The following is a 72,089-nucleotide window of genomic DNA, read 5'->3' on the forward strand; positions in this document are numbered from 1 at the left end:
AAAGATAATCCGCTATTTGGTGTAATACAGTAAATGGTCATTACTGCTGTGCAGATTCATTCATCAGTATTTATTCTGTTCCAGTATATTTTCAGATACGGATATGATAAAGGGAAAACATGATAAGAATTTTCTTATGTGGGTGTTAGAGTTATGTGCAAGGTTTCAGTAATACACAGTCTTTTAGTAATATAGACTTCAAAATCTGCAGTAGAGAGTAGAAATTCCTATTCCAGGTTTCTCTTTAAGAAAAAAAGTTTTATGTGTCTTGTCTCAGAGGCACAGTGCTCTGCCAAATTATAACATCCATCAGAAAACTAATTGTCATTAGAGCAAACCTACTGTTGTTCCCCTTTTAAGTATGAACAGTGTATGTGAACAGAATGCACAGTTGCACTGAACTGTATTACACTGTTATATGTACTTGTAAAATAATATTCTCCAAAGAGAATTTCATTTATTCACTTCAGTCTAGATTTTAATTATATTCTGATATATCAGAAAACACTATATGTTTTTGAAGCCCATTAGTGATCTTACTTACCCAGATTTTGGAAATGGAGTGCCTTGTCTTCATGCATTCGCCTTGCATTTGATCAGGGACTGGGTCCCACCGGCTCAGATTAATGACCTGCCTTTCCTTGTTAGATATGCTGTGGCTCCTTACAGACAGAAAATGACCAGCACTCCCTTCTGCCATATGAACATAAAATCATATATATTTTTGTCTATTTTTAGTGTGTTTTGTTTCTTTGTTTGTTTGGGTTAAAAGTTCTTCACTCAATTCTTGACAAAGGTTCACTTCATAAGTGTAGAGCTTCTAATTAGTTTAAACTAATAATTTTGTGAGGTCTAATATTGACGTTTCTGCTAAGGCAAGCAGACAGCATCCTTTCTCCTAAATGTGATTTATCTGAGAAGAAAGAACAGTTAAAATGTTTTGTTGTTGTTGTTTGTTTGTTTGTTTTTGGTTTTGTTTGGGGGGGACAGGGACAATAACTGTAATTATTAAATAGAAGGACTACAGATGTCTTGTGGGATCTACTGAAGGTCATTTCTGTCAAGACCAAATTATTTGACTGTCTTTCATTTTCAGACTCTAAGACTGCCTATTTTGAACAGAAGTGAGCTGAGTTACAAGTGTCTTATGATCACAACTATTCTTTATGCCTTTTCTTTTTCATAAGCATTTCAGTTTCAGAGACAATTCTCTAAAATTTCCTGAAAGTGATGAGATTACACCATGTTCCTTATCTGTAATGAAATGGTCACACCTGGGGAAATTTTCCCATGCCATTTCAATAAGCTTATTATCTAAGAATAACCACTGCTTAGTTTTCACCTGATGTGTTCAAAGGTCCCAGTGAAGGAAGGCTGGAGTTTTTGGAACATCAGAGGCATCTGGATTTGCTTTGCAGATAACCTTGGATGTGAGTATCTTTTACGCTGTATGTTAGCTTTGAGCCCAATCCATATTTGTTTCAAAAGTCATCTTCTATTCATAATACATGGATCAGTAGAAACATTCAAGCATAAACTTTAACGACCTTTAGGTTACACATAGGAAGAAAATTTGGGACCTTTCTCTCCTGTAACATGTGAACCAACTCTACCATGTGTTGTGGTAGATGGACAGATGGACAGAAAACTGGGCTGGGTTATGCCTCTTATACAGACACCAGCATTGCCTTTTAGAAAGGCATATGAGGTCAGCAGTTCACATTGAGCCAAGCCAGCACTCGAGTATGTAAGGAAACTTGCCACTGACCTTTGGGTCCCTGAGATCCTGATTACATGAATGCATGGAGCAAGGTTGGGAAAAGCATGAAGCCATGTTCTCATCTTGGTTCTTCTAAAGGGTTGTATGTACGTAGAAAAGGTGTTAAAGATCAGGAAGCCAGACCTCTAGAAAAGTCCGATCAGAAAAATGAGCTGCTAGTCTAGCTTTGAGAGAGAATATGTCTCTTGTAGTACATCTGGGGTTTATGTGACAATTTTAAGTACCGTGGGACTTTGCTCCAGAGTGCTTAGTAATTTTACTATTACTTTTGTACTATAGTTTAGCAAGTTATTAAAAATCTTAGGACTTGACTTCTATGTATAGAGAACAGACTAGTGTATGCTTTTACTTTCCACACACAGATTTCATCAAACTAGTTAATATTTTGAATTTCTGCAAAGTAAAAATGTTGGCAGTCAAATTCAGAGGTGAAAAAATAAATATCTGTATACATCACTTCTGGGATAATATATCTTGACCAGTACTTCCCGTTCTTATGCAAAACCTTTACAAAGTAATTTTGCATACTGTGAGTTGGGATGTAGACATGTTATTTTGCTAATATAAACCAGAGTTTAAATTTATAAGTGTAAGAAACCACCTATTTTGCCTAGATGTTTCAGGTAGAGTTTATACACTTTTCACATAACTGAGAATGATATCAAATATGGATCAAACTGCAATAATTGCAAGAAAATTAAATACTAACTGAAGATGTGCTATGGACAGAAAAGAATAAAAAAAGACAAAAAAAAATCAAAGTATTTATGACCCACACTGAGGGCTTGGTATAAAGTGTTTTAAGGTTTTGCTGTTTTTTAGCTTTATCATCTAGTCTTGTAAGAATAGTGGTTTACTGAACTGTGTTACACCTTGGCTCAGTTTCTATCTTTTTCTCATTCTGCTTCCTGCTGCTTTCTAGAGGCAAACAAGCTGGATGCTTGCCTTAGGCCAAAAGGATGTATAGATGGTAATGGGACTCTACAGAAGGAAAATGACTACTGGGGAAAGACAATTGCATTAGCTTTAGCTGTAAGGTATGCGCTGCTGAAAGTTTCTCTAAAGTTTAATTTTCACTTTCCTCTGTTATAATGCCAACTGAAACTACTTGCAGTGAGGAATTAAGAAAGGAAAGTCTTTTTGTAACTTTCTGTGGTGTAGTGCAGTTGGGAAAATGAATCTATTGGAGAAAGGCTGTGAAGTTTTGCCATAATCATGAATTAATAAATGGAAAACAAACTGAGCTTGAATTTATTCTTCCTATCCCTTGTACAGTGAGTATAATATTCCCATTTTGATGCTGCTGCATGTACCTTTGATAGTTCTTCTGTCAAATGAGAGGTAAAAGATTTTATTTCATCCTCTATCTCTGAGAACTAAATTAACTGTATAATGACAACAGGTTTTTTGGTTGTTAATGTAAATGTTAGCTTATTCCAGTGTCACTAGATTTCTAATTTTTTTTTTTTTTTGGGGGGGAGGGGGGATTAAAATCTCAAAAAATAAGTGTTATTTATTTATTTATTATTATTTTAAATTTATTTATTTATATATTTTTGGTCCAGCAGGTGCTCACCTTTTCTACCATACTACCACACATATGTAGTTGAACATCTTGAAGACCTAGTTTAGAAGACTGCTTATTTGAATTCAAATCCTACTGATCCTACTGCATCAGTTGCTCTAACAGGAGATATGCTTCCATTATTACTGTATGTTCATTACAACCTTATGGAAAGATAGCTACAGTGTCACTGTTGCGTATATGTAGTTAATTTAAAATGAGCTTTATCGTGCAAGCAAGAGTATGCAAACAGAATTTAAACTTGAATGCCTACATTCCCTAGTACATTTTCCACTGAACTTCCCTGACACCACATCTCTTAAATATAATATAAATATAAATATAAATAAATATTTATTTATATAAATATAAAAAACCTCTGTGCTACATTTGCTGCACCTAAATTGATAAAAACCTGTCCTTCTTTCCTCCTTTGTTTAATTTCTTACCTTTTGTCACCAGTTGATTACTTCACTGGTCTACTTCATAATGTTATGAATGCAGGTTTTTATCACCTAATTAACAAAGCTATTGATGAACAAGCACAAATACCCGATCATTAATTTGTATTCACAAAATATTGCCAAAAAATATTACCAAATTACATATTACTCATAAAATAATACATTGTTATTCTGGACCAAAGTATGTGTTTGTGAATGGTTATGGAAAATCAGAGGTGTAATTTTCTCTTTTGACTTTTTTTGTCTCAAGAAAATCAATGATAGTGGTGAACAAGATGAAAATTCAGTATTCTGTGTGTAAGTATATACTTTTGCATCTTAAAATACATTGCTGTTAGATGAAGTAAATCTAGCAAGATATATCAACACTTCACTGTACCTCCTTGGATTTAAACAAATTCACCAGTTTAAGCATGCAAAGTACTTTACTAGATACAGTTGATCTCTGGAACTGGGGATTTTGTCAGAATTATATTGAAATGAAAGATCATAGAGGTAAGGCAAGAAAACCTTGGTTCTGTCTTTTTCTTAAAACAAAACAAAACAAAAACAATGACAAAAAATAAAATCAAACAACAACAAAACTTTTAAAAAGTATATCAGATTTATTCACATTGAAGTACAGGATTAAAGGCCCAGCTCACATATGTTTTCCTTACTGGCAACACATATTAAGAACAGATTAATTCAGGCATAACACCTGAATTTTATTTCTTGTTATATTTATAATATGCTTATATCTGTTCTTCCTTCTGTATCAGCATGTCCTTCCCTGTTGGTTCAGAAGCCTGAGAATTTTCTTAGCAATAGAATAAGTCCCCAAAGGGTTGTAATTATTAATCCAGAGAAGAATAAGAAAAGATTTTAGAGACATTACTGTGCAAGATAAGAAGGAGGTTTCTTCTATAACATTCTGCTTGGAGCAGAATGCTATAGAAGCATATAGAAGCTTGGAGCTTCCATTTCTTTTTGCCTTTTCCAGTGCAAAGCGGGTTGACTGAAGTGAAGAAATCACTTTGACATGAAGGTTCAAAAGCTGGAAAATAATATTTTTTTTTTTTTTTTTTTTACTCCAGAACACAATTTTAAGTTGAAAAAATCAAAACTTCTTCAAAATTGAGGTTAACTGTCAGCCACTCAGGATACAAGACATAAAAAATGGCATAAAATATTAGGAGCTTTCTTATTCCTAATAAAAAGGACCTTTTAACAGACCAGCTAATTCAGTAATAGGAAAGTAAATTTTTCTAATATCTATGTAATATCTGTTCCAAAGAGAAAGAAAAATTCAATCCCAAGTGCCAAAACATATATTTCTTAATTACTATTCTTAGAGACAACAATAATTCCCAATGAATTTACCCTTTACCCAGTTTACTTTTTTGTTCCCTATATATAATCTAAGGTATAATTTCCTGAAAATTATCTATATTACTGAAAATTATCTTCCACTGTGTTACTTAATTTATCATGAAATCAATAAACATGAGTTTCTGTCTCAGGATATGTATCTCCTATTCTGAAGATATCTTACATGGTTGGATACTTATGGGATATTTCCCATAAGTGCTTTTATTAATATTACCGAATCATTTATTCTAGGAAATAAATTAGCAATAATTTTTACATATAGGAAAGTTAGGATCTTCATAATGTGAGATATTTTAAGCTGTATGTGTATGGAATAGAATAAAATGGTCCAAAGGAACTTCTGAGAATGCAAACGTACTGTAAGAAAGCCAAATCAGATTTGCTACAATTAGAGAGCCCTCAGCCAGGGCCAGGATAACATTATCAATGTTGCTGAAAAATCCATTCATCCTTCTCAGACATTCGTAGCAGAGTTCATTGGAGCTCTTTAGATATATTTATGAGACTATAAGCAGTTTCAAGTTTCTTGAGCTAACATTACTATCCATTAGGTAGTTTCCCATCACTGATCTCTTGAATCATGGACAGTGAAATTTAAGTGCACTGAAAACTGCCCCTTAAAAGCTTTATGTGAACTATTACACAAGTAATAATAGGAGTTATTTATTTGGCAATTGCTAAGACTTCTTTGAAGTGAATTGTCTTCTGAAACCTGCCCTCTATCCCGCAGTGGAAATTTGTGATCTCACATGTGAGAGAAATGTGGGTATTGTATTCTTTTCTCATGCAATTTATGAGGAATTTCAGGAAAAATATATGTTCAATGGGTACTGCTAGCCAAAAAGGTTTTAACTGTGATCATTCAATGGCGGAAGGTTTATGCTGATAATATATTGCAAAAAATACTAAAAGGGTTAGACATCTAAGATTTTGACATCTTCAAATGAAAGAAGTGAAATATGCCAAAAGAATTCAAAGTCCTCACACTGCTCAAGTGGCTTTGATGGGTTATTGGAAATCTTTCTCTTGTACCAGAGAGAAGCTATTACAATTCTGTTTAACTTTCTTTTCTTTTTTCTCCCTCTACCCCCCCCCCTTTTTTTTTTTTTCCTTTCTTTTATTTTTTCCTCAGCTCATAAGATGCAGAGATTTGAGTTAAATCCAGTAATTCACTAAATGACCTTGTATTAGCCTGTCTAAACTGATCATAATGTTCAACTGATTATTCAATAGGTAGATTGGTTACGATCACCTTGTTCCATCTATGAAAGGTTTAATTTAGGACACAAGATCAGAAAAGAAATGAGAGTTCCATTAAGTAGCCATGTGTCATAGTTTTGGCTGGGGCTGGGGCAGTGTTAATTTTCTTCACTGAGGGTAAAACAATACTGTGTTTTGGATTTTTGGTGATAACACACCTATGTGTTAGTTGTTGCAGAGCAGTGCTTACACAGAGCCAAGGACTTTTCAGCTTCTTGTGCTGTCCTGCCAGTGCACAGGCTGGGGGTACACAAGGAGCTGGGAGGAAAAACAGCCAGGACAGCTGACACAAGCCCAGAAACTAGCAGTCTGTATTGTTAAAACCAGAGAACAGAGAAGTGGAATGGTTTTTCAGTGGTAGCATAGCATAAAAGAAGCAAAATAAGGTGGAAAATGCATTTCCTCTTTATTTTAGTGAATTTTAGTTGTCTATTATAGCCACTAGATCACTATAAATCATTGTAGCTAATAAGAGATTCAAGGAATAATACTGGTTTCTCAGTAAACTCAGAGTTCACTGCAGCTGCACAACAAACCAATCAAAGTAAACATAATAATATATTGTTTTGAAAGCATATAACCAGATAGCATTTGATTCAGGAAAGTCACTAATCGATTATTTTTATGAGTAAGCATTTTAGTACTATTCTCTCTTTGAATGGCAACATCAAATTATTTGTACTGTTAAGAAGATTCCATGCTCAAGAGAAATGTACTATGAAACATGCCTTTAGTTTAATACAGAAGATCAGGTACATATCATAAAACAAGCTTCTTAATCAGTATGGAAGACTAGAATGTATGCCAAGAAATATTCATTGACAATTTTATTAAAATGGACTACTGCAAATCAGCTATTTTTTATATATATTATTTATAGTGGAAGATGTTTATGTTCCCTCATTGTGAAATAGTGGCTTGGTGAGATCTGTTGAAAATAACTACCAAACACACATTATTGGAAACTATGTTGACAATTTAGCAAAGCAAAAGCTTAATTTACAAAAGAGATTTGATATATTCTTTCTCAAAGTTTAGCATACACTGGAAGAATTCAACGCCAACTTTATACATGGATTCTATATTGTGTTGTTTTCTTTTCTTAGCTTAGCATGCTTATGTCAATAGTTTCTAGCCTAACTGACTGGTCTTCAAGCCTCATTAGAACAGTTGAGAAACTTTTGAAATGTTATTTAAGATAAACTTCTTATCCATGAAGAAAATACAGAAGAGGGTATTATTAGAATATTAAATACTTAATAAGAATATCCCAAACCAGTAATCTGGTAGCTATTCAGGTGTGGTGGTTTTACTGTGCTGGGCAGCTAAATACCACAGTCGCTCTGCACTCCCCCTCCTTAGATGAGGAGGGGAAGAAGTAAAGCAAAGAACAACTCACGGGTTGAGATAAGGATAATTTAATTAAAGGGAAATAATAATAATAATAATAATTAAAGAAAGATTATTATGAACTAAACAATTTAACTAAAGGAAAAGAAAAAAAAAAAAAGGAAAGGGGAAAAAGGAGGGGGAAAGGAAAAAAAGGGAGGAAAACAAACAAATCAAACAAATGAAGGCTATGTGGAAGTGCAGAGGAAATAAATTACTCTCTGCTTCCCACAAATGAGCAATGCTTGACCATGTCCTTGAAGCAGGGCGTCAACGCACGTAGCCGGTGTTTGGGAGGAGGACCGACGTTTTCACAACGAGAGCCCACCCCTCCCCTCTTCTTCCTGTTTCCACCTTTTATTGCTGAGTGTGACATCTTATGGTAAGGAATATCCCTTTGGTTGGTTTAGGTCAGCTGCCCTGGTGATGTTTCTCTCCTCACTTTTTGCCCACCCCCTAGGAGGGTTAGAGAAAGGCCCAATGCTGTGCCACTGCTGCTCAGCAGTAGACACAACACTGGTGTGATAACACTGCTGTTCCAGCTACAAGTACAGAGTACGGCACTGAATGGGCTGCTGCCGGGAAAGTTAACATTCCAGCCAGACCCAGTACAGCAGGTCAAACTGAAACACAGACTTATGACAGATTCTGAGTCTTGAGACCATCATTGAGAAATGCCACTCTGAGTGTCTCTGTACATAACTGATGAAGAGTTTTCTCGAGTAAATTAGTTCCAATGTCACAGAGGTGGTGCAATTAGATAAATGTATATGTAAATAGTCTGTTAGTGCACCTGGAATACATATAAAATGTTTAAAATAAGCATCAATATGCTTGTGTATTCTCATTTACAATAACATCTAAAAATTATTATGGAAATTTCTGCTAAATTCTTAAAATCAGATGTTTCTAAGAGCAGTAGCAACTAATAAAAAATAAATAAAACAAAAGAAATAAAAACCCTCCAGTTATCAAATTATAATGTTAGCTTTCTTGATAAATCAATGTAGGTAAAAACAATTTTCAGCTTCTTGGTCCTTTATTTTCTTAATAAATAAATAATTAAATTTCAATAATCCTTAATAATCAAATTTTAAGAATAATAATGCTGATTTCATTTTAGACCAGAAGTTGAAAAAAAGTAGACATTTTTAAGACATACATAAAAACATAGACAACTTTGATATTTAAGTAAGACACAATAGTGTAACAAATAGCTTTTTATAGTTTTTATTGTAGTTGTTTGTTTCTATGGTTTTAGATTTTTCATATGAAACAGTCTCAATATGGAGATTTAGTAGCTCCATTGACTTCAGCTAAACTGATGCTTCAGTCTTTTCTGCAAAGTGGAGCACCTGTAAACTGAGGATTTAGAGACCATCACTGTTTGTTTATTGTCAATCTGTAATTAGTAAAGATGGATTGCAAATTGGCTTTAAATCTCTGCTGACTCTCAGCCCTTTGGAATCCAATCCTTTGGACACTATTCTTGTGCTAGAAATAGGAAACAAATACACTGTGATATGTATTTCATCAGCCACCCCATTTAACATTGCTGACTATGAAAACTGTGATGTATCTTTTTTCTTTTTTTTTTTTTCCCCACCTGGATTGATTACTAGACCATCTTGGTGTTCATATATACGTCGGCTTCACAGTAATGTAGCTTAATAGAATGTATCTCATTTGAAATCTGATAAGTACTATTATTAAATATACTGTCAATCAGATTTCATATTAAGTATATTATTTAATACTATTTATCTTGAAATTAACCCAGTGCTGACCTTGTGAAAATCAGTCAAGAGAGTGAACCCTACAGATTTATTGTATTTATTTCTCAGTAGGCTGCATTTCTCCAAGGCTAAAGATTATTCTTTTTCTTTACTTTCTTCCCATCTGATTTCTCACTATGTTGAGGATCATTTTTCTACTTCAGCAGGAGTACTACTACACACATTATTTCGTGCAACCTCAAGATATTTTGGAGAAAATGGCTAGCTCAAGTGTTAAACCAGACAATCTCAAGTCTTTCACTTACTTTGCAGCTAAATAATTATTTGTCTGTTTGTTTCAGATGGTATTGTGTTGGGATAATTACTAGAGCAATGCAGTGCAATGTTTCTCTAAGTAACTTGCAGTCAAAAAAGCAATCCACAATAAAATTTTATTTTTTTTTCTATCAAGTCAAATTATATTTTTTTTTGGACTGCAGACTGAAAAGAAACCAGGGTGGAGATTGTCTGGCTTATTTCGTAGCTATGATTGCAATAAATGTCTGTTTTTCATGGAAGGCTGTCTGGCTATAAATTCTGTAGGTTTACTATATGAAATCAAAAGATGATTTTGTTCTCTTAAGTAGTATGGACAGTTTTATATGTTTATGACTTTTTTTTCAGTGACAAAATAAGGATATTTTAGCAGCAGAATTATAATGTCAAGTATTTTGAAGCCCTTTAATTTCACCAAGTCACTACAGGCTCAGAGATTTTCATCAAAGAAGTAATCAGAGGAGCTCTTTGATGATGAGCAAGTAAACATCCTAATTTATTGTATGGGTGATGAGGCATATGACATTCTGAGAAGTTTGCTTGAGAGATGAACTATGCTACTCTAAAGAAGAAGTTTAATAAATGCTCAATAGGAAATGAAACTCAGTGGAATAGGAAGATTTTACCAGGCAAAGCATATCAGGCCTGCTTTTATCACAGCATTGTATGCTTTGAAAAGCAGAAAAAATGTATATTTTCCTCTTAGACTGGGTTATATCAGAATGGTCAGAGAAAACAGGTTTATTTGGGTTAGATGAGTCAAGAGGTGACTGAAACATTCACTATGTTATATTCTCCTAATTATTGTCTGAAATTATTCACTATGTTATGTTCTCCTAATTATTGCCTGAAATTATATCTTTTATGGAGTTATATCAGTTTCAACAAAATCTGTCTGAGGAAAAAGAAAAAGAAAAAAAAAACACATTTTAAAATGAAAAAAATGATTTTAAAATTATTTTGAAGTTTAATGATACACTACACTTGTATCTTAAAAAAAAAAAAAAAAAGGGGGGGGGGGGAAATGTCAATTTAAATAAAAGTGAAACGTGGTCCTTTGTAGAAATAAGTTGCTTCTACTGAGAGTCATATTCTCTGCTGATTTTTTTTTTCTATTTTTTTTTTTTAATTCAATTTTTCTACTTGTTTCATTAAAAAGATAGGCAAAATCAGAGAAAAGAATGAAAATGGTAAAGTACATTTCAAGTCACCTGTGGAAAGCAGTGATCAAATGAGAAATTTATCTATAAGAGATGAGACCAGTTGTGGTGGTTTTACCGTGCTGGGCAGCTAAACCCCACAACTGCTCTCTCACTCCCCCTCCTTTAGATGAGGAGGGGGAGAAGTAAAGCAAAGAACAACTCACGGGTTGAGATAAGGATAATTTAATTAAAGGGAAATAATTATAATAATTAAATAAAGACTACCATGAACTAAACAATTTAACTAAGGGGAAGTAAAAGGGAAAAGGGGAAAAAGGGAGGAAAACAAACAAACAAAATAAATGAAAGCTATATGGAAGCTTGGAGGAAAGAAATTACTCTCTACTTCCCACAAATGAGCGATGATTGACCACGTCCTTGAAGCAAGGCCTCAACGCACGCAGCCGGTGTTCGAGAGGAGGACCGACGCCTTCTCAACGAGAGCCCACCCCTCCCCTCTGCTTCCTGTTTCCACCTTTTATTGCTGAGTGTGACACCACATGGTATGGAATATCCCTTTGGTTGGTTTAGGTCAGCTGCCCTGGTGATGTTTCTCTCCTCACTTTTTGCCCACCCCCTAGGAGGGTTAGAGAAAGGCCCAATGCTGTGCCACTGCTGCTCAGCAGTAGACACAACACTGGTGTGATAACACTGCTGTTCCAGCTACAAGTACAGAGTACGGCACTGAATGGGCTGCTGCCGGGAAAGTTAACATTCCAGCCAGACCCAGTACACCAGTAAATGTACTGCTGAAGGACTGTGCTTGAATTACTGATAATATCCCTAATCCATAACTTAAATGGTAGCTTTTCACTAAAGCTTTGCATAGAGGCATTGTGTTAACTCCTAGAAGGTTTGATTTGAAACAAATTGTTCTTTGAATACAAATACTGACTAATTCTAGGAGACCTGTGTTAGCTTCTGACTAATGTTTACATACATCACAGTTCAATGATGAATTGGTAGGAACCCATGTGCTTTTGACACTGACTTAGTGCCATTGAAGAAGTGAAGCAGATCCATGCTGTGTATCACAGCTTTGCTCCTCAGTGCTGTTGTCTCACACCAAGCTTTATCTAAGCTCAGTCAAGGGGCTTTCAGTTTAAATGCAATATATATTTCTATGCAATAAACCCCGCAGTTTTCTGGTCAGGCAGTACAAGGACCTGGAATAACACACCATAGCTCCTTTCTCATCCTGTGAAGTTGATGGAAAAATTATTCAAATCAGTATGTAAGAGTTTCAGGGACGAGAGGGAGTTGTATGCACCGAGAGCTCCTCCTGAAATCAAAGTGGGTCTAGAGAGTTCTCCTCTATCACAAGATCAAGTAGGGTCTGAACATCCTCCATCAAGGTAACAGTCACAATAAGATCTGAGGTTGTGTCTGTACTGCAACCACAATTGAGACGTATCATTTTCAAGAAACGTATATCATAGCTGCTATCAAGCAACTGTGAAGTTGCAGTACCTAAGGTTGCTGTTGCTACCTGTTGCTAGCTATCTTTGCCCTTGACTAAGCCAAGATGAAACTAATAGTATTTTATTTTCATAGCTACCGTTACCCAAGATAACTAGGGTTATCTAGCTAGTCTTTGTTTGATTAGATGTGGTGCAATCACATTTATAGTTTCCAGCATAGTTTCCATGTATATGTTCTCAATATACATTAAGAACACATTTCTCCTTTGTGTTCACATTTAATACAACATCTATACAGATTTTCCAATTAAAGATAAATAAATAAATAAATAATGAAGGGAATGGATATTTTTCACAGATTTCAAAGACCAAGAAAGTTCTGAAATATACTTCACGTTGGTTTTGATAATCCAATATTAACTCAATTGAGATATTTTTCTTTAAAATAATAAGCTGATTTAATATACAATCACAGGTTGCTTTTAATATCATTCAGGTTGCTTTTAATATCATTCAAGTTGCTTTTAATATCATTGTAAATGTAGGTTAGATTTATTTACTAAAGTCAGGCTAGAATTCAAATCATGTTCCTCTGTGCTCTTGGAATGATTAATTTTATAGTTAAACTTAAAATAAGCCATACTTTGCTCGAAGCCAAACTGAAGTGATCCTAAAGGTATGTTTCTCAGATCACCTCCTTGTCATTTTTGCATAGGACTAACAATTATAGTATGATACTTTAACCTGCAAGAAGACTATTTATTTATTTCTAGTAATCCAGTAAAATTATAGATGGAACTCAGATAGTTGTGTATACTTTGTAGCATTGTTATTTTATTTTATTTTATTTTATTTTATTTTATTTTATTTTATTTTATTTTATTTTATTATTTATTTATTGTCTCTGGGCATGCAATATTAATACAGCAGAAACTGTGATCAGTTCGATTTACTGTAGTAATATTCCTGGCTTTGGTCAGTTTAGAATTATTCATTCTGATAATAATTTGTGTAGTTTTAGCTAAATCTGTTATAAATCTGTATTTTTCTGTAGGTACGATAGATAGGTGATACTTGGGTGATGATCAAGTATTACTTTTTTTTTTTTTTTTTTTAAATGTAGAAATGGATCATCTACTTTCAGGTTGCAACTTTGGCAACCTGAAGAGCAGAGGTACTTTTACACATTGTGCCCCAGCAAAAGTAACTCATCTTTTACTAATGGTTTATGTTGTAGTCTTCATGAATGAATATACTTAATGCTCTTGAAGATGGAAATGCTTTTCTGTTTTTACTGTTTTGTTAGGCCTGGACATCCTTATGCATGAGAAAAGCATGGTAAACAGCATGAAGATTTACAGGATTTCAGAACAGCAATAATTTTTGCTTAATACCAGCTATTGAGCACGTTTCTCTTTTATTATTGTTGTAAAGGATAACTATTACAAATTTTAATGAGTTATGGCTCAACCTGTTTAGCGATAATAACTGTGCATGTTGGGTTGTGATTCTCTCATTGCTTCATCAACTTTCTTTTCTTAATGGTGTTTTACAGGGGGTATTGCTCTGAATTTTTAAGTTAGTTTAGGTACTAAACCAATTTTTTTTTTTTTTTTCTGTTCTCTCTTCATTGTCTCATGCTTTATTTGATAATGTCAGCAGGCATTTTCCAAAGATTAGTCCAATAGGGACTAAGAAACTGATGATAAGAATAGTAAGCTATATCATATCCTTATACAGATAAGGAATCTGATGAAGATTCAGAAATGCTTAAAAGATAAAGGAACTTAAAAAAGATGTAAATTAAATCTTTTGCACTAAGGAGGATTATTTGTTTTTCATTCTTCCAGTAATCTGACATTCTTTTGACTTCTTCAGGCAAAAGAATGACTTGCTAAATAGCCTATGAGAAAATAAAGATCATTGTCACCTATTGAAGGCTGAATAGTTTATACATTTTAACTTTTTTTTTTTTTTTTTTTTTTTTTTTTTTTTACTTCTGATTCCTTTGGTCTCTTTACACTCACTTATTTAATATTGCACAGGATATACATATTATTTTCACTTGCATCTTCTACAATTGATTTAAATAAAAATAAATATCTTGTTCTTGCCAGTGAAAAAAGATATTTTCCAAGCTTTTTATTACAGATTTCTATTTTAGGCACAGCATGGTTTATTTTTTTTTTCAGTTCTCTTTTCCTTATATTATTTTTTTTTTCTTTTTAAATTGTATGCTATTCGTTTCTCTTAAGAAAATAAATGTGATAATGTGCAGTCAGAGTAAAGAAATAAAAAGGAGAGGATGTTATCTGGAAAGAGCCTTTATCTGTAACCATTAGGAAGAAGAAATTTCCCATTGCAATCTGTATTTCCAGATGATTTCCTTTGCGTTGTAAAAGCTAGGGATGGAAAAAGAGCTTTTAAAGTCAGCTAGTCCTCCCTGTCATTGCAATTATTCCCTGTTGTAAAATTGGACTGGCTTATCTAATGTTAGTTGGTCAGAGTAATGGAAATCTCATTACTTCTCATTGAAAGACAATTCCCAAAGTTTAATAGACCTCGCTGTTGGAAAGTACAGACTTGGTTCTGAATTTTCAGTTTCATAATTTTATCCAATTTACTCCCTGATGACTTACTGACTTACAGAAACTTTGATTTTCTTCTCCCTTGATGTGTGCATTTTCAGATTGCTCTGATAAACTCCTGTAGTACTTGCCTGAAACACACACATTTCGTTACTTTAGCATTGCTCATAATCAGTCCTCATAATCTCTTAATTCAACACCTTTCTTAGGTATATCAATATAAGCTTGAGAAGTTAGTAATATTTAATTGTGACTTCATCTGTAATAAGACATAAATACAGATTTTGTGCTCTATGACGCTAGATAAAATAGTCAAAAACAACAGTGATGAATGGTCAAATATGGATGGATGTTTCTGTGATTCCAGCAGCAAAATAAAATTAACTGTTTTTACTATTGTATGCCAGTGCCTAAAACTCCTGTCTTTAGTGCTTTTCAGCATCTTCTGATGCAATTTTCTTTGAGAGAGTTGGAGGGAATATTAAATTTGCAATTGTTTTAGTCTGCAAATTTCTGAACATATTTTAGTTTCTGTTTCTTATCCCTATTTCACTTTGTGCTATTTTGCTGTGTTGCAGCATTTCCCAATTTAACTGTCAGTTTCATTAATGTATTTTCTATTCCCCCCTCCACCTTGAGAGGGTGGTTGCACACTACAACAGGATCACCAGGGACGTATTCACTGCACCAAGCCTGTCTGAATTTAAAAAGCAATTGTACTGTGCACTTAGGCACATGGTCTAAACTTTTGGGCAGACCTGTGCGGTGCCAGGAGTTGGACTTGATGATCCTTATGGATCCCTTCCAAGTCGTGATATTCTATGATTCTTTAGAATGTGTAGATATCAAAAGTAAATTAAATATGAATATTTGAAATATACCCCATTTCAATTTTTCACAAATAATTTTTATCATTTATCAGTATCATCTATCATTTATCACTAGCCCTTGCCAAGAGACTTTCAAGTCACTTCTCAGTAGAGTTGCTCAGTTGTTCAAGTTACACTAAGTTACACTTAGTTACACTAAGCGAAGGACTCTTTGGCTCTTCACACTGTGAAGAGCTCCTGACAGTGAGCAGGCGAGGGGTGCAGGAGAATCTGGGAGGGGACTGAACCAGGGCAGCTGACCCAAAGGGATACTCCGTACTATATGACATCATGCTGAACAATTTTGGGGTGGCTGGCCAGGGTGGGGACAGCACTGCTCGGGGATAGTCTGGTTATAGGTCAGTGTCTGGTGAGCAATAGTATTATGCATCACAGTATTTTACTGTGTAATAGTATGCATAATAGTATTATGCATCTATTATGCATCACGGTAAAATTATATATTTTTTTACTGTAATATACATCACAGTATTATGCATAATATGCATATTATTCATAGTATTGTTATCATTTTCCTTTCTTTTCTGTCCTAATAAACTGTCTTTTTTTCAACACACAACCTTTTTTTTTTTTTTTTTTTCAAATCTCTCCCCCAATCTCACTAAGAGGGGAGGAGAGGGAGAGGGAGCAAATGGCTGTGTGGTGCTTAGCTGCCAGCTGGGTTAAACCACAACACAACCAATTATTAATAAAAGCAAACCTATTTAATGTATTTACTGTGTAGGTCACCTACTACTAAGGGAGTTTAGGACAGTGAAGATGGCCCTGATGTTTTCCTCTCAGACCATATTTTTGTATGGTCTTTCATTGCAGGTTTGAAATTTGTTATAGACTGTTGAAAATGTTTGGTAGTTTGTGGCAAATAGAAGTTTATGAAGTAGATGTACTGAGCACCCTCTCAAACTGTCTGTTGCATAGTTGTATGTGACATCAGGGAAAAAGAAAATCATCAATTTAGGTATCACTCCATATTCCTTTGGTTTAGCTAAATTAATTTATTCACATTCATTGACATGTTTCTATGTTAATATTGTCAGTGAATATTTGGAAATTATGTAATTACATGTGGAAATAAGTCATGTAAGGTAAGCAGGCAAAGATGTTGCTCAAGGCAAGAGAAGTAAATAAGATGTTTATCTTGACTCTACAGGTTTTTTTCTTGTAACAAGAATCATTCAGACAACTTTCTGGAAGTTTAAGTGAATGTGCTGATTCTGATTCTTCATAATTCTAATAGCCTGAAGATTTTCATACCAAGAGCATTACTTTTCATAGACAAAGATTTAGCTGGATATTCTTCTGTACTCATGGCTTATATATAGCTTTATAACAATAAAATCAATTGTAATGGATTTTTAAAATGAAATCAATGGCCCAGAGGCAATTATATCAATACAAGTGGTATAAAATCCACATATTTCATATATGCAATCTGTTTCTAAACAGATCCCGACTCGTACAATGTAGTGTGCATTACTCAGCGCTCCTGAGCTGAATCATCAAGTAAAATGAAAAGGACTTGAAGAGTTTTTTTTCTGAAAAAAATATTCTTCCCAAGAAAAGCAAATTTAGAGTTTAACTGAGAATATGTGCATGTTCTTCTGCTTCCATAAAGGGTTTTCTGACTTGTAATGATAAGTGTCTATGAGGCACCATCGCTGGAAAAAGCTAATGTCAATGGAAACAAGAGTGGGCTGCTTCATAACAGAAGGAATACCAGAAGCTGGGAGTGATGGTGAGGCAGGCAGAGGAAGTGTCCTTTTAGGGCAGGAGGATAGTCCCACAATATTTGAACAAGAAGTGTGTAGCACAGATATAACTGGATCCTGTTCCAGGATCGTTCCTGGATCGTTCTCACATGACCATCACCTGGTCTTGGGTTTTACCACTTTGGAGCTAGCCTCCTGCCCAGGCAGCCTGTCCCCGGGGGGAACAAGGGTTGCAGATCCTGTTCATGCCCTCAGGGAAATTGCATGTTTTTGTTTTAAACAGGAACTACTGGTCTTTGTGTATATTTTTTATGTTATTCTATCCATATCAGATGCATCTTATAACTAAAAGTAAGTCTTATCTATGGGACCACATAGATACACAACTGATTGCAACACTCATCTTCTCTATAACATATAATTTTAGTGAAAAGCAAGTTTGTAAATGGCGCCTGAATGACAGCCCAGAAAACTTCAAGTCCTCCATGTATCCAGTGAAAAAGAACAATATGACAGAACTTGTATGGGTGTAAAAGACCAATGCATCATCCCCAATCTTAATGGACTGTCTTTTGGGCTTGGATTAATCCACACATTGTGCCAATATGATGCATCATAGAATCATAGAATCATTCAGGTTGAAAAAGACCTCTAAGATCATCTAGTCCAACATTTAACCTAGAACTAAAGTTCAGAACAAAACAATTCTACTAAGTTCTAAATCTACACGTTTCTTTAAGACCTCCAGAGATAGTGACTCAATTACCTCCTTGGTCAGCCTATTCCAATGCCACACAACCCTTGCAGTAACAGGTTTCATCATTTCTGTAGAGGCTCAGGACTGCAGACAGAAGGATTTTTTCTGTAGTATTTGGGGAATTTTTGAATATCTTGCCAAAAGGTACTTACAAGTTAGCAGTTTTCAGCAGTTGTTAATTCTAAACCTAAGTATTAACTTTAAAATCATCTCATAACAGTTATGAGAAAACAGCTTTCATTCTGGAAACTCTTTTTGATGCTTATCAAACTATTCCCTTAGAACTATGCCACAATACTTTTTTTTTATTTTTTCTGAGGAAGTATTGCACTCTCATTAAAAACAAAAGGTCCATGTATATGCTACAGTGAACAGATGAAATTATATACATGTACTTCACTGGAATATTTATTGATACAATGTAGTGATCTAAAAAAGTTTAAACATAAACTAGGACCGAAACATTTAGGTCCTATTTTTAGGTCCTAGTAAGGACCTAAAAATATTTGAGACAGCAAAGTACACTTGGTTATTTATTGCATAAAGGGCAGGGTAAGTCAGATGCATCAGTAAGATCCTCCCGATCTTACAACAAAAAAATTCTACACCGTTCTGTGATAGTGTGCAGAGCTTTTAAAACCCAAACAGAAGTACTCAAATCTGTAGAAAGAAAAACTAGAAAGTTCAGATCTACTTTTTCTTTAAATATAGATTGTATGAGTTCCTTTTCCAGAGTCTGAGGACATCATGAAAAAGCAGGAATAAAGTTTTAAGTGTATTAGTTAATCCTTGTTATATTCAGCTGCGGGGATATACTGTGCTTTGTGAACCAAGGAAATTCTTTACCAGGTGTACTTGAAAAAAAATAAAATATATATATATATACATATATATCTTTATTTTTGTTCACTGACCTAGAAAGAGTGGAAACCAGGGAGTCTTAAAGTGTAGATAGCTTTAAAATACAACCAGTATAGACAGTAGGGTGGACATAACAATGAAAAATCTATCAGTGAAATGTTTAAAGAGCAAAAAACATAGTGGAGCAAAAGAGTGAAGATTAGGAAAAACACAGAAACAATCACAAGGCTGCAGTACCTATAACAGAAACATAGTCTTATCTCATTGTATACTTGCTATTTTTGATCTTGTAGACTGTTGAATGTACACTTCTATTTGAGAGGCAAATTTCTTGTCTGATTTTTATTCTGTGCCTCTTGCTCAGGTGGTAGAAGCATGGAAATAAAAGTATTTGAAAGCTAACGTTTTTCCATTTCGTTCTATGAGGACTTGAAGTGCAGGAGATTGTGCTTTTTCTTTTTTTCCCCCACCTGCAAGACAGGGATTGATTAAAAATTAGATGAGCTAACCCACTGCTATCCTTCCTTCTATCTGAGTCTTTTAATGTCACACTTATTTACTTACTGATATTCTATCCTTATTGCTGAAATTATATGTACTCATATACCATCCTAAATAGGATCATAGGATAATTCAGATTGGAAGAGACCTCACATGAATATTCTTATTACTGTTGCAAATAATTTCTTGGTATTATGGATACAAGCAGAATTAAGAACTGGAGATAGACTGTTTATTTTGTGTAGTATTGATATATAATGCTTAAAGTGGTTAGTTTACCTTTCCCTTCTGTGTCACTCATTGTCTGTTACACTCATTGCAAACAGTAGAAGTCTCAGTTTTATTCAGATTAGCTAGACAAAGATTCATTCTAAATTATTGTACTCATTATTTTAATCTTTAATTGCATATCCATTAATTAGGAAGTTTCAGGCATTTGTAATGAAGGCTTAAAACATGGACCATTAACAAATGTAACAGCGCATTAAATTTTGCTTATTATGCAAATTATTCTTGAGGTCAGACATGGTTATTTATTTCATAAATTACATAGGAAACATGCTGTTCAACTGTGCACATAATTGAAAGGTTGGGTAACAGTTCTGATTCTTTGTTTTTAATAATTCTGTCTTGTCCAGAGAAATAGTAAGCAAAGAATAACTAATTTAGTATTTGCTAAGATGGCGACAACTCAAAAGATGGCTAACTTAAAATTTGTAATAATGATCAGTCTTAACTGATAATAATGGCGCCTTTTTGCACTGTTTGTCTGTCTACTGTTTATCTATGGGAATAGTGCTTCTGACTGGGACTTTCTCTCCTTCTTATTTAAAGGTAACATTACAAATTATATTTCCCTATTACATGTCTTCTCATGTAATTGTCCAACTATTCAGTGAAAGTAGTGACCTTATTTTAGATGTAGAGCTTAGAGATATGGTTTAGTGGAGGACTTGTTAGTGTTAGGTCAGAGATTGGACTCGATGATCTAGAGGTCTCTTCCAGCCTAGAAGATCTGTCATTCTGTGATTCTGTGAAATCATCTTCTCAAGAGCAACAAGAAAGATATATCATGCACTTTTTAAAATAAAAGGGATACTTTTCACTTGCATAGTTAATTGCATCAAAAACATTTTAAAGGTCTGTTTTAAAAAGTTTTTTTTTTTTAAAAAAAAGTTTTTAAAAAGACCATTTTTAAAGGTCTGCTTATAGCACTATCTGCTATAAAATATATTAGATATTAAAAAATAAAAATAAATGCAGGATATGTATCTTTTTTTCTAAGCAGATCTATCTGTCATTTTTCTGGGGAAACACTTTATTCCCGCAGAACAATGAATGCTAGTGTTCTCTAACAAGTGTGATTTACCTCTCATCTCCATGCCATTCTGTTCACATTTTGCTTCACGTGAAACAGATGTTAGCTTTACATGCTTGTGTTTTAGGAGGAACGACATATTCTGTGTCACTATCTATTATAATTCAGGAAAAATCTGTCCTTCAGAGGTAGTAAACACTCACATTAGAATATTAAATATTTGTATATAATCAGATACTGATATAGGAGCAGACAACAACGTATTCAATGAGTTCCCCTGCTTCCCTGGGTGCCCTACTTAAGGGATCCTTCTCTCTTTATACTCTTGGTAGTTCTGTGTCTGAAGACAGTAGGAGTTCTATAAAACTAACTCACTCATTTTTTATTCATTTTACTCACTTATGTTGATGCATATCATAAAGTTGGCATGTACTTACTTGGGAAGCACTGTCTATCTCATATTTACACATTTATAGTTCAACATCTTATAAACATATAATCAATCAGATTTATGTAATCATCAGAATCACATAGTGTCTTATTCAGAAATTCTGAATTAATGTGTCTGCAATCTTTTGATTGCATGGTAGATATAATGATCTGTTGTAGACAAAGTAGAGGACAAACAAAATATTTGAAAACAAACAAACAAACAACAACAACAAACATAATGGATGGAAACCTAAACATCAATGTTATTCTGCTGTATGATGGACATTAAAACTAGAAAATAAGTAAATAAAAATCCTCCATTCATTTTAATATAGTGTTTGTATCTCATGCTCCAACTTATAGCACATTACTTAAGTGATCTGGACTTACTAGTTTTCTCTATTACTTTTCCATTCTTTGCTGAATTTTCAATCTTTAACTGAATTTTTAATCTTTAACTTCATTTGTTCTTCTCATTACCCCTTCAGTAATTTTTCAGTGAAGACACTAAATCTATGGATAACACCGGGATTTGCTATATGTAGCATATCTATGTTTTCATAGTGCATAGTGTTTGAACAACCTGCTCACTGCAGTACTGTTACTAAGGTGTTCAGTTACCTCCTTCCTTTGCTCTCTGCAGGGAGCACATGACATGGTCTATTCAACCTGGTGTATTGCATTATCTGTTGCAGATACACCCTCCATTAGCATGTAATGACATCCACAGGTACTCAGTTATAATTCTCTGCTGTTCATGGAATTATTTCACAAAACTGTGTTTCCGTGCAGTATGCTTTTTAACATTTGAATATTGTGATGTATCATCACATCAGGTGGCTGTCTCACATATGGTAACTGCAGTCAGCTCTGCATGTAATGTTCTCGTTTCCAGGGAGCTAATAAAGTTAATTATTCAAAATCACCAAGCATACCATCAGCATTGAAATGTCTGCCTGATTTCAGTCACTTATTTCACTTAACATCCCACATATGGCCTTTTTAGGACTTCTGCTTCTCAGTGTCATACATCTGCTCCTTAGTTTCTTCTAAAGAAAACATTTATATAAACACTACATGCTAAAACATTATTTGAATGATTAAAATATACATTTCATAGGATAAAAATACTTTTTATTGTAAAACAGGACAATAATAATTTAGGTTGGATATTAGGAAAAACTTTAGTTTTCCTTCAAAGGGTTGTTAGGCGTTGGAATGGGCTGCCCAATGAAGTGGTTGATTCACCATCCCTGGAGGTCTTTAAAAGACATTTAGATGTAGAGCTTAGTGATATGGTTTAGTGGAAGACTTGTTAGTGTTAGGTCAGAGGTTGGACTAGGTGATCTTGGAGGTCTTTTCCAACCTAGAGGAGTCTGTGTTTCTGTGATTCTGTAATCACTTTCAAACTGTCCACACATACTTTTTTTTATGCAGTTTACACTCTCTATTGATGTTATGGGGTGTTTTTTGTTTGTTTGTTTGTTTCTTAAAATAACCTGTTGTTTTGCCTTTAAAATAAAGGTTGTATATGATATTTAAATTATATAGGGATGCTCAAATCTTGGGAATGAAAAAAGTATTGGGAATGCTTATAAGTTAGTACATGGTTGGTAATTACACTAAAATTCCTAGAAAAAAAAAGTAGATAAATTTAGAATATTATTTTTTTTGTGGCATGCAGCATCTACTTTGTTGTGTTTCTGCACACCTGACTCTGCTCCATCATGAGGATATATTGATGATAAAATAGTGTAAATAAAAGAATATCTGGCAGTTCATCATAGATTATTATTTATTAATTCTTTGTAGTTGAGCCATGAGATAATACCTTTGTATGATTTCATGTCAGGCTAAATGGATCAATAAGGTCTTGGACTGGCAGAGTTGTTTTTTTTTTGTTTTTTTTTTTTTTTACTAATAACTGTGTTATATAACTCTATAATATAATAACTCTAATAACTCTGGGTATTTATCTATTTATTTATTTGTGTTGCTTAGGAGTAAAAGAAATTGCCCACTTGAAAAAAAGTATTGACTCATAACTCTGTTGGTGAAACATTTTTGGAAAGATAGAAGATAAGTGTCTAGAAATTCTGAAATAGATTTTCTGCTCTACTTAATCATACATCTGTAGTAAACTATACATTTTGAACTTTTTTTTTTTTTTTTTCAATGCCTTTGGGCTTTTAAACTTTACATTAAAATTATTGGAAAAAAAAATGCCATAGAAACCATTTGTACAGAAACATGCCAGTATTGAGGGAAAAAAAAACACTAAGTTAGAGCAGAGCAGATAGGACTCAGCATATTTGGATTCAGGATATCACAAATGGGAGACACAGGAACAAAACAACATGATTTGTTCCAATAAAACCCACCATGTGCTGAGCTTTCTGCCCTCAAAATCCAAATGTTAAAAGAGTTGACAACCCAAGGATCAAATCACTTTGCCATATCATGATTTTTTGTGGGTCCTATAGCTCAAGGAGACTTCCTGTATGTGCTGTTTAGAGTGTTTGTGTTTCTAAAATGTAAGGGGTTCTTGAGATGTCTTCTAACCATGCTAGAGCATAGGGAGGAATCTGAAAAGTGAACATTTTTTTCTTACTGTAGCTTTTGCCTGTCCTAAGCATTTGAATCTGATCCGCTTTTGAACCTACTTTGGCAACAAAAAAGCTGTTCTAAGTTGTCTTAAGGATAAGCTTTGTCTTTTCAATTCCTTCATCAAGTAAAAATAATAGTGAGCACACTTTCTCAAAGGAATCATTTCACTATAGCATCCTACAGTGTGAAGAAACACAAAAAAGTAGATGTTGCATGCCACAAAAAAAAAAATAATCTAAATTTATTTACTTTTTCTATGAATTATATATATATAAATATACATACAATTTATATATATTTGTATATTTTATAGCTATCCTTGAAGCTGTCTTGCAGCTCTCTTCTGTCTCCATGCTTGATACATACAGTACATTGTCATGAATATTCACACTATATAATTCACAGGGAGAATTCTCAACTATTTGCTTAAATTAGTTTTGTGTTTCTTATTCAAGAGTTGGACATTCCACCAGTGGAACTTAAGAAATTATAAGCTTGAATTTTGTTGTTTTCTGGTCTCCAAGCAAAGCCATAAAGTGTCAGGAAGTTTTGTCTGGTGAGAGCTTTTGTTTGGCTTTTCTGTTTTTCCATTTTTTTAAAGCAAGGGGAAAACACTTAGAAAGGAGCTTTTATCTGCTAGATGTCTCCCATAAATTCATTGAAATTCAGTTAATCACACTGCAGCAGGTGAATGTTCTGCGTATATTTGTAAGACAATATATAATTTGTTACTATAGAGCTGTCTGTATTAATCCACTGCATTTAGTGCAATAAACAGGCATAAATGCAGCGACCTGCAGGTTAGGAAACTTGTAATGATGAATTTTTTATGTCTTGGCTATGAAAGCTTCTGCAAAAGAATTTTACTGACATCCCTTGTAACAGAAACACATATGTTCTTCTGTATGTTCTTCTTCTCCTAATTAAAGCCATGAGAAAAAATCTGTAGGTACGCAGATTTTAGTTACTCTCCATTCTCACTCTTGTATTTTTATGAGACAAGTGTAATAACGCTGCAGCAAACTATCACAATTACCAGGAAGAACTGTACTTAGTATTGGTGATCTGAAGAAAAAAAGAAAAAAATACCAGGATAATGTGGTAGAAAATATTTTATGCTTGCAGTCTCATTCAAACATACTTATCAAGTATCTCTCAGGTTTTATTTGCAAATTTCCATGAAAAGGTAGTTTTGAAAATTCTACCCAACAACCTTAGCAGCTGCAGAAGTAAATATGGACTATACAAAAGTGAGAGAAAAATCAGCTTAAGTCAGAAGTCGGATGGGATAGTTCAGGGAATTTCATATTCCTTGTGGTTTGAGTAGTTCACATTATAGCTTGAGGAAATAGTTTAATAAACAAAGCTGTTCAGGCTTTTCATATGATGGATTTCTCACCCTGCAAATATTAGGGAAAATTATGAAAAGTTTGAGATGGGTTAAATTTATGGAATATGTATTTGAATTGTCAGCCCAAACCTGAAAATCTAGAAATATAAGGTCTTAGATTCTTGACCTTGATTTTGCTTTGTTTTCATTTAAAAGCTATATGCAGTTTAATATCATTTTTTGGGTCAAAGCATGACATATATTAGGCTTTTGGACTGCACTTGAATTTGATACCAACTGCATTTATTTAGCGTGACTTATTTTCCTTTGCTTTTTGAATATTTTGTGGCGCACTTGAGTGCATTCACTATTCTTATAAATAAAACATGCAAACTCTTGATTATTTTGTGACATTTTGTGACACTTGGGAACAGGAATTGCTTTGTCATTGGTCCTCCTTTAGTGTTTCTTTTGTTTTTGAATTTAAGCTTTATTTTTTAAGAAGAACTGCTAGCCATTTTTGGTGACTTGAGTCAATGTCAGCTTTGTGGTCTGGTATTTATCCTCTTGTCTACTTGTAGGAGTAAACCCAGTTCCCAGTCTTAGTGACTCTCTTTCTCTGTTTACACATTCTCCTCAGGGCACAACTAGGCAGTCAAATAGCTCTAGGAAAGCTTTCTACCTCTGCCACATCGTTCAGCACTGTGCACTTGCAGCTCAGAAAGTCGTCTGTGTCCTGGGCTGCATCAACAGAGGAATGGCCAGCAGGGTGAGGGAAGTGATTATGCACCTCCACTTTGCCTTCACCACTTGGAGTGCTGCATCCAGGTCTGGGGCCCCCAGCACAAGGATGTTAATCCTTTTGTTGATGTATAAATCTCTCTAAGAGAATGAAAATATCATCCATTCCATAACCTGTTTTTTTTTTTTTTTTTTTTTTTTTTTTTTTTTTTCCCCCACAATTAAGACAGGGAACAACCAGAAAAAGATCACAAGAACTCAAACAGAGTGCACCGTTCTTGCTTGGGTCATGCATGGAATGCACAAGTTTTCAGGCTAATGCCTCTCTGCACGTTACACAAAGCACGAAATACGAACTGTGTGCTTCTGTTCTGAGCTACTTGTTACCCTGAATGTACCTGCCATTACTGTGTTTCAGACAAAAGTGATCAGTGATTTTTCTGTAATTTCTTTAATACCCTTGGTAGTGTTCTGTGTATTTCAGCTATGAAATATAAAACATCTTCCAAGAACTAGAAGTGAAGTCAAGCTACTAAAAATTGGAGGAAATATTTCAATCCAGGGGGTGGTGAAGTCATTAGGACTAACTGGAATACAGGTGATAAAAAGGTGATATCAAATTTTGACATAGAATAACAACTACGGAATTGCTTTTGACTTTTTTATATTTATTTTTATATGATTTGTGCCAACCATTAAAACATATGCATCACTTACGTCACCATTTACCTGTTTTCAGGATAAATTAAAACAAACAAACAAAAACCAACCAAACAACAACAACAACAAACAAAAACAAACAAACAAAACAAACAAACAAACAAAAACAAACCAAAAAACAAGTGGCTCAAATACATTATAAGGTGAAAGAATCTACAAACCCCATCATCAAGGGTTATTTTTTTTTTAAGTAAGTGAAGGATTATCCATTTCAGAATTATTGCTGATGTTTCACATAACAAAAAATATCAACAAATGTGATACTATGCAATAATCTTTTTTCTCTTACATGGTTATAAGATTGAATGAAAGACTTTGAGCACATTTTCAGCCAGGCAGAACATCGTAACAGGTTAAGAAATGATAAAATGATGACGGAAAAAATGTAATTCTATTTTTATATTAGCTAAAACTTGCCCTGATGACTATAGTGTTGATGCCAAAATTCCTATTAATTTTTAAGGTTTATGACTAGATTTGGAAGTCATATAATTAGCAATAGAGTATATCTTGATCCAGGCTAGAGTTAAAAAAAAAAAGGACCATGATTTTTACTAAACCGTAAACATATTTTGGTCCCAAATCCAGAACTATTCAACTTGAGTTTCTTAACATAAAAGTAATTGTTTTGTTATAATCTCTCCACAAAGTAAATATTTATGTGACAATCCTTATCTCACTATTCTTGATATCAAACAGATTAAAAGAGCACGCATATTTCAGATGAAAGGCATATCAATTTTTATATTAAAGCCCACCAAATTAGAACTTTCTTGAAAGTTTCAACAAGGGCTTGACATTTTTATGATCAATGGAAGATTTTATATATCTCTTTGAGTAATGACAATACAATTTATATCTTTGTTTCAAAGTCAGAGAAGGTTATAAAGTGACTGCAATCCTTGTTAAAATTTGACTTTTGTTTAAATTTAAAATTAAATGAAAATAAGGAAATACCAATAATTGGCATCTCCCTTGGGAATCCTAAGTCAATGATGGTGATTGTTCACAGTCCTTGTTCACAGTATTTGTCAGTAGTTCTGCCTCTAACTGGCTTAAGAACAAAGGCTTGTCCAATACAATTTTACTACAAGATTTAGGGTTGCACATTTATTTGTGAATGTCTCCATAAAATTAATTAGCCTCAATAAATGTGTTTTGGTGTTTTGCTTTGTTTTTGTTTTTGTTTTTGTTTTACTTTGGAAATAGAATCACTTGAAAAGGATTTAGCAAAACTTAGTTTCAAGGGTATAAAATTGGGTCAACGCTTTATACTATAAAGCTTCCATCTGTAATTACAAATATTTCACATACTTCCAGTGAGTATACTTATGTGTGAATGGAAGAGGCCAAATGCAAGCCCAAAACTTTTACATGCATATAATCATACTGTCAGTTTTATTCAATACCTGTAAACAACAATGAAAATATGATCTGAAAGTGCTCTTATATAACTGATCGGCCAATGTGTTGCATGCCCAGTTCAGGGATTATATAACTGCTAGAGATCTCAGTGGGGGAGTTCTTTAATTAAAACTTTTCTTAGTTCTGTATTTAAAACTTCTAAAAATTTATGCTTTTAGCTTTGCAGGAACCCGCTGGCGAATGGTTATTGTCACAGAGACAAATTAATTCTCCGTTACTCTAAGTTTCATGTGTAAAGAATAGCCCAAAATGACAATGTCCTGATAGCATAGTCTGCTTCATTGTAATCCTGAAAAGGTCGATCTAAATATTAATACTTCATGTACAAATAAAGAAGGCCTGTATAAGTAAATAAAGTAAAAGGGCAGAAATACCTGTTAGTTCTGCTTATGTTTTTGTTAGTAACACTTTTATAAATCTGTATTATTGCTAAATACCAGCAATAGACATTTCAGGAGTAGTTGTTATACACTAAATTTGATAAAGACAAATGGGATAGAGTCTACTTAAAAGGACCTATAAGCATATTGAATGAGACATTAAGTAATCGTCATACTTACTAATACTTATTAGTGTAAAAAGAAATACTGAGAAACAAGAAGAGATGTAAATACTATGAAGATGATGTCTAGGAGTAGGAGCTAGGATCAGAAAGGAAGGGGAAGGGGAAGGGGAAGGGGAAGGGGAAGGGGAAGGGGAAGGGGAAGGGGAAGGGGAAGGGGAAGGGGAAGGGGAAGGGGAAGGGGAAGGGGAAGGGGAAGGGGAAGGGAAAAACTGGTCCAGAGGAGGGCCACAAGGGTGATCAAGGGGCTGGAGCACCTCTCCTATAAAGAAAGGCTGAGATCTGGGGCTGTGCAGCCTGAAGAAGAGAAAGCTCCAAGGTGACTTAATTGCAGCTTTTCAATGCTTAAAGGGGACTTATAAAAGAGATGGAAAGTGACTCTTTGCTCAATCAGGTTGTGGATGTCCCATCCCTGGAGGTGTTCGAGACCAGTTTGGATGGGGCCCTGTGCAACCTGATCTAGTGAGTGATGTGGGATCTAGTTGCTTGGAATTAATTGACCTTTAATGTCTCTTCCGACTTGAGCCATTCTATGATTCTATGATCACAGAATCACAGAATTATAGGGGTTGGAAGGGACCTCAAGAGATCGTTGGGTCCGACCCTCCTGCCAAAGCAGGTTCCCTAGAGCAGGTTGCCCAAGTAGGTGTCCAGACAGGCCTTGAATATCTCCAGAGAAGGAGACTCCACAACCTCCCTGGGCAGCCTGTTCCAGTGCTCTGTCACCCTCACTGTGAAGAAGTTCTTTTGCATATTGGTGCAGAACTTACTGTGATCCATTTTGTGGCTATTGCCCCTTGTATAATCCTCACAAACTGAAAAGAGGTTGGCCAAATCTTTCTGTCTCTCACACTTAAGGTATTTATAAACATTAATCAGATATATGGCTTTGTGTTCTGAAAGAATTTTGCAAATGTTAACTAATCTTTAGGCTACCTTTGTGAAATGAGTATCTAATTATTACCTTAATTTTATAAAATGGGAAACAGAAAACAGTAAATTAAAGGTATTATCAGGACTGCACGGCAACTGAATAACAGAGCCACTACTAGATCTGAGTGGAACCCCAGTCTCAGTTTCCTATTTGGACAATATATGTTACATTGGATTCAAGCAAAGATCAGTTCAGGGATGAAGGCCCGGGAAAGGAGCAGGATGTAGGAGTAATGTAGTAGCTACCCAAAGCTCAACAACACAGTAGTCACTCATTAGGATTCTCTTCAAGGCAGAGGCTATAGTTTTATGTGCCTACTTATGTGCCTTTTGAATAAAGCTTCTTGACACAAGGATTAATTGAAATGTAATCAATCGTGTAGTATAAGTGAAGCCACAGTCTGATACTTTTCAGTGGCTATACATAAAAAGAGATTGAATTGATTTGTGTTTATTAATGCAAATGCACAATTTTCTGGCTTTTCAGGGAAGTCTGTTTTCCTTAAGTAATGAAAAAGGTGTTATAAGACTGCCAAGAAATATCTTTTTACTATTATTTTAGGAAAAAAAAAATCTAGCATTATCTGCAGTAGTTGTATGAGTAATAGACCTTGAAGTAGGCATGCCTCAGTGTTCTCTTTTAATGACAATTTCTTAGATTCTAAATGTAGATAATCCCACTTTGTAAAGCAACTATTTTAATAAACTAGATCCTATACCTGGTTCTTGAAACTGCTGTTTCGAATTCTGTTATTATTAGAACTGCTGTGTTTTTAACTAAGACTTTGACACTAGATTTTATTGTGAAACTTTTTTGTTTTGTTTTGTTTGTTTTTACAAATTAACAAATAATTAATTTTAAAGTATTTTTACATTTATCTTCCTTGAAAAGCAGAAAGTTACAGAGAGAGAGAACCTGAATACAGGGAAATTCCTGCATTAGTCCTGCAGCTTACTTTTACTTCAGTCATGACAATAATTTTTTATCTTAAGCACTATTTATCCCTTACGCATTATCTATCATTAAAAGTTTTATCAGTTTTTATATGGCGCCTTAGCTGGACAATTGAATTTAATTCAGTTAGTGTAAACAGATTTGTTAGAATCTCCTTTTATTAAAGGAGAAATAAGTAATTTAAGTGCTCTATGATATACAAAACTTTTGTCAAAGTGAACACTGGTAATAGATTATTTGAATAAAATTGGTCCCTCAAAACTCTGGGATGTATTTGATTCAGGAATGGGGTCATAAATTTAGGGTAGGAGATCTCAACCTTCTTTTAAATATGAAATTTGAAAAGTTGGACATCATTTCTATGTTTTCTGCTAAATGTTTCACTGTAAAGGTTTCTCATTATGAGTTAAAACCATACTGTCCTCATTCCCCTGGTTAATGAATCATGATTACATTCTTGTAACTCCTGATTACATTCACATTACTCTCACATTCCAGTAACCACTTATGAGAAATGTAAAGAGGGAACTATAATATCTGGTGAATGTTAGTAGCTCATCTTTATTTTCCCATCAGGTTCAGAAAAATCTATAAAGAATGCTGACAAGAATCCATGGAGTCAAAGTTTTATTGAATAGTCTCATAGTCAAACAACAGCTCCAGAAGCAGTCCTTTTGGGGATTAAAATAAATAAATAAATAAATAGATAAATAAAAACCATACTGATGTAGAGCACCACAAATATTTTGCTTGCAGCTTTGAAATATATGGGAAAGGGATTGCAGTCTTTTCAGTCCACGCCTTGGTCTATGAGATAGAGATATTTTCTCATATTCTTTAACAAGCAATATCTTAAATCAAAAGTTTCTTGTTATTACCAAAAAAACATAAAACTGATGTTATTGAAAGAGCCATGACAGCCTAATGATGTGAGGATGTGTTTGTTGGCTGAGGGTACTGAATAATGTGAAAATATTGTGATGTTAGCTATATCACAGGAAAAAAATTCTCTAAAATCTTTCAGAGAATTCAGATTTTTCACTCCTGGCATTTCCTGACTGAAATTAATTTAAGGTAAATTTATACCATTTATTGTGTTACTGTAAAAGTAAGACTATTTTTTTTCTCTTTTTTAATAAATAGTATTTATCTATTTAGGGATGAGACCTCATGTATGTTCTGTGTGAGATACCCTGACTTATCTATGTTAGAAAATACATCTACACATCTTCCTTATTGCACTTTTACATGAGAATAAGATTTCAGACATCTCTCATGTTCAGATATTTCTCTTTATATGCCATTTTAAACTTACTAATGCTTCCAGTTTGGTCTGAAATGCAAACTTAGGTGCACAGCATTGGTACATTTTTCTTGCTATTAAGGTAACCAGGTTTAATAGAAAACTGGCACAATAAATTAGTGCCTCTATTTATAAAGGGTGATGACTTGCATCTTTTGAAATCCACCAACATGGTGAACCTTCATATGGACTACATTTTTTTTCTATATACCTTTGTCTAGATATCTACACCTGCAGATCTCTCACTCACTGGCTCACTCACTACTTCCCTCTATTTCTCTGTCTATATGTAAAAAACAAAATATATTATTATATGCATGTTAAGCACAAACACACTTTCTGTCTTTAATGAAACAATTTTGCACAATTTTGAAACTGAGTAAGATAAATTTGTATGTAGTTAGTCTTTGCACTAGAAATTTCAACAATATTGTATTCAGTCCCTCTGTATCCCTTTGAATTTATTACAAATTTGCAGATAGTTACGGAAAACTATCAATGCTTGGTAGTATTTTGGTTCTTATTTTTAATGTATGATAAAACTGGATGGAGTCTTTTACAGTTACAACATGTGAATTTTTGTCCTGGTTTTGGCTGGGGTAGAGTTACTTTTCTTCCTAGCATGATGCTGTGTTTTGGATTTAGGATGAGAACAATGCTGATAACATACAGAGTTTTTAGTTGTTGCAGAGTAGTACTTACACAGAACCAAGGATTTTTCAGCTTCTTCTACAGCTCTGCCAGTGGACCTGGGAAGGGACAGAGGCAGGACAGCTGATCCAAACTGGCCAGAGGGATTTTCCATATTGTAGGGTGTCATGGTATGGAATATACCATATGGAGTATGGAATATACCATAACAAATGGGGGAATTTGCCTGGGGGGAACTGTCATTGCTCAAGGACTGACTGGGTGTCAGTCAGTGCATGGTGAGCAATTGCATTGTGCATCACTTGTTTTGTGTTTTATTATTAGTTACTATTATTATTATTATTACTATTTCCCCTTCCTCTTTTGTCCTATTAAACTGTCTTTATCTCAGCCCATGAGTATTACTTTCTTTCTTTCCGATTCTCTCTTCCATCTCACTGGGAGGGAGTGAGTGAATGGCTATGTGGTACTTAGCTGCCTGCCATGTTAAACCAAAACAATGTTTTTGCAAAAACTCTCTATTATATACCTCCATGGAAACAGTGCACTGTATGTACATTGCTACATTGTGCTACATTTAGCATTCTGTAATGTATTTTTTTTTTACAGAAAAAATGTATGTGATAAAGAAATACAAAACATCACTGTGTTTGCATACCCATTAGTGTGCTGATGAGTCAAACAACTTTTTAAGTAATTCTTCCATTTCCTAGTAAACACAATTTAATAGATTGCATTTCCTCTACCAGGTGCACACACAACCAATAAACAACATTTTCCTACTAGCATGCAGCTTAGCTTGCATATCAATTCAAAACCAGGATTTTCATTTGGAATTGAAGATTAGGAAAAAGCATTTCCTTTTCTGTTATTTTGCTCTTACTTTCAAGTGAGGCTAGAACAAATGAAATGATATTTCACTATTTATTTTTAAAGGTTAAACAAATATTTCCAAATATTACTGGTGTGTACCAATAAGAACACTTATATAATTCTGTCATAAATTGTTACTGAATCTTACACCACACATTACTTAACTAGGACATAACTAGAAGATATGTCATGAAAATTCCTATGATAAATAAAGCAGATTAATAATTAGTATGATTCAAATTAGTGTTCTATCTTTTTAAAGGTTCCAGAGTGGTGATCAAGTATTTATTAATTTTATTTTCATTGTTTTATGCCGTTAAATACATTATCATTTCCATTTTTGTACAAGTTTTATACAAGGTTTGAGAGCTACAAGTGTATTCTTGTCCTTCTAGCTATGCATATTTCCATAAGTTTTAAAGGAAATCATTTAGAGGAACAGTAAAGAGAGAATATAATTATGAATAAATTTTGTTTAAAACGATAAGATATTGGCTCTCATTCAAGAGAAATTGTCCTTTTGTTCATTTGTAAACTTTTTTTTTTTTCTCAAAATGTTTTCTGTATCATTTGAAAAGTAGGATAATCAACACCTTTCTTCTTAGCAAAGTAATCAGATATAATAAAACCTTATTATGAGTGTTTGCTCTAAAAATAAAGAAATATGCATGAAAACATTTTTTTTCTGAACTTCACAATTTCATTATTCTCAACTGAACACAATAATATGCAATAATTTGTATTTAATATTTTCTTTGAATCAGTAGAGTGTGCAGCTGGTAAAAGACTCAATTTTTTGAACACACCACTGTCAATTTTTTTTTTTTCCTTTCAAAAACCTGAAACAAATATTTTCAATACAATCTTCAATCTGTATTATATGGAATAGTTTGCTCTAATACGTATTTAGTATCAGATGGTGCCTGCCACTCTGGTAATATGAAAGATACTACAGAAAGTAGAAATAAATTTTGGTCACCCAGCCATTATATATCCTCATAAAGAACTAGAGATTTGGAACCCTTCTAAGAAAGATTCTGATAGAGAGAGAGAGAGGGAGAGGGAGAGAGAAAGGGAAAGGGAAAGGGAGAGAGAGAGCGAAAGCAGGAAACAGGTGATGTTATCAATAATATGTGATGGTGTCTCTTGCTGAAAAAGATTTTTTTCAGTAATAAGATATATATTTATTGTAATTATTTTACCTTCTAGCAGCAGAAAAGATTTGTGGTATTTGTTGGAACTCCCATAAGCTTGAATCTTTAATTATGATTTTTTTTTTTAGCAAGTTCACTAGACACTTAGCCATTTCCAAAGCACAGCGAAGCATAACAGTGAAATCTCAGCAGTTATTGCAAGTAATCGTTCTTCCAAGCCAAATGTTAAGCATGATATATATATAGAAGCATTGCTTGCAGAGAAGCATTTGTATTTTTTGCAATTATTTACTTTACTGGCTTTATCACCAACCTGTGCTCTCACTGTTGATCATAAGATCTATAATAGAGAACCTCTACTCTAATAGAGATCTATAATAGAGAACCTCTGCTTTTCTTGTTTGAAGAAGTGCTGCTTAAAACTCAGTTTTAAATTTTAATCCCAATGAGAGTAGAAAATGTGTTTATTCAGTAATTTGTCACATGGGTTTGGTAGACATCTGTCTGCTTTCAAGAGAACTATAATGTTTGAAACAAATTATATATTTGGTATTTAGTTTTTGTTCTGTCCATCTACTTTGGCAGAGAGCTAACACCAGTGGAATTGCCTGGCAATGGCATGACCCTGATGCAAAATGCAAAATACTGGTATGTATTTTTTCCTATAATGCCATCTGGATTTTTTTTTTTATTTTTTATTTATTTATTTATTTTTTTCCTGGCTATTACCTTGGCAGGTTTCACTGTTGGATGTTCCCTTATGGTGGATTTGTTTAAAAGGACAGCTGAGGGTCAGATAGATGATTTCTACTCTTATGTATCCAAATGTCATTTTCATTCGGTAGGATCCTTTGTGTGAATACCTTCTCCTCTCTTCATATATTAAGAATCTTTTGGATACAGTGTATTACTAAGACACTCAGTATCAAGGCTTTATTTCTCTTTAAGCCCCTTAATCAGAAGAAACTGTCATCACTGTTTCTTATATGTTTAGGAGCCAAATGTCATTAAGACAGTTTATACTAAGTATTAGAGTGCATGTGTATTTTGACATTAAATCAGTACATACTGCAAAATGCCAAATGTAGCAGGTTCTATGTTATGCTATAAGGAAGTGTTATCAATACAGGTACGTCCATGTCTATATTTCTTAAAGTAAAATTATTGTTTGATTCTGAATTTTCTTTTTGATTGGTGATGAACTTAAGTGCTTTCTACTAAATTCCCTTAATGGAAATCAAATCACAATCATCTTCTCAGTAAGCCAAAAGTAATATGCTTGTCTTGCAAACTTCAATGCTCATAACTGTTTCTGTTTCAGCTGCATTGTGTATGACTTGGATCAGAAATTTTGAAATGATCTTCTCAGAGTTGCTATTGGCATTGTTATTATTATTTATATTTATGTAACACCCAGAGATCATTTGCACACCATCTGAAGACGTAGTACAACATGATCATGAAATACTTAGTACAACATGAAATAATGAGTACTAAAACCACAAGGAACGTCCAGGTCAAGGGAAACTGCACACTGACGATAAACATGGATAGTGATGCAATTTTCTTTTCTTTTCTGGCCCCAAGGAAAGTAACACTGTGAAGTATATGAGAAAACACAAACAAATTAAGTATGTTATCTTTCATATGTGTATGCACATATGTACTTAAATGTATTTATGTATGCATGTAAGTGTACACATACATACATAAACATGTATATATGTATACCTATATATATACACACATATATACATATATGCATATACATATATACATGTTTAACCTCTGGTAATATTTCTAAAAGTACAGCAAAGTATGCACACAGCTTTTCACCTCCACTTGACTAATGGAAATCTGGGAAATTATGCTTGAAAAAATATTTAAAAGAAAATGATTGAGGAGCATCATAAGATTATTTGGGAAAGGCATTAATTAAATACTTAGTGGATTCTGGTAGATAATAGAGAAACAAATGTTTGTGACATGGGAAACTAGGCTCTCAGCCCTGTGCTATTGTGTAAATCAAGAGTTTGAAGGCAGAGAAGACAAGTAGACTACTTCTACTGTGATCTGAAGGTGAATAAAGGAAACAAATGTTATAGAAGATAAATGTAAACAGTGGGTTTGTACTTAAGTTGACAAAGTGTGGTGTGGCTGAAAAGATTTTTTTCTTTACTTGTTAGTAGCTGATGGATTAGGGTAATAGAAGCAGCCAGAGAAAAGACAAGGTTGCAGAAAGTGATTTTTTTTTTAGAAAATTATATAAGTGTATTTTAACTGACAAGCTCCTGGTCTTTTTAGAACTGATCTGCAGGCAGAGCATAAGGTGAGCAGCAGAAACAGACTGAAAAAGCAAAGGTGAACCACACCAAAAGACAGAAACAAGGTTAAGGTCCAGGAAGGCAGTTCGCAATGGAAGTGGGGACAAGGAGTAGAGAAGCTTGGTCATGTACATTGCACAGGGTGCAAAACAGTGCTACAACAGAACAACAAGAGCAAATGTGAATTCAGCCCCAATCTTATAACCCTTTAGAAAATCAAGATGTATCAGTTTCCTGATACAGTTAAATTACAAAAGTGACTTGTTTTTTTTAAGTGACTTAGCTACTGACAGAGACAAGAGGCATCTCCAGTGTGGATATTACAGACATAATGTGACTTGTAAAAGCATCCTGGCTTGCGTAAGAAATAGTGTGGCCAGCAGGGCTAGGGAAGTGATTGTCCCCCTGTACTTGGCTCTGGTGAGGCTGCACCTCAAGTACCGTGTTCAGTTTTGGGCCCCTCGCTACAAGAAGGACATCCATCGAGGTGCTTGAGTGAGTCCAACAAAGCTGGTGAGGGGTCTGGAGAACAAGTCTTATGAGGAGCGGCTGAGGAGCTGGGATTGTTCAACCTGGAGAAGAGGAGGCTCAGGGGTGACCTTATTGCACTCTACAGGTACCTTAAAAGAGGCTGTAGCGAGGTGGGGATTGGTCCATTCTCTGATGTGTCTGGTAACAGGACGAAGGGGAATGGGCTAAAGTTGCACCAGGGGAAGTTTAGGTTGGATATTAGGAAGAACTTCTTTACTGAAAGGGTCGTTAGAATGGGCTGCCCAGGGAAGTGGTTGAGTCACTATCCCTGGAGGTCTTTAAAAGACATTTAGATGTAGAGCTTAGTGATATGGTTTAGTGGAGGACTAAACCATATGGTTTAGTGTTAGGTCAGAGGTTGGACTAGGTGATCTTGGAGGTCTTTTCCAACCTAGATGATTCTGTGATTCTGTAAGAGAGAGCATAAGCTGGAAACCTATAAATGCAGATGAAGGAAAAGGATGCTTCTGTGGTAAGAGGCACCATAATAATGGAATTGAAGGGAAAGCCAGGATTTGGTCAGCTTATCATTTGAGTAATGACCAAGAGATGATTCAGTGATCTGAGATGATCACAGATGGAAAATGTTCTGTTTGTTATGACCAGATAGGAGTCTGATCTGCAAAACTGAATTAGAATACAAGGTCAGTTTTGTTTGCTTCTTGTTTTTTTTTTTTTTTTTTTTTTTTTTTTTTTTTTTTTTGTCCTTGTTAAAATACACTCTTGTGGATTCTGGAAATAGCATACATGTTATCTATTTTACTTTGTTTACGAAAAACTGCATTCATAAAAGTTACTGTGAAAACATTAGCAATTATATATCTTCCGAACAGCTGGAATGCAAACAGCTTTTTTATCATTGGTATTCCCTCAGTAATCATCCAGTAGTGATGGTTCATGCTTTATAGTTTTTTATTTTAAAGGATTATATTAAAACAGTCATTAGTTGTACGGAGGTGATATTAATCTATTAGAAGCAGCAACATATTTCATAGAAATGATAAAGAATCTTTAATTGGTGTAAATTGATCTGTTGAAAATATCTTTGGGTAAACAGAGACTTCTTTTGTGCACAGCCTACAACCACTTTAAAGTAGTTCAGCAGAGGAAACATTAAGTTCTAAGTTATTTTCACACAGTAATCCATTCACACAGATTTTCTCTTTGCTTCCTGAAATTGCTTCTCTTCTAATGACAAGTTCATTCATCTTTCAAGGATACTTGATCTAATTGTCTTTTACTTGTTTTTATCTCCACCAAATCTTCTTTCTGTCCTTGCTTCCTAAGTAAAACATATTTTTTCAGTACAAAAGTACACCCAAATTATCAAACTGAATTTAAGAAAAGCACACCATTAAAAACCTGCCCTTGCTTCCTAAGTAAAACAAACATATTTTTTTTTCCATACAAAAACACACCCAAATTATCAAATTGAAAATAAGAAAAGCACACCTTTAAAACTGAGACACATACAAACACACATGCCTATTTGACAAGATTGTTCTGTGACATAATTGAGCTCTGGTTATTTAAAATACATATGAAAAAAAAAAGTCATTAAAGTAAGTGTTGTCAAATAAACACAAAGTTAGAAGTTTGCTATCTAAAGCCAACGGTGGGTGAAATGAGTGTATTTGTCTGAGACACTGAACAAGATGTCCCATTAAATCACAATTAATAATGATAAGATATGAGAGTGCATGGGTTACAAAATAGCTTGACGACGGTTTTATTAAAGTTGTTAATGAAGCTGTAAAATGGACTAGTCCTAGCTCTTAAGGAGTGCCTCCTCTATCTTAATTCAGTAGAGTAGACAATGAGTTTCTGTGTTTCTGGAGGCTGTGGATAATACACATAGAGTTAAGTAGGCACTCTGAATAATGTAATACTTAGAAGAATTTTAATTGCCTGATTAAACAGCTGTAATAAAATATTATGTGTCTTAATACAAGCAGAAGTTGAGGAATGAGGAACTTCCCACTGAGTACAGTCTTGGTAAAACTGCTGCCAGGACACTGAATACAATTTTGTTAGCCACAATTCAAGGAAGTGTTGCATTTAAATATAATGCAGATACTGGAAAACTAGTTATAATTGAGGCTTGTGGAACTCAGCTGGTTTTGCTTACTAACAGAGAGTGAGTACTGACTGATCACTTCTTATGGTCACTTACTCAAGGGAATTACATCCCACAATTGGCTTTTAACCTAAAAGATATAAATTAAAACTAGGCAGATGCAACCTGGAACAAGGACACAGCACCCTGGTAATGAACATAGCTAATGAAGGTAGTTTGGGAATGGTGATGGGGGATGTTTCTTTATTGCAGTCTCTAAGAACAGGCTGAATTTTCTAAGAACTGAAGGTAAAAGGTAAACTTGGCTTCTATGAGGAATTATTTATCTTCTGTTATTGTTGTGAAGGCTAGAAGTTCCAGATAATTTCTTTTTTGTTGTTGATCCATAATCTCAGCTTCACAGTACTGATCTGGCTCATTTAAATATAATCTCTATGATATTATCTCTCTAATGGCTAAAAGGAGAGAGAAAAGCAAAATCTTACAAAAGAAAAACAAAACAAAACAAGAAAATCTACTCAAATTTTCTTCCACGACAGAACTTTCTTACATTATTCTAGTGATCCCCTTCCTTTAAAATAAAAGTTTTTATATATTGCTCTTACATGTATATTACATATAACTCAAGATAATGATTAAAGTCTCAGAACTTCAGCTAGTCGTGCTCTAAAGGTCAGGAAGGACATTTCCACTGCTTGGCTTGCTAGTTTTATTTACTATTGACCCTCTTTCCTCTGAATATGAAAGAAGGATTCACTTTCTGACATCTGACAGACAAGGGGGAATAGCTCAATCTGAGATGCTGACAGTTACATCCCTAGCTGTCTGCCCTATCCCCAGTGCACAGATATATGGGTATCAATTACAACATAGAATTTTGAGATAAACCACCTCTAGTTTGGGTAAGCTGCAAAATGTTGTGCTCTTAACAGCAGCAGTTCAAAAGCTGATTGACAAACAGGTCAGGCATCTGTGTGTGGAAGCAGCAAGGACAGTAACCTTGCCAGCTGCCACAGGCCTTGCTCATCAAGCAGCCCTTGCTCATCAGACACCCTTAGATTCCACCCTGGAATTGGGACATTTTGCTCTCAAGATCTGTGTCTACATACTGCTAGACTTGGGGTTGAGGAGGAATAATCTGTTAACACTTGAGACTGACCGTGTTTTTCTGCAGGGAAAAATATACTCACAAAACCCACAACAAACTAACCCTTTTGTTTCCATTCTCCTTCAAAGGAAATAAAATATCTATAATAGAGTCAATCTTGTTGGAATTGTTCCCAAGGTGGTTTATTTTATTTTATTTTATTTTATTTTATTTTATTTTATTTTATTTTATTTTATTTTATTTTATTTTATTTTATTTTATTTTATTTTATTTATTTTTTTATTAGCCCTGATGATAGAACTTCTGTTCTTATTATTAAATAGCTAATTTTAGATTTTAGGTGTTAGAAATATTACTAAATAATGGACATGGACATGAGATACCACAGAATGGCTGAGTTTGGAAACCATTGGTCTTTTTTGGCCACAAGGGCACATTGCTGACTCATGGTCAGCCTGCTGTCCACCGGAACTCCCATGTCGCTCTCTGCAGAGCTGCTCTCCAGCAGGTCACCCCCCAGCCTGTACTGGTGTTTGAGGTTATTCCACTCTAGGTGCAGCACCCTGCACTTGCCCTTGTGGAACCTTCATGAGTTTCCTCTCAGTCCAACCCCCCAACCTGTCAAGGTCCCTTTGCACAGCACAGCCCTCTGGGGTATCAGCTACTCCTAGCTTTATGTTATCAGCAAATATATATGTGTATCTTGCATAACAGAAAAGTTGATGGCAGTGCAAATGATTCTAGATAGGTCAGATGGTGCAAGTTTTTAAAACACTGATATGTGTTTAAAATAAAACTTTAAAACTTTTCTTTTAGAGACTCATTATTATTATGTTAGGAAATGTAACCAGGTGTACAAAGAACTGGGGTTGTATGGAAGGAAAAAAAAAAAAAAAAACACACAAAAAAACAAAACAGTGGTCTTTAAAGTGTTGTGGTTTTGTTGTTTGTTTTTTAAAGAAAAAGCCCAAATCCCTATTTTCCTAATACAAAAGTATACGTTACTAGCATTTCCTCTAGTTCGCTATTCTTTCTGAAAGGAGATTAGTCTTTTTGCTACATTACTCAAACAAAATTATTCAGTGTTAAATATCTTATCTGGTTTTCAATTTTATTTTGAAACTACATTTTCAAACTTAAAGATGTTAATTATTCTCTTATAAATTTGTTTTTCAGAACTAAATATTATCAGAATCTTGGGGAAATGCAGCTAGCTAGGATTCATTGCAGCTGTTGGGAATAAATTTAAAGACTTTAAATTATAAATTGTTTATGTTTGTTGTGTTTCCCAGCTGAACTCACAATTCTTACTAGAACCAAATGGTACAGCCCAGACATACAAATTACTCAAAAGTTCTGTAACAATGCTCTTCATAGATGAAGAACTATACTAGACATATTTAATCTGTCTTTGATTACTTAATGGAATTCAGAGACATTTTTTTCCCTACTGCGTTGGGAATGTTAACTCGTTAATGGTGTACTTATCCAATCTTCTGCATTTTAAATGACTTCATAATTACCTGATTTTCAACAGATGCTCTGGTAAGGAATATTTTCATTAAATCCATAATTAGAAAATTTAAAATATGCTTCCATAGAAATTATTTGAATGAAGGGTTTCATGTACTTAGTGACTCTGAAAGCAGAGAGTTTACACTAGAGTTTACCCTAAACAACTCCTTCTTAAAGACAAAATTCATTAAGGAGATGAGGTAATTCCTAACAGGGATACCCTATCTGAAAGAGAAGCCAAGGAGGATGACAGCTGCACAGCTGCACAGGTGGAAGGGAGTGTGCTTTCTGACTGTAATACAGTAATAACACTGTAAACATGTTATAATTAACATTGGGTAGGAGGAGAAGGAGTAAGAAGAAGAGAGAGAACAGGATTGGTACTAGTGTAGTGAAGTTGACGGGAACTTATACACAAACTTATACACATTCTTATTACTGATATTAGAAAAGTAAATGCAGAACACAAACAGCTCAAATCTTATGGAAGAGTAAGTTGTGTATATATATATATATGACCATTTTCATTTTTAATGAAAAAATAAATAACATATAAACAGTATTTAATTATAATATCCCCCACTTTCTAATCATTTCTCAATGTGCCTTAAGGCATAACTAGTAGTAAATTTAGAGTCTTGGAAGCTTATGAGAACTGGTTTGTAGTGGTATTTATGTATTTAATTTTCTACCGATATCACTAGGAACTGTGAACTTAAGTTTAAAAGGACTAAAATATGGATGGATATGTCTAACTAAGCGAGTCATGCTGGATTTATATGAAGAGAAGTTGGGCCTTTTCAGTCTGTCTCACTGTAAAGTTTGCATGAAAAATAGCTGAATGCATCATACTCTGCTTTCACCTGGACATAGGTAAGATAGGTTCCTTGTACTGCTTAACTTCCTTTAGCGATAAAGACTCTTTATCAAGAACAACTGTAGAAATAATTGAATATTTAGAGGCATTGGTTTTGACTTAGTTTTCAGGGGACTTTTGTCATCTTTTCTCAGAGTAAAGGTAGACCTTCAGTGTCTGTCTTTTGTTCATTGTTAATTTTTATTGTCTTTTTCGTTGTTACCTTGTTTTCCAAACATCAACATTTACTTCATATTTTTGACACTCACCAGAAGGAAAAGATAGGGTTAAAGCTGAAAACCACATTCTGAAATAAGAAAATTGTAATATTGGACTTGTTATAATGAACTGTAACTGCAGTTTTCCTGGTATGTTTATTCAAGCAGTGATCTCAGCATATCATTCACTGGCACAGATCAACATGCCTCTTTCTTAACATTGCAATGTACTCTTTCTCTCTATATAGACACATGCAAAAGAAGTAGAGGGAAGAAACTGAGATAAGTGAATTTGATTTTTTTGTTATGTCACTGCTCTATTTCCCAGATTGAACACTTGACAATCTACTGTGAATGACAAAAGTAGAAACATATTCTGCGTTAGTGAAATCCAAATGAATAAGTACCCCAAAGAACATATACCTTGCCAGTCAAGACACGTGGAAGACATACAGGGCACAGAAGTAAAATGTGTAGATATGAAAAAGTTCCAGCAAAGCAACAGAGGTGTTCCCTTTTTCAATACTTGCACTGTGTAGATTCTTAAAGAAACTCTTTATTTTTACTATTATTTTTCATGTAGACAAGTTTGCAATTATCTCTTATCTTTGTTCTCATTCTTTACATTTTCAACTTTAAAAAATGCATTTTTATCTGTCTCCAGACTTCCAGTGTAATTCCATATATTTATGTTTGAATTTCAACTGTTGTATTTTTTTTTTTCAGCCTCAGTAATATCCATATATTTCTGTTTCATCTTTGATAAACAACTCTTTATTTCACATTCCACCGTTCTGAGAGGATTTCTAAAAATGCTCCTTCTGTATCTTTTCAAAGCTGGTAGTTTGATGGTGTAGTTTCTGGACCCATGGTAGCCAGCAGACAACTTCTGATGTTCTGAGAAGGGATAGCAGGCTGTTGCCAGTAGCTTTGTGCTGTGATCTTCCCGGAGGCTGAAGTGATGCTGACCTGAATCATCCTTGCCTTTCTTGAAAATAGTCATAATTCTATCTTTTCTATTATCAGGAAATTCACTTGGTCAGCATGTCTTAATCTGATTGGGATGATCTTTTCACATATCCTTCTGTGAATCTCATCCAACCTTGGGGATCTGAGTGCATCCAACTTATCTAATGAGTCTCTAAATCTTCTCTGATATTTGTCACTTGCTCCTCTCCTCCATTCACCAGTTTTATATTTTCTTTAAATATAAAGGCAAAATTTCAAATACACATGAAAGTTGGAGCAGTGATGCAAAACACAGTGGATGTTTAATCCACTTGAACTCTGATCAATACATTGAACTTTGAAAAGGTCTCATCAAAATGTTTAATGTTTGTTTCTTCTTACCCAGTGTTAAGTATTTATGTGGTCTGTGAAGATTTGCAGTGTATGACATTTTGCACAGAATGCAAAGTTCATTTTCTGAGTGGAAAAGACAGGTTAGAAGAAAAAAATCTTGAAATACATGTGTTCTCATTCTGAGGGAAGACATATTGTAGTTCTGACAGTACACAAGAAAACAAGAAATACAGGCTATAATGTGGATCCTCTCTTTTCCAGGTAGAGCAGTGGTAAGCATCAGATAAAAATAACCTTAAATTGTAGATCTAAATATTATACATTTTGCTGTGGAAAACTGGACAACAGATTTGAAATATTGATGCATTTAGGATTATATGAATAATTTGTTTAGGAAAAAAAAAAAAGTATGTAAAGGGCTCTTGTGTTCTTATGGTACGTTCATACTCACTCAATTCTAACATTTTCTCTCCTGGGTAGGAACTTGAAAGTTTTAGTTTCTGAGAAGGTTTTGTTTGTAGCTCTTTTTCAACAAATTTGAGCATTTACTACTTGTAGAGGAAAACAGCCACAAGAGGAGATTTTTCTGCATCATTTTATTTAAATACATAGAAGCCTTTACAGGAGAACTTTGCTTATTGAAATTAGCTGGGTTTTGGTGTATGGTATGTACCTTAGTATGATGGCAAAGCTTTTGTTTATATATATATATATATATATATATTATATCTCAGTAATTCTCAGTATTGCCTTTTGGCAGATAATTGACATGCTTATCAACATATACCTTAGATATCTTGAAGGAAAGGATCATAGGGATTAAATTCTTCTATGAGAGCAGGATTTCCAATCTTCCTGTCAATCACAGACAAATTAAAGAAAGTGACTTTTTGCAACCATAGCTTCTGCATTTTTTGGTGACAGTGACAAATCTAGGACACTCCTAGCCCATAGTATGAAGCAACTGTAGAAAATTAGATTTCTCCAGTGCTGGTAGCATTGGTTCCACTTCAAGACATCCCTTCTTCACATTAGGACTTAAAGGATCCTACTTGGTTTTCTTAAAAGTATTTGCCTTTAGCTCTCATTACTAATGTGATGAAATACTAGTGATCTTCCATTTTTCCATGTGGCACAGAAAATTCCAGAATAAATAAAAGCAGGAAAGATTGCTTGCTGTTTACAAAACTAATGTTATGATATCAGACTTACAATGTTGACTAGAACTAGCAAAGCTAATGGAATCTGGCTGTTCTTCTGGTTCAGCCCTATAATCTGTCTTTATGTTTTCCCACTAGCAGTGAGCTTGGGTTATACACAGTGAGTGATGCTAAACACTTTCTCTGAATGCAGTCTATACTCATTATCTTTCTGGTTCCTGTCTCAGATCAATTTCTGACAGTAGGCAAGGCTGATGACTTAACAGTAGCATCACAATTAGAATTAAGTAAACCAAATGAGAAGTCCTTTCCTAGGCAGCTATTGGCAAAACACAAGATCGACAAAAGAGAGGAGAGAGAAAATGGATATAAACAAATGGAATGGAGATAAAATCACTGAATTGTCTGAAATGAAGGCTTTGTGGACTTTTAACAGGACTTTCTAAATATGACCATCAGAGAGATAATTAAGAACAGTTAATGAAATGGCAAGTAGTCATAAAACCAAATAAAAACTGATTGTTGGGGACTGTAAGTCATTTGTTCTTTTTTTTTTTTTTTTTTTTTTTTTGTGGTTGATGTCAACTGTAATGTATTTTGAGGATTAAAATCAAATGTCTTTAAGAGACAATATTCCCATGATAAGAATCACAAAAAACTAAAGGTCTTTTGTTATTGACTAAATGCTAGAAGACAGCCTGAATGTCTGTAATAGCCTGAATAATACAGTTGGTGGAAAATAAACATTTTAAAGTCTTCAGGTTTCAGAAATCAAGCTTTTTCAGGAGATTAGGTTAGGTTGTTGCAGAGGTGTTATAAGGTAGATTGATTGATTGATTGATTGATTGATTGATTTTTCCTGGGGATGTTTTTGAAGAAGTAGGAACAAGATACCAGCTCCCGTTTTAGCTTAATGGAAAGGACCTTGAAATGCATCCACCTTAAAATCATCATCATGGTTTCCATGAGGATTATTTTCCATTTTATCATGTGACTAGTTACTGAAATAGTTTACTGGCATCACACATCCAATTGTGTTAACATAAATGTTAACTTACTAAGTCATTAAAATATACTTAATTATTTTATCTTCACACCGTTTACTATGTCATTTATCCTAGCATTTTGTGAAGCTAGCACTATTTTGTTCTTTGTTAATAATGTAAATAGAAATCACATCTATAAGTTTTCCTTTTTAAATGACTATGAGAGCGTTCATATATTTTCAGTCTTTCACATCATCTCTTCTGTTTGACCTTCGTTTAGAAAAGTGGAAGTACCTAATTTCTCTGAAAATTGCTATTTATACAGTGTGCCACGAGATGTCAGTGTTTCAGAATATTATTCTTGTTACTAAGCCCTTTTAAAAACCCCGTACTGTAGTCTTTATTGTTTAAGGTTCAATGGCTAGCAGGCAGGCTGTTTTGTTTTTCTGGGACTAATAATATTATAAACCGATTAAAAAACTCCCAAATGGAAATGGAAAAGAAAACAAAAGCATCATCTAAGTGTCCCTGTAGAGCCATGTTTTTATTTGTCCCCCAAAAAATCATCTTGAGGAAATTGTTGTGTTCTCAATTTATAATGGGAACTGAGTCATTGCTTTTATTTTTTTTTTTGGTAAAAGTCTCCCCTGGTGAATGACAAGCAGCACTGCAGCACTTGGGTTTAATGTGGGCCAGTAGCTAAATCAAGCCCAGATCTGGTGCAGCCTACCTTAAGAACAGACTAATAATATGGATTTTTAAAGCAACACAACCTCCTTCCTCAAGTTGAAAACCCATAGTAACTGGCACTACAATGCTGGTGGTCTGAATGGAGAACAGTGATTTCAGTGGGGTTGGGGAAAAAAAGACAGTGGATGGAAAGATAGCATTATGATCCATTAGATGGCATTATGATAGTCAGGTCTTGCCTAAAATTCAAATACAGATATTTTGTTGAATATAGGTGCTCTCCCTACCCCAGCTTCCTCAGTCCACCCTCCTAGCCTTTACTTGTGTACACAGACACACATGCACACATAGATACACATATGTATATTCCTTATACGTATATAGTCTATATATGTATTTTCCATATTCATATATGTATAGATACACATATGTATATTACTATTTCCTGACTTAGAATGGTTCCCACAATCATTTTGAATATTTTATATCATATGCTCCTAGAGTTGCTGGAGATTTGTTTTTTACAACAGCAACAAAACCTTGAAATACCCCAAAAGAAGTCTCAAGAGGTCACCTCTCATTCTCCTATCAGCTGAAGTAGATCTACAAATAGGTCACACTATGACAGGAGCACTATCTTGCAATTAAAACATTAAACTCTGAAGTTTTTCCTACCATGATTATGCAAACCAAAATCCAAATGTTTGTATCTGATTGGTAAAAGGGACAAGTGGCTTTAGTAGTTCTAGGCCTACCTTTCAGATACCATAGAATGATAGAATGGCTTGGGTTGGAAGGGACATTAAAGATCATCTAGTTCCAACCCCCCTGCCATGGACAGGGATGTTGCCCATGAGATCAGGTTGCTTGAAGCCCCATCCAACCTGGCCTGACTGGTCCTCATGTGCTGGGAATTTTGTGGATTTTTTTGCCACCAATCCACTGAAAATATTTTTGGTTCATATATTTATATATGAGAGCATTTTCAGAATAGTGAAAAATCCATATTAAGAAATACTATAAAGAAGGTCTAGTACACTTGGGTATATAATGATTTTAAGTAATAAATTAAATCTGATATATTTGCCTGCTTATGAGTAAGCAAACTGTTCCTGTTACTGGAGTTCACTCCCATACAACATTTTTACTACAAATAAATTTAGGAATTTACCATTCTGCACATTATGAGCTCTGTAAAGGTTTAAAACTCCATTATAAAATTTCAGAAATAGACTTGATCACAAGGTACAGAGGTAACCTGCATTTTTTTTAAATTGTTTTTAGGAAAAATCATTGCTGTGATTTTAATTCTAAAAACACCAAGGCTGGCTTTGTTGCTGCTGAAATCAGTGGGCTAAGCCATGGCATTTAGCTAGATATAACTGATGCTGGCACAGAACTACCTCTTAGAATGATGTGAGACAAAAATTCGGACCACCATGAGAGAGAGAAGGTGGAAGCAGTCCATTTGATTGACGTAAAGCTCATATTTCCAACCTATCATGCTAGCTAGTGTTTTTGTTGCTGCTGTTGTTAATTGAGGGCAATAATATGTGGATTATTTGATACTGTGGGGCGCTGCAGGCATAAATACTTATGACAGGTATTTGATACTGTAAATTGGATACTCTGCATACAAATTGAAAAGTGTACCTTTATTTATTTAGTTATTTATGGCTGCTTTTCTGAATAAAACAGCTGTTATGTTTCACTATTTATTGAGTATGAGCTGCAAAACATACTCGGAAGATGTAAGATAAGAATCTAGTTTATATGAATTTTACCATTCTTTTCAAAAGACAAAGTTTGTAAACTTAGAAGCGTGCAAAGTCAAAATAGAAAGTCAGCTGTGTGTGCTTCACTGTCCATCCACAACAGGCTTCTTCATGCATCTTGTGAAGCTGTGTCCTGTATGCATTAGGAAGCTTCTCAACAGCAGTGATATCCTAGCCTGGAGACAGTGAAGAATTGGTGTTTCTCATCTATCCTCTTCACTTAGTCATACAGATCATAGAATCATACAATGGCTCGGGTTGGAAGGCACCTTAAAATCATCTAGTTCCAACCCCCTTCCATAAGCAGGGAGGCCACCCACTAGATCAGAGCCAGATCAGAGCCTTGTCTAACCTGGTCTTGAATACCTCCAGGAATGGGGCATCCACAACCTCTCTGGGCAACCTGTGTCAGTGCCTCACCACCCTCTGAGTGAAGAATTTCCTCCTAACCCCTAAGGTAATTCTTCCTTCTTGTAGTTTAAAATCATTGCCCTTTGTCCTGTCATTATGTTCCCAATAAAGGCCCCAAACCATGTGATTTTTATTCTTTTGTTATTGTTTTTGTTTTACTTTATAACTTTGTCATATTGCCTTACCATATTACTGCAGTAATTTTATGTCCCTACATACTTTGCCTCTCCAAAAGAATATACTACTCCCCCAGAAGAGTATGCAACAGACTACGGGAGGCTGTGGTGTATTTAACTTAGGATGGAGGGAGGTGGTGAGAGCAGTGATTTCAGATAACATTATTAACATGATGCTGAGGAGAGATGAGGTTTGATGCCGGCCTATTGATAAGACATATCAATGAAGGGATTAAGGAAGATAGAACTTGAAGCTCAGACTTTATATCTTCTGACTGCCAGTGTACTTAACTAATACAGATTAAATAATACTTTTGTTTAATAAATAATTTCATTCTGTTTAGACATGTTTTCCAATCCATATGTTTGACTATAATGAGCTCTGTTCATATACAAAATTGGTTTATCTTTTTTAATAACTGTCAGTCAGAAAATTAAACTGTTTAACATTAGTAAATAAGCTTTTTAAAGGCATCACGAATATTACTGTCAGGTGGGTTGTCAAGTTCTTTCAATAAGACAAGCAGTCACATCCTGTTTGGACATTGAATCCACATTAAAAAAACAAACAAACAAACTAACTAACAAAAAACACAACCCTATATTGTACCCTGCTTCCTCTGTACTGTAATTTTATATGTTTCAGTCTGAGAATATATAATAGCAAGAAACTATTAAAGCTACTATGTCAACAATTACATTTTTAACTGTGTTATCTTCATTTACCTTTTCCAATTATTTTCAGGGGAGGGGGTGGGGCTTGTGTAACTTGTATGCTTGTATTTACTTCTTTGTGCATTCAAAGTAAAATTGATGTAAAATTTGTTAGCACCAAAATAAGCATTTTTCAGCTGAATGGAGTGCTCACACTGAGTTAATATCCTCATCAACTTAGCATTACTATGACTAAAGCACTAGGGAAATTAAAAGACTGGTTAATTATTTTTCAAGACTGAGAAGGCTTTGGAGAAGAGTAATCTTTTTTTTTTTTTTTTTTTCTATAAATTGATTTTAAACATAACTTATAATACTAGTTTGTCAGCTCTCAAATGTTATATCTATACTCCCCTGGAAAAAAATATAAATAAAATAAATAAAAATAACAGAGTAACAGCAGAAAGTGATAATGAAACATCAGTATGACTACATGAACTGCCAACAGTTCATCATTGAGATAATGCTTTAGGTATTTCAATATTCATAGATTTAACAAAAGAAATTAAATGTCTGTTAACCTGTTTGTGCTGACCACTCAAAAACAGCTTTTTTGTACAATCTCCAGTTTGTCCCCCGCTCATACAGATACATCATGATCATTACATGTAAGTATATTATTTTTAGGAATCTAGGATAAGCATTAGAATTCAGCCAAACTTTTGCATTAATCTTGTCTCCCGTAATGTGAAATGAAGTATTGCATATTTTCAAATAATAGGAAACAAATTAAATTTTGCACTGCAAAATTCACCAATCAAATAAAAATTCCCAGAGGAAAGGACTGCTGTGGCTTAACCTAGCAGGCAGCTAAACATCACACAGCCGTTTGCTTACTCCCCTGTCCCTGTGGGATGGGACAGAGAACTGAAAAGTTGCTAGAGCTCATGGGTTGAGAGAAGAACAGTTCAGTAAGAATCACAGAATCATAGAGTATCCTGAGTTGGAAGGGACCCACTAGGATCATCAAGTCCAACTCCTGGCACCACATAGGTCTACCCCAAAATTCAGACCATGTGACTGTCCAAAGACCATTAGCACAGTCCAAACACTTCTTAAACTCTGACATCTTGGTATCGTGTCTACATCCCTGGGGAGCCTGTTCCAGGCTGCAATCACCCTCTCAGTGAAGAACCTCTTCCTGATGTCCAGGAAGCCTGAACCTCCCATCACAGCTTGACTCCATTCCCTCAGGTCCTATCACAAAGAAAAGAGATTGGCACCTGCCCCTCTGCTCCCCCTCATGAGGAAGCTGTAGACCGCAATGATGTCTCCCCTCAGCCTCCTCTTTTCCAGGCTGAACAGGCCTAGTGACATCAGCTGTTCCTTGTATATCTTCCTCTCCAGGCTCTTCACCATCTTAGTAGACACTCTCCAACAGTTTTACATCCCTTTTGTACTGTGGTGTCCAGGACTGCACACAGTACTCACGGTGAGGCTGCACCAGTGCAGAGTAGAGAGGAAAAAAAAAAAAAAAAGCAAGGCAAAGGGAAAACTATAAGAAAAATAATAAACAGCATATGATGCACCATGCAATTGCTCACTACCAGCAGACTGATGCCCAAGCAATGGTAGCTCCTCCCAAGCCAATTCGCCCATTATTTATTGTTCAGCATGATGCCTGAATGTATGGGATATCCCTCTAACCAGTTTAAGTCAGCTGTCCTGGCTGTGTATCCTCCAGCACCTCATGGTGCACCCTCAGCCTCCTCATTGGCAGGGGAGAATGAGGAGCTGAAAAGTTATTGGCTCTGTGTAAGCACTGCTTTGCAACAATTAAAATATCCGTCTATTATCAGCATCATTCTCTTCCTAAATCCAAAACACAGCACCATATCAGCTACCAGGAAGAAAATTAACTGTATTTTAGCTGAAACCAGGACAAGACTTCTCTGTATATGTTTCCACCCTGGGGCAGAAAGAAAACATGAAAATGAATGAAAACATGAAAGAAAACATGAAAATTGAGACTAGTCTCTCAGACGATGCAGTGCTACGATGTACTCAAGAATTTCAGTGATGAGGACATTATCAAGAACTCTTTGAAAAGTCATTTCATTGAGCTTATGAATTGCTAAAGAGAGTAAGAAATATAGAGATAACCAACACTTTTTAGTGAAAGAAGAGTTTAATTTATTACAAAAATAGGCAAGCTGTGGGTGAGTGGTTAAAAGGGCTTCAGGTGAGGCTAAAGAAGCCCTAGACATAAATCCTTTTTATTTCTCAGAATTTCTGTATGAACTTTGAAAGTAATTTAGTCTTTATATAAATTCATTACCTACCACTCTCCAGTGGGTTGTCTCTTTTGTTTGACCAACCCCTCTGTTCACCAGGGTAAGAGCTACATCTCAGAATATATGTATTCAGAGAATGACACCAAAAGACCTTAACCTGATAAGGGTGTTTTGGAATCGTGAAATGAATTCTGGATTGACTCTTCTGTCACCATGTACCATGTAAAAGTAGTTATATTCTTTATTTTATGTGAAATTTTCTAATCATAATTGACAGTAAATTTTTTCTCATTGCTCAGCTAACATTGATGGTTAATGATCATTTCTGTTTGGGAGGATCAGAATATATTTTCTCTTTACTATTTAATCATATTGTTTCTCTAGAGACTTCAGTCTAGAGACTTCAGTCTGATGCTACCTGATGGTTGCTTTCAAATCTGTATGTATATGTCTATTTGTAGATCATTTCTTTTTGCTTGAGTGGCTAGCTTCAAGTTTGTTTGTTTGTCTTACTACAGAAGAAAAATAATTAATGAAGTTAGATATTAAATATTATAAAATATTTTATAGTTTTATTTCTCTGGGCAAAGGGACCAAAGACCAAGAAATGGTGTTCTCACTTTCTCAACCAAGCAGGTACACTTATGTCTTCTTTCCTGGTATTTGACTGGTATCCAAATACCACACCTCACCAGTGACATGAGAAAGGGACACTTTTACACTACAGAGGAGACTATTAGACAACTATCTTAAAAGAGTGTTATATTCTTCCTAATTTCAGTGAGATTTAAAACAAATCATGACAGTATTATCTATATTAATTGAAACAAACAAACAAAAACAATAAGCCAAAAAAGGAAATTTTTTCTATAATGTTGTAGAAGTATTCCTGTTTCACTCTGCCCTTGAATAGTATTTTCAGTGTAAGGTTTCTAATGACCATGTAATGTTTACATTGCTGTTGCTTCTCCATGATTGCTTTTTAACAAGGGTAATACAGGATAAAGACATAGAAATGTCTGTGTTCTGCCTGCATTTATTCTATTTCATCTACTATTAGTTTTTGGACTGTGATAGCCCGTCCAGAAATGTGAGTGTTTCTATGCACATGACAAAGAAAACTTGAGTCATGCCTCAACTCCTCATATAAATCAAAATGTTTAAAAGCTCTGACCTCATTTCACCTGAAATTCATTTAATGCATCTTTCATAATTTAAAGATACAGCTGAGACTTTTTTAGGAAATTCAGAAGTCCATGGCTACCTTAAGAGTTGCTTCTCATGAACTTGTATCAAAGTGTTATTTATGACTGTAGTGCAACTTGTTTAGCTGTGTTCAGATTGTAGACATTCACAGAGAAAGATTTGTCTCAGCTAAGGATAATGGCTCTCTTGGGAGAGGAAATGGCTGGTCCCTGGTTTTGACATGATTGATGCCAGATACAACTATTAAAAAGACAACAATAAGGTCATCATTTGAAGTGAGAAAGAGGTTATTGCCCTTGAGAAAATGGTATATGGAATATAGATTGTATTCTTTCTATATGCATTATAAATATGTATACATATTTATAAGTATACATATGAATATACATATACAATATTAGGATTCAAACAGTTAATCAAGTAAGAAGATCCAACTGAACTTTATAGTCCCTCTCTTTTGCAGTTACCTGATACATCATGTGTGTTCCTGACTGCAATACATAGGTGTACTGGGTCTGGCTGGAATGTTAACTTTCCCGGCAGCAGCCCATACAGTGCTATACTCTGCACTTGTAGCTGGAACAGCAGTGTTACCACACCAGTGTTGTGTCTACTGCCGAGCAGCAGTGACACAGCATCAGGCCTCTCTCTAACCCTCCTAGGGGGTGGGCAAAAAGTGTGGAGAGAAACATCACTAGGGCAGCGACCTAAACCAATCAATTCCATACCATGCAATGTCACACTCAGCAATAAAAGGTGGGAACAGGAAGAAGAGGGGAGGGGTGGGCTTTCGTTGGGAAAACGTCGGTCCTCCTCCTGAACACCGGTTACGTGCGTTGAGGCCCTGCCTCAAGTACATGGTCAATCATCGCTCATTTGTGGGAAGTAGAGAGTAATTTATTTCCTCTGCACTTCCACATAGCCTTCATTTATTTTATTAGTTTGTTTTCCTCCCTTCTTTTTATTTTCCCTTTCCCCCTCCCTTTTCCCCTTTCCCTTTTTATTTACCTTTAGTTAAATTGTTTGGTTCATAATAATCTTTCTTTAATTATTATTATTATTTCCCTTTAATTAAATTATCCTTATCTCAACCCGTGAGTTGTTCTTTGCTTTACTTCTCCCCCTCCTCATTTAAAAGAGGGGGAGTGAGAGAGCGGTTGCAGGGTTTAGCTGCCCAGCACAGTAAAACCACCACAATAGGTACTGTTGGATCCACTACCTGCACTCTCTAGAAAAGCCTGTGGCTAGCGCAATCAGCTTACTCAGTTTGTCATGTCAAATGAATTTCAGTAAATACCCATATGCTCCCCCTCAATATACAAGCTTGTGATATCAGTGAACATGATGTGCAGGGATTATAAAATGATTCAAATCATCTTACTGTTAGAATCTAAGAGCAAGCTCATAGCTACAGTGGTTCACCTGGTGTTCAGTAACATTTTAAGTAACAGTAAACTGGCTCTATAGCTCTTATTTGGCATGACATGTGTATGTGCTAAAGACTCAGACTTTCTGAAGTACAACCTGGCTTTCATGGGTTGGTGGGAACATACAACTGATTCACTAGTAGCCTTTCAAGGTATTTGTGTGAATAGTTTTCATGTGGCAGAGGAGTTAATCGTTACTAACCCTGACTTTTATCATATGATTATAGCTGCCAGGGAATAAAAATCAGCCATTTTGCATTACCACACCTTAATCATTAATACATAATTAGAACTGGAATAGGTAATTTTGTCCAGTGTTTAAGATCACCTTCATTTTTTCAGCTATCTATATTTTGTATTAATGTGCTACCTATTTTCATGACATGGCACAATGGGTGTCCCTCAAAATTAACTGAAAATCAAAAGGGAAGCAATGATTCAGATTTTTAATGCAAATTTAACATTTTCTGCAAAGATTGGACACACTTTACAAAATAGCACAATTTTAAAAATTACCATTTTAATGCTGTTTTGATGGAAAAATCTTTAAGCAGTTCATCAGTTCTACCAGGATTCCTAGGACCAGAGCAGAAGTTTAGCAAAGTTCATTAAAGTTGTTTAACTGCACCACTACATGAATCCGTATATTTACTCTACTTTGGTTTAGCTGAAAGTGACTGAATCTAGGTTTAATTCTAACCATAATGATACACAGAATAGTCATATCTCTTGTAGACAGTAAGTGGTGGCAATTCAGTGCTCTGATTGAACGTTTACTTTGCTTTAATCTCTACTGATTAGAAGAGATGTACTGGCCCATTCATGGACGTTTTCCTAATGCCTGGATTGAGGGAGAAGAGATGAAGAAGGTAAAAGGCATGAAAATGTCAAAGCTGTGAAAAGTTGGAAGCAGTTCAAAACAGAGTCCAAAAGTGATATCCTAAGAACAGGGAAAAAGAAAAAAAAAAAAAAAAAAAAAAAAGCAGAAGAACAGAAAAGTTTCTCTTCAACTGATAATTCCTTTGAATACTCACTGCAGTAAAACAGCCTTTAAAGAAGAGTGCACAGTTCAGGAATTGCTATATTTTCCTTACAACTGAATCCTTACAAGAACTGTCACAGCCAACAGCCATTCATTTAATCCTGTGCTCATTCCTCATTACTGACAGGGCTGCTAGATAAATGGAAGCTTTCCTTTTCTGCTTGCTCATCAGCTGGTTATAAGTGTAGGTTAGAAGTGTATATGATTTAAGAAACAACTTCTGTAAATGAAAAGAGATGATCTGTGCTAAGATTTTGTAAGTATTTGCAAGGCTTTGATTCTTCAACTTTTTCTTATATAGATGAACATTGTGCAATATTGTTATAGCAACCATCTCCATAGGCAGATCTCTTAGTGTAGGTGTGATGGTTTTACTCGGGTGGGCAGCCGAGCTCCACCACAACCGCTTTCTCACTCCCCCTCCTCAAAGAGGAACGGGGAGAAAATACGATGAAAAGGGCTTAAGGGTTGAGATAAGGACAGGGAGACCGCGTAGTAATTATTGTGACGGGCAAAACAGACTCAGCATAGGGAGATAGTACGATTTATTGCTTATTACTAACAAGCTAGAGAAGTGAGAAAACAAAGAAACAAAAAGCACCTTCCCCCTACTCCCCCCAAGTGGTGCAGGGGAATGAGGGTTATGGTCAGTCTATTGCGCTTCTTCTCTGCCGCTCCTTCTCAGTCGCTCTTGTCCCCTGTGCTATGGGGTCCCTCCCACGGGATGCAGTCCTTGCTGGACTGATCCAGCATGGGCTTCCCATGGGCAGCAGCTCTTCAAGAACTGCTCCAGATATGGGTCCATACTACGGGGTCCATCCCTCAGGAGCAAACTGCTCCAACCTGGGTCCCCCAAAGGCAGCAGCTCCTGCCAGGTCACCTGCTCCTGCGTGGTCTCCTCTCCACGGGCTACAGGTCTGGCCTGGAATCTGCTCCGGCAGGGGTCTTCCACAGGCGGCAGCCTCCATAAGTGCAGGTCCACCATGGTCTCCTCCACAGGCTGCAGCATGGAACCCTGCTCCACCGTGGCACTCCATGGGCTGCAGGGGGACATCCTGCTTCACCATGGTCCTCACCACAGGCAGCAGGGGACTTCTGCTCTGGTGCCTGGAGCACCTCTCTCCCTCCGTCTTCACTAACCTTGGTGCCTGCAAGGCTACTTCTCACTCCTCTCACTCTCTCAGCTGCTATGTGGTGCAGCATTTTTTTAAAAAAATATTATTATTTTATTTCCTCTGTCTTAAATATGCTGTCACAGAGGCGCAAAACAACATCGCCTATTGGCTCATCTCTGGTCAGTGGTGGGGCCCTTACCTAACATGGGGCAACTTCTAGATTCTTCTCACAGAAGCCACCCCTGCGGCCCCCTGCTACCAAAACCTTGCCACGTAAGCCCAATACAGTAGGAGAAATCCTCTTTGTGAGGATTTGTCACTTGTTGGCTTCTGTGCCACAAGGATAATGTTGAGTTGGAATTAATATAAAGACCATTGCATGACAAAGCTCTGCAAGCTTCAAAAATTTTTGAAGTCTCAAATTAGGAGGTGTCCTTGAGCCTTTTCTGCACCATGGGAGCCAAAAGTATCCTGCAAATTACTACTTTGATACTAACTGCATATGAAGTTTTTGCATATGCAAAATCTCACTACCTAAGATGGCCTAAGTCACAGAGTTAGTATTTGAGGCTGATTATTGGAGACAACTTTGACTTTTTTGAATACATTGATCACAGCAGGACTTGGTGTTGAACTTCTGTCCTCTCTGTCTTCATTATAACAGGTAAATAAGCTTGGCTGATGGATGCAGAGTGAGGTGATTTTTTTACGAGTTCTGTGATCCATGTACAGAGCACAGGGAGGTAGTCTGTACAGAAAAATTCCTCTCACAAAAGGAGAGAGGATAGCCTGAACAGTATCTGAAAATCTAGCTACCTGTGGTTCTAAATGGAAGCAGACATGAAATCAAACAAACAAAAAACCAAAAATATCAGCTTTAGGATTTGACAATGTAAATGTGTCTGGAATAATCTAGGAAGGAAACTCAGACTGAGCCAGTGAAGCAGGTCCTGAAAAATCTCATATTTAACAAAAACTGGAGAGAAAGAGGTGAGTCATGTTGGAGACCTCCTAATGCCCATGACCTTAAGCAGAGAATTAGATTTGGATGGATCTTGTCTGGCTTGCTAAACAGCCACTTACCACCAGCTCGTAGAGATTTTGGCTTGCAGGCTGAATAGCAGGCTGAAAATTGGCAGAGCTTGATAGGAAGATTTAAAATAAGTGATGCTAGTGAGGAAAAAAAAAAAAAAAGGATTTTGCTTTTGGTTAGGTGATCTGACAGTTTCAGTTACAAACAAACAAACAAACAAAAGATAGAATGGCTCTGCAATATAAAAGAAATATTAAAGAAGTGTCCTTACATAATAACAAAGCTGATTTGAAATGAGAAGATCTATAAATAACACTAAGGCCTATGACAAAACAGATGAAACTAAAGTGTAGTAAGACAGTTGTGAAGAAAAAATACCATGATAGATCCATAAATGGATTAAATTTCTTCAAGGTAGAAAGGAAGAAAAAAGAAAACAATACTCATGAAAATAGATATGTAATTAAACAAAGATAAAAATATTTTTATGTGTGAAAAATTTGTGGTTTTTTTTTTTTTATTTTATTATTTTTATTTTTTCACTTAAGAGAGAGAGAAAAGGGAAGAATAGTCAGAGGATAAAAATACAAAGAAGTAAATAATATTCCCAAATATTTTCTGCATTTTTATCTTGCATTCTTATCATTCTTTAGATGCAGGTTTAGGTTATAGCTTTCAAAACGGTGCTGTGCCCTATTGAGTTGGTAGAATGAAGCTAATGAACATAGCTGATGAACAAGCTGATTTTAATAAAAATCTCTTCATGGCTTATTATCCCTACGAAAGGCAGAGCTTCAAAACATACTAAAGATCTTCTACACATGATAATTTCTACAATTGGTAGAGGAATGTATTTTCCTTTCTGGGAAAACTTTTATATTTTTCTTTCATTTTCAGATTGGAAGAACTTTTAATAAGTTGAAAGTAAGCTTTATGTAACCTTATAAAACAAACAAACAAACAAACAAAAACCCTTTATACAAAATATATATCATTTGTATAGATTTTTATTTTTATTTTTACTCTGGATGTTGAAAATATTGTTCACTATAACTATGGAAATAAATAGTTCTCAAAATAAAATTATAAAGAAATAATGATTTTGAATCAATCTAAAAGGAATTGGTTTTGATTTTCATGAAAACATTTTGGCTGGAAAAAAAGTGTGATTTGATATATGGTTATATTTCTTTCAGTATGATTTTTAACTTTTTTTCAATTGATTACTTTTTTTTTTTTCATTCACTTTTTCTTCTTGTATGACATTATGAATTGAATCTGCTGCATTTACATGTAATTATCCAGAGTCTGCCGTGGACTGTGTGGACTTACAGACCAAGATCTTCAACAAACATACCTCCTCAGCTTTTGTTATAAAGGCACAACGTACAGAAATGTTTAGTTAGTAGGTTTGTCTACTAGTAAAAGGAGACAGAGGGAAGTACCTCCTACTGAGGTCATTAGTTTAAAATGTTGAAGTGGCAAAAAGTCTCGCTGAACAATAATTGCTCACTGTTGTAGTTTGATCCCGGCAGACAGCTAAGTACCACAAAGCCTCTTGCTCACCCCAGGTGGGGTGAGGGAGAGAATCAGAAACATAAAAATGTGAGAACTCATGGGTTGAGACAAGGACACTCTACTAGGTAAAGCAAAATACAACTGTATGCAAGCACCATATTCAAGCAAAGCCAAACCAGGAATTCATTAGGTGCTTCCCACTGGCAGGCAGGTGTTCAGACACTTCCAGGAAAGCAGAGATCATCTTGAGCAGCAGCTTCTTGGGAAGACAAATGCCATCGCTCCAAACATGCCCCCTTCCTCCTTCTTTACACAAACTTTTATTGCTGATGCCCTATGGTATGGGACATCCCTTTTCCCAGTTTGGATAAGCTGTCCAGGCTGTCTCTTCCCATCTCTACAGAAACTAGTGTTTGAAGAAGTAATCAACATTTCAAAGAGACTGGCAGAATTCTTGTAGCTTTGCAAGAATGAAATTATTTTGAACAATGCCTACAGACTATTAAAACAAAGGTGTTTTGTTGTTGTTGTTGTGTTTGTTTGTTGTTTTTTTTTTTTTCCATGACAAAACCAATATGACATTCTTCTTTACCCCTTCTGTTTTGCATCTCAATCTCAGTTTATAAAGGAATATCCTTTATAAAGGATTGAGAAGTATGTTGAAAGAAAACATATGATTTGTCTATCATTATGAATGCATTTAACAGAATTTATCAATATATCCATGACAAAACAAACAAACCAACAAACAAATAATAAGCCCTCCACCAGTTTATATCTTAGTTAATTGGGCTTGTGGAAGCATGGAGAAAGTAAATGGATTTTAAAATTTACAGTGACTGAATGTTTATTTGTAGAGGTCATTTATATTTCATATTTGAAACATTTGTTTATGGAAATAGATGAGCCATAGAAAGTAATGGTAAATCCTAATTCTTATATACAGAAACTGTTTTTCAGTCACTAGAGAACTGTACAACAAAACCATCCCTCTCTCCTCTCCCTTTTCATGCCTCGTAAAGAATATATTAATTTACTTTTATTTTACCTTTGTCATTGCCATACAAAATTTAAAACACCCATTTATTTTATAGGATTAGTCAAACAGTTGGTTTTGGTTAGTTCTGATTATGAGGGTATCTTCCCTTTTCAAGAACCCATGTTGTATTATAAATATGATCGATACATTTACAGCATCGTATGATCTATCGATCACGCAATTACAGCTGAACAAATTTTATGTATATGTTTGGAAAATCTATTTGTGGGTCCTGAAATTGGCAGGTTATTCTAAATATTAGTGCTATATGTACCTCAGGAAGAGACAACACTTGTTAGAAAGAACTGTAAAGATGACTAATACAAATGAATTTGAGCAAAGCCTGGCTTCAAGTATTATTTTATGAAATATTTATGCTACATCTTGTACATTGTTTATTAGTAACAATAACTGTGAATGAATTATACAAAAAGTGAGTTGTATAAAATAAATAAATGCATAAATAAATTTTCTCAGACCAAATAACAAGAGAATAGAAAATTACATGTAACATACAGTGATTGTAAAAGCATTTATATAAGAAGGAAAAAGGGGCTGAACTTTACTGTGCTATTTAATGCAAGACTTCTGCTTTTGTATTAGTTCCTAATATAAGTGGCAAAGCACCTTACTAGCAGAGACTCCAAATCACACCAGGCAAACCTTCTGAGACTAACAACATATTTTACGTTGAAAGTTTGTTATGCATTCCTCAAAACTTCATTACCAGAGTAATTTGCTACACAGTGAAAGGAAGGAGTAATAACTTCTCTTCATTCACACACCTAATGAATATTGTTATATTCACAAGTATTAAACCCTCTGTTGGTCTCAGTTCCGTGGGTAAATTTTCACATCTGGGATATACTTAAAATAAAATGTCCTTGCTTCTCCTAATCATTATTTGATAAAAGCAAAGAATCTTGTGAAATGTGTTAAAAGGAAATCTCTTGCAGTGTCTACAAACAGGAGGTCAGGATGGGTATTAAAAAAAAAAAAAGTAAAAAAAGAAAGTGTATAAAAATATATGTTTAGATCTTTAATCATCTGCTTGAACATATTCATGTTCATTATCAATTGACTTATATACATTTATATAACATAATATGACAAAAAAGTACCATGGATCTTTATGTAAATGAACAAATTAGCTCAATTTCTAAGTCAGAGAGATCACAGGTGCATCTATACATAACATGGAAAGAGCCAAATACTTAATACTTTTTGCTGATGGAGAGATTTTATACCACTAATTCTTTGCATTAGTTTTTGAGAATCATGAAAATGACAAAGAGGATATATTTAGTGCACTTAAGGAATTTTATTCTGTTTCTATATATATTAAAAAAATAGATTAATTTTGTTTCTGCTTTTATATTTTGATTTTTTACATTATAGTGTTGGTTGGTTGGTTTGTGGGGGCTGAGAAGATTGGGGGTGGGGTGGGGTGAGAACTGAGTTGTAACTGATATTGTATCTGAAATCCTGGCTGGAATTTTCTGAAGTGTTTTCCCTTCTTTCCTTTGTATATTGTTTGCCATTCTCTAATCTCTTTATCTTAGATCTGGGTTAAAAAGAGAGAGAGAAAGAGAGAAAGAAAGAAAGAGAGAGAGAGAAGGAAGGAAGGAAGGAAGGAAGGAAGGAAGGAAGGAAGGAAGGAAGGAAGGAAGGAAGGAAGGAAGGAAGGAAGGAAGGAAGGAAAAGAAAGAAAGAAAAAGGGAAGGAAAGGGAAGGAAAGGGAAGGAAAGGGAAGGAAAGGAAAGGAAAGGAAAGGAAAGGAAAGGAAAGGAAAGGAAAGGAAAGGAAAGGAAAGGAAAGGAAAGGAAAGGAAAGGAAAGGAAAGGAAAGGAAAGGAAAGGAAGGAAGGAAGGAAGGAAGGAAGGAAGGAAGGAAGGAAGGAAGGAAGGAAGGAAGGAAGGAAGGAAAAGAAAGAAAGAAAAAGGGAAGGAAAGGGAAGGAAAGGGAAGGAAAGGGAAGGAAAGGAAAAGAAAGGAAAGGAAAGGAAAGGAAAGGAAAGGAAAGGAAAGGAAAGGAAAGGAAAGGAAAGGAAAGGAAAGGAAAGGAAAGGAAGGAAGGAAGGAAGGAAGGAAGGAAGGAAGGAAGGAAGGAAGGAAGGAAGGAAGGAAGGAAGGAAGGAAGGAAGGAAGGAAGGAAGGAAGGAAAAGGAAGAAAGAAAAAGGGAAGGAAAGGGAAGGAAAGGGAAGGAAAGGGAAGGAAAGGAAAGGAAAGGAAAGGAAAGGAAAGGAAAGGAAAGGAAAGGAAAGGAAAGGAAAGGAAAGGAAAGGAAAGGAAAGGAAAGGAAAGGAAAGGAAAGGAAAGGAAAGGAAAGGAAGGAAGGAAGGAAGGAAGGAAGGAAGGAAGGAAGGAAGGAAGGAAGGAAGGAAGGAAGGAAGGAAGGAAGGAAGGAAAAGAAAGAAAGAAAAAGGGAAGGAAAGGGAAGGAAAGGGAAGGAAAGGGAAGGAAAGGAAAAGAAAGGAAAGGAAAGGAAAGGAAAGGAAAGGAAAGGAAAGGAAAGGAAAGGAAAGGAAAGGAAAGGAAAGGAAAGGAAAGGAAGGAAGGAAGGAAGGAAGGAAGGAAGGAAGGAAGGAAGGAAGGAAGGAAGGAAGGAAGGAAGGAAGGAAGGAAGGAAGGAAAAGAAAGAAAGAGAAAGAAAGAAAGAAAGAAAGAAAGAAAGAAAGAAAGAAAGAAAGAAAGAAAGAAAGAAAGAAAGAAAGAAAGAAAGAAAGAAAGAAAAGAAAGAAAAAGAAAGAAAGAAAGAAAGAAAAGAAAGAAAGAAAGAAAGAAAGAAAGAAAGAAAGAAAGAAAGAAAGAAAGAAAGAAAGAAAGAAAGAAAGAAAGAGAAAGAAAGAAAGAAAGAAAAAGAAAGAAAGAAAGAAAGAAAGAAAGAAAGAAGGCTGCTGTTATGCAGATTTTCTCAGTAATTTCTGAGAGGTTGGGGAGAATGCATATTCTAAATATTATCTTTAAATCAAGGTAAGTCTGCTCTTAATCTTGAAATGAATCCTAGTCTCATATGAGGATAACTTTTTCCTGGAGCTATTGCACATTTTCACAAAGGTCCATCAAGGCAGTTAACACCAGTCTTTTACTTTGAAGGTCCTTTTCTTAAGGCATCCTTTTTTGTGTAGTCATGACTGAAGCAATTATTTCACAGAAGCCATTGTCAGTTCTGCAGGAATACACTGTGCTGAGACAGATCATTGAATAATTAGTGTAATGCAATTTGTCTCTAAAGCTCAGATACACTCTATAAACCTAAATGTTGTTATCTGTTATGTCAATACCATATCTTAACATAGAATGTCCTCTACCAAAATTTCCCAGTATTCATTAATAAAATTGACCACAAGAAAATGATGGGTGTTAATGCTATGCTTTTAGAATCCTTATTTCAGCTATTTGACTTAACCCAAAGTGGCTATGTCTGAACAGGAAATTATGTCTTTTAAAATATGAACAGAGAAAGATTCTAATTATCTGATAAGTACATAAATTACTTTGCTTTCTTTTAAGTATATAATTTAGAAAACATTTGTTTTAGAATGCTAGAAAATATTAAAAGTGTGCTGTCTTGTGTATGACGTTTGATTTAGTTCTGTTCTATCTGTTCATCTGTAATACCAATTATAAATTAATAAAGGTTTATGACTGTTCTGGATATTCATTCCTCATCTTTTATGACAAGTTCATCAGACCAAAACCCTCTCTTCTAGCAACATAATTTTTTGATAACAATGTTTATCAAAGAAGCTAAGTTGCAAACAACGTATTTCTTAGTCTAGCAATCAAAGATTCTTGTCTATGTCACGTAAAACACAATATATACAGTATACAAAGAGATCTAGTATTTGTTAAATACCAAACCATTTTATTCAGAAATTCCTAAAAATGTATATTCAGCAGAAACACACACTAGTACATGATGAATGTACTTTGTAAAGATTCATTGATGTAACACTCCTGGCTTAATTTTATGGTGTTCTGTCCATGCTCTAGAGGCAGACACAACGCTTAAAGCAGAACAGACACATTTATTAATCATGCCTATTTTATTATTTAAGACAGAATGAACAAAGCAGTTAATAAACAATGGTTTATCGGAGAGCTTTCAACAGAAATGAACCTTTTAAATATTTTATAAGGTCATATAAGAGGCAACACTATTGTGTTCCATCTTAAATTGTGCTGAAACCGGTCTTCAAATCAACCTCTATTGTCTCAACATAAGACAGATAGCTAAGGACTTTAAGGAAACACTCTCAGAAGATATTGTTCACTTATTTCTACAGTACTCAACCTTTTCAAATCAGATGTAAAGAAAAGATGTAGAAGGTGTAGAGTAATGAGAACACTTAGAAAATGAGTCCCAGAAATCAGAGAAACAGATCTCATGGGGGAAGTTGTCTTGTTCTGATCACAGTATTAATAAATAAATAAATAAACAAAATGGTTTTATAACTTTTGTTGCTATTGACCATGACTAGTACTTTGACTTGTGGCCTACCCTCCCCACCCAAAAAGAAAACATCAACAACAACAACAAATACAAACAAACGCAGGAATAAAATCATGCAACCAACCTACTCAAGAACAACAGCAGTAGCAAGGAGCACAATTGTGGTTGAATGCATTCATCTCCTGCATCCAGCTTTATTGGTGTCACAGCATTCAGGACTTCATCCTGGTATATTAAACAAACAACAGCAACAACAATGAAGATTGCACAGGAGCTTGGTGACTACTATAAATGCAAACAATTGAATGTACTGCTAGGAATTTTGATATCTTGGAAATCTGTACCTTGTGATAAACACTTTTGGTTTTAATGCTGATTTCTTGTACAGATACCAGCTGAACAATGGTGGAGTTCACTATTCTTGGCGAGGCCAGGAAGGGGACCAGTAAAACCGCTGTATTGGACTTTCGAAGGGCTGACTTTGAGCTGCTCAGGACACTGGTTGGTGGAGTCCCTTGGGAGGTGGTTCTGAAGGGCAGAGGGGTCCAGGAAGGCTGGGCGCTCTTCAAGAGGGAAGTCTTAATGGCGCAGGAACGGTCTGTCCCCACGTGCCCAAAGACGAGCTGGCGGGGAAGAAGACCGGCCTGGCTCAACAGAGAATTGTGGCTTGATCTTAGGAGGAAAAAGAGGGTTTATAAGCTTTGGAAAAGTGGGCAGGCCACTAAGGAGGACTTTAAAGAAGTAGCGAGGCTGTGCAGGGACAAAATTAGGAAGGCCAAAGCTCATCTGGAGCTCAATCTGGCTACTGCCGTTAAAGATAACAAAAAACGTTTCTATAAATACATCAACACAAAAAGGAGGACTAAGGAGAATCTCCATCCTTTACTGGATGCGGGGGGAAACTTAGTTACAAGAGATGAGGAAAAGGCGGAGGTGCTCAATGCCTTCTTTGCCTCAGTCTTTAGCGGCAATACCGGATGTTCTCTGGATACTCAGTACCCTGAGCTGGTGGAAGGCGATGGGGAGCAGGATGTGGCCCTCATTATCCATGAAGAACTGGTTGGTGACCTGCTACGGCACTTAGATGTGCACAAGTCGATGGGGCCGGATGGGATCCACCCAAGGGTACTGAGGGAACTGGCAGAGGAGCTGGCCAAGCCACTTTCCATCATTTATCAACAGTCCTGGCTATCAGGGGAGGTTCCAATCGACTGGCGGCTAGCAAACGTGACGCCCATCTACAAGAAGGGCCGGAGGACAGACCCGGGAAACTACAGGCCTGTCAGTTTGACCTCAGTGCCAGGAAAGCTCATGGAGCAGATCCTCCTGAGAGTCATCATGCAGCAATTGCAGGGGAAGCAGGCGATCAGGCCCAGTCAGCATGGCTTTATGAAAGGCAGGTCACGCCTGACGAACCTGATCTCCTTCTATGACAGAGTGACGCGCTGGGTGGATGAGGGAAAGGCTGTGGATGTGGTCTACCTTGACTTCAGCAAGGCTTTTGACACCGTCTCCCACAGCATTCTCCTCAAGAAACTGGCTGCTCTTGGCTTGGACTGGCGCACGCTTCGTTGGGTTAGAAACTGGCTGGATAGCCGGGCCCAAAGAGTCGTGGTGAATGGAGCCAAGTCCAGTTGGAGGCCAGTCACTAGTGGCGTCCCCCAGGGCTCGGTGCTGGGGCCGGTCCTCTTTAATATCTTCATCGATGATCTGGACGAGGGCATCGAGTGCACCCTCAGTAAGTTCGCAGATGACACCAAGCTATATGCGTGTGTCGATCTGCTCGAGGGTAGGAAAGCTCTGCAGGAGGATCTGGATAGGCTGCACCGATGGGCTGAGGCCAACTGCATGAAGTTCAACAAGGCCAAGTGCCGGGTCCTGCACCTGGGGCGCAATAACCCCAAGCAGAGCTACAGACTGGGAGAGGAATGGTTGGAGAGCTGCCAGGCAGAGAAGGACCTGGGAGTGATGGTGGATAGTCAGCTGAATATGAGCCAGCAGTGTGCTCAGGTGGCCAAGAAGGCCAACGGCATCCTGGCTTGTATCAGGAACAGCGTGACCAGCAGGGCGAGGGAGGTGATCGTCCCCCTGTACTCAGCTCTGGTGAGGCCGCACCTCGAGTACTGTGTTCAGTTTTGGGCCCCTCGCTACAAGAAGGACATCGAGGTGCTTGAGCGGGTGCAGAGAAGGGCGACGAAGCTGGTGAGGGGCCTGGAGAACAAGTCCTACGAGGAGCGGCTGAGGGAGCTGGGCTTGTTCAGCCTGGAGAAGAGGAGGCTCAGGGGTGACCTTATCGCTCTTTTTAGGTACCTCAAGGGAGGCTGTAGCGAGGTGGGGGGTTGGCCTGTTCTCCCACGTGCCTGGTGACAGGACGAGGGGGGAATGGGCTTAAGTTGAGCCAGGGGGAGTTTTAGGTTAGATGTTAGGAAGAACTTCTTCACTGAAAGGGTTGTTAGACATTGGAACAGGCTGCCCAGGGAAGTGGTGGAGTCACCATCCCTGGAAGTCTTCAAAAGACGTTTAGATGTAGAGCTTAGGGATATGGTTTAGTGGAGGGCTGTTAGCGTTAGGCTGGAGGTTGGACTCGATGACCTTGAGGTCTCTTCCAACCTAGAAATTCTGTGATTCTGTGATTCTGTGAACAAGGACAACAGATTTGCATATTAAGAGAACTTCATTGCTATTTACTTTCTCAGCTCAGAAGAACTGATGATTTTTGTTGCCTTTCTTGCCTCTAACTTTACTGAGTGCACACTTCTTTCTGTGCCTTCATCATTCACTGACTGACTCAGTTTATGCCTGGGAGGATCATTCTTGAGTCTTCAGATTGTGACCACGGAGTCTGTTCATTACTAGTTAACAGTGCTGAATGTGCTACTGTTTTAAATTTAACTGGTAAAATTTCAGATTTAAAGAATTAAAGGTGGACAATGATTGTCTTCTTTCCTATTCACTCTATTTTCTAATGTCCTTTTAAATCCACTCTTATTAGTAGAGATTACATTTCTGTTTCAAATGAATATGTCTATTTCCCTTCCTCACAAAGGTCTTCCAGATATCAGAATAATAATTTAAAAATAAATTGTAATGAAATAAACTCTTAAAAACTCCTAACAAACAACTGTTTTGCATTTGGGACAACTGTTCAACGTGGTTTCAACATCACCCTGGTGGGACAACGTAACAAGGACCAAGTGTTCAGAAATGATTATGATGGCATCTAAAGATGCTTTTCAAGCAGTATGGGTGAACTATTAGTTTAATTCAGAAACAAGTTTTGACACACTGACAGATGGATCATATTGTAGACAACACTTTTGTATGCACTTTACATGACAAATAATTAGATTAAGCTTCTATATTAAGATATTAGATTAATATCTTAATCTAATATCTAATCTAATAATATAATCTAATATTAATATATTAGATTAAGCTTCAGCAGAACGTTGCTTCAAATTTTAGATGTCTGATGAATTTAATAACTATTTTTGTCATAATTTTAATATCTTTTTAATTTTTCTTTGTTGTGTATTGCATGATATCTTACAATCAGCCTCCAGGAAGGTAACATAATAACCCACAATTTTGTATCGGCAAAAAATATCATTTAACAGACAGATCAAATAAATTAAAACATGCTTATATGATTATGAGGTAGTTTGATGTTGCTCTTGTCCTTTCAGAAATTATAGGTAGCCTTTAAAATATAAAATCTCTTGAAAATAAAAATGCTTTGATATTTTCAATTTTCATTTTTCTAGGTATGAAGAATAAAGTCATCAGTCCCAAGAGGTATTTAAAAAGGGAAGATGGATGTGGCTATCTTCTTTCTCCCTCTCACCAAACTGTAATTTTATCCCTGTATGAGATGACTAAATTTCCAGACAATACCCAACTTTTGGTCTCCACCACTGGATTATGTGCTGGGTGACTGGGATGGGGAGTTGATTTTTCCAGATGCGGTGGGTACCTTATGCTGTTCTCAGCTGACTTTTTCTTGTTTAGCTGTTACTTCTCTTCTTACTGTAAAAAATAAAAATAAAAAATTCCCCACACCCTTCTCCTCCCCCCCACGCTTTGTCAGGTAACATTTTTCAGAGACAAGTTGTCCTGTCCTTTGGCTGGGATAGAGTTATTTTTCTTCCCAGTAGCTAGTACAGTGCTGTGTTTTGTATTTAGGATGAAAATAATGTTGATAACACACCAATATTTTCATTGTTGCAGAGCAGTGCTTACACAGAGCCAAGGATTTTTCTGATTCTTGTGCTGCCCTGACAGCGAAGAGGCTGGGGTTGCACCAGGAGCTGAGAGGGGACACAACCAGGACAACTGATCCAAACTGGAAAAGGGGATATTCCATATCATACAATGTCATGTTCAACAGTAAAACTGAAGGAAGTTGGCTAGAGGAGCTACCATTGCCCAGGGACTTGCTGGGCTTTGGTCTGCTGGTAGTGAGCAATTGTGCATCCATTGTTTTGTGTACATATATATATATATGTGTGTACATATATATGTGTACATATATATATATATATATGTCCTTATCTCAACCCACAAGTTTTGCTTTTTTTCACGGAATCATAGAATGGTTTGAGGTGGAAGTGACCTTTGTACTGGCTGGAATGGAGTTACCTTTCCCTGTAGCAGCCCATATAGTGCTGTGCTCTGCACTTGTAGCTAGAACAGCCCTGGTATCACACCAGTGTTATGTCTATTGCTGAGCAGTGCTGGCACAGCACCAAGATTACCTCCAAACCTCCCAAACCCAGTAGGCTGGGGGTGCGCAGGAGGTGGGGATGGGACATCACCAGGGCAGCTGACCTAAACATATGCAAGGGATATTCCATAACATGTGGTGTCACACTCTGCAATAAAAGGTGGGTAAGGGGAAGGAGAGGGGGTGCTCTTGTTATGAAGATGCCTGTCCTCCCAGACAGGCCCTGCTTCCCAGGATGTGGCCAAATATTGCTCGTTGATAGGAAGTAGAGATTATTTTTTCCTCTTTATGTTTACACATGTCCTTTGCTTGATTTTTGTTTTGTTTTGTTTGTTTGTCCATCTCTCTTCCTTCTTCTTTTAATTAAATTATCCTTATCTAAACCTGCGAGCCTTTCTTTTTCCTTTTCAGCACACTTTCTTCTATCCCTCTTCTGAGGAGAAGGGGGAGTGGGAGAGCAGTTGTAGTGGAGGAGTAGTGGAGAGCTGCCTTGCAGGGTAAACCACCACATGGCTCCAGAGCTGAATGCAGTACTGCAGGTGGGTTCTCAGAAGAGCAGAGTAGAGGGGGAGCATCACTTCCCTTGACCTGCTGGTGACACATTTTTGATGCAGCCCAGGATACAGTTGGTTTTCTGGGCTGCTAGTGCACATTGCTGGCTCAATTTGAGTTTTTCATCAACCAATAACCCTCAAGTCCTTGTCCTCAAGGCTGCTCTCAGTCCATTCTCTGCCAAGCCTGTATTTGTGCTTGGGATTGTCTCAGACCAGATGCAGGACTTTGCACTTGGCCTTGTTGAACTGCATGTTGTTCATATGAGCCCACCTCTCAAGCCTGTCAAGGTCCCTCTCCATTCCCTTCTCTGTGTTGACCACACCACACAGCTTGGTGTTGGCAGGCTTGCTGAAATTGCACTCAATCCCACTGTACATGTCACCCACAGAGATGTTGAATAGTACTGGTCTGTTACAGTAATAAAGTAAACCTGACCGGGGACATCAAGTGAAGCAAGAAAGGCTTCCATAAGTATGTCTGTGATAAAAGGAAGACCATGGAAAATGTGGGCCCTCTCCAGAAGAAAATGGGACACCTGGTTATCTGGGATACGGAGAAGGCTGAATCAATGATTATTTTTGCCTCGTTCTTCACTGGCATGTGCTCTAACCACACAGCTCAAGTACCAGAAGGCAACGGCAGGGAGTGGGAGAGTGAAGAACTGCACAGTGTAGGAGGACGTCAGGTTCAAGACAATATAAGGAACCTGAAAGTACACAAGGGACCTGATGAGATGCACCCTGGGGCCTGAGAGAACTGCTGTATGAAGATACTAAGTTACTGTAGTCCCAAAGTGTTGTCCCCTATGGGCAACACTACTGTCCATCTTATCTGAGAAATCATGGCAATCCAGAGGTTTCCACTGACTGGAAAAGGGGAAACATAACCCTTTAAAAGAGGAAAAGTTGAAGACCTGAAGAACTACAGGCCAGTCAGTCTCATCTTTGTGCCTGGCAAGATCATGGAGCAGATCCTCCTGGAAACTATGCTAAGGAAAACAAGGAGGTCACAGCCAGCATGGCTTCACTAAGTGCAAATCATGCCTGACCAATTTTGTATGAGGGGATTACATTTGTGGATAAGGGA

The sequence above is a fragment of the Netta rufina genome (genome assembly GCF_964035555.1).
Source record: "Netta rufina genome assembly, chromosome: 2".
NCBI classification, from domain to species: Eukaryota; Metazoa; Chordata; class Aves; order Anseriformes; family Anatidae; genus Netta; species Netta rufina.